At 45.8% G+C, this 57,649-nt stretch overlaps 3 protein-coding genes across 3 annotated transcripts; 1 reads left to right on the forward strand and 2 right to left on the reverse strand.

Annotated features, from left to right (window-relative positions):
* Window positions 1–14,668: 14,668 nt before the first annotated feature.
* Window positions 14,669–19,219, reverse strand: LOC128426712 (ORM1-like protein 3). The gene is made up of 4 exons (XM_053413743.1): window positions 18,972–19,219; window positions 18,279–18,506; window positions 17,826–17,977; window positions 14,669–16,826 (listed from the first exon to the last, which is right to left on the reverse strand). The coding sequence occupies exons 2-4, from the start codon at window positions 18,450–18,452 to the stop codon at window positions 16,691–16,693; spliced, it is 462 nt and encodes a 153-aa protein (XP_053269718.1). The 5' UTR covers window positions 18,453–18,506; window positions 18,972–19,219; the 3' UTR covers window positions 14,669–16,690.
* Window positions 19,220–25,081: 5,862 nt separating this feature from the next.
* LOC128426713 (ORM1-like protein 3) lies at window positions 25,082–30,173 on the reverse strand. Its single transcript, XM_053413744.1, has 4 exons — window positions 30,058–30,173; window positions 29,382–29,609; window positions 29,057–29,208; window positions 25,082–27,139 (listed from the first exon to the last, which is right to left on the reverse strand). Exons 2-4 carry the CDS (start codon window positions 29,553–29,555, stop codon window positions 27,004–27,006), a joined length of 462 nt encoding a protein of 153 aa, XP_053269719.1. The 5' UTR covers window positions 29,556–29,609; window positions 30,058–30,173; the 3' UTR covers window positions 25,082–27,003.
* An 8,593-nt stretch (window positions 30,174–38,766) lies between these two features.
* Window positions 38,767–55,794, forward strand: wnt3 (wingless-type MMTV integration site family, member 3). The gene is made up of 4 exons (XM_053413915.1): window positions 38,767–38,846; window positions 49,840–50,081; window positions 52,782–53,047; window positions 55,315–55,794. The coding sequence occupies exons 1-4, from the start codon at window positions 38,767–38,769 to the stop codon at window positions 55,792–55,794; spliced, it is 1,068 nt and encodes a 355-aa protein (XP_053269890.1).
* The last annotated feature ends 1,855 nt before the right edge of the window (window positions 55,795–57,649 follow it).

The raw sequence follows: 57,649 nt of genomic DNA on the forward strand, positions 1-57,649 counted from the left end.
TGGCGACTACATGAAGACACCAGACCTCCCTGCATCTAAAAAATAATAAAAATAACCGCACACAGGAGTCGTGAACCACAACATACGTGTTTAAACTCAAAGCTCTGATCTCTACAAATGTATTCTTCATTGAATTCCAGTTTATGACCTTTGGTTTAACCCACAGCGATGATCCCAGCTACACGTGAGCTCCGACATCAAACCACCTTTTCTGTATCAATGTGAGGAAACAACACATTAACCACATTCTGCCCACAGCGGCCCACAGTCGCCTGTCGCCTCGGTCACATTATGCGGCTGTGGACGTCCCACGTGCTCCTCAGGGAATCCACATGTTAAAGTCTGGAGAAATGACTGAAGGCAAAGATTAGAGGGAAGCGTTGAGAAGAGGCCACGTGTTCCCCCCCCCGGTGCAGACGAGGGAACATTAACCACTTCCTGTCCGAACTCACCGTGACATTAACACACGCGTTTGCATCAGCGTCGGTGTTGAAGAATCTGAAGTGATATCGAGTCTCGGTGAGAAACAGGTTTTAGATTTCACTCATGTCTCCTCACACTCTTTTTAAACAAACGGCTAATCTCTGGAGGTGACGTGCAAATGGCACAAAGGGGCCGAGCAGATTGTGATGGTGGAGCAGTGTGTGGCCGTTCATCTGGAATATTAATAGGTACCTCACAATTCTGTATCTCACACACACACACACACACACACACATACACACACACACACACACACACACACACACACACACACACACACACACACACTGCTCTGCCTGATGTAAATTCACTTTCCCACGTCAGCCGGAGGAAAACCTTATCTCCTGCAAACCACAACTGATTTGGAACCGGACACGAGACACATCTGCTCAATCCACAGACTCTGAAACTTCCGATCCCTCGTTATCCGTTTCCTTTCTCTTCGTTTGACGCCCTGCAACCGATTCAACAGCAGGAAGATCATCTTTCCCGTTTGAAAACAGACGAGCAGACGAGCAGACGAGCAGACAGCCGACGTCACGATGCCCCCGGACGATCGATACACAACTTGTGGAAGTGACTCATCACAAGTTCTCGCCCTGGAGCCTCAGGCAGAGTGCCGAGGCCGAGCTCTCGCCAGGTCTGAAAAGACCAGGGGAGACGAGGGGGGGGGGGGGCACTCAGACACCAGTGGGCTGTTGGCAGCAGGTCCGTCTCGTTTCATCGATCTTCTCGACCCCGATCTGAGACATATGACTGAGCAGCTGATTCCCTAATGGGGCGGCAAGTGGCAAGCAGCACAGCCACGGCCTGTCCACGTGCCGTACAGAGGCCGCACGGACGGGCCACTCGTCTTGTCATTGTCGGGGAATCGTCTCCGCACTGTGCTCGGTGTCTCGGTCGGGCCATGTGTTGCACAGTGGCCCCCATCCCCCATCCTGCTTCGGCTCAATGTCATGCATACATACTGTGCATTACACTGTGTGTCTGCGTCCACCCCCACCCCCCCCCCCCCCCACACACAGGGGACGAGTGATGAGGTCATGGTTATGTCGAACGTACGGCTCCTCTAGGGCTGAGGCGTCTTCGGTTTTACAGCATGAACGACCCACAACTTTAGATTATCTGTGTTTAGACAGGCTTCTTAGAATTTATTGACTTTCATAGTGGAGGTGATATTAGACTAAGTTGAGGTAATACACTGTATGAAAAGCAATCAGGGAGAGAAGCCCCGCTCAGGCAGTCTGCTGATCATATCTCGACACAATATTGGAAAGGTGACCGATAAGATCAGCAAAAATCAATCATGCAGAAGGGTAATATAAATATATATATATATATATATTTGCCAGTACACAAATGCAACATCACTTAATCTTGGGATCAAATCTCAGCAACTATATTAAAATCGAGTTACATAATAAAATGAGCTTAAAACTGTGAAGCAGCTCCAACCTTCGATTCCTTGTTTCTCATTATAGTTTATTATGTATTATTAGAACTGAATATCGATCCGAGCGTCTGGAAATTCATCTGCAACTGAAAACCGAGATGGTCCCAGAAGAATGTCCATCTTTTATTTATTCTTTGATTAAATAAATAAATGATTTTACACCATACAGCTTAAAGCAAAGTTATTCAAGTTTATACTTTTAATTATCTGGTTTATCTGAATATTTTTAAGGGTCTTAAGTCAAACAATTCACTAATTCACATCAGAAGAAACTGAACCAAAGCATTTCCTGCTCTGTTCATCTTCTCCCCCCCCCCCCCCTCAGCGTTTCCCGACACCCGGACGAGCTCCTACACATCCTACAACATAACCCGGTTACTTGTAATGACCAGGATCTGGGGAGTGAAGCTTATATCATTGCCGCACTTACTGTAAGACAAACGCTTCTGGTGCCAATCCAAATGAAACGCAATCTCCCAGTGTGTGAGTGAGAGACACTCGAGTTCCATGACCCAGCAGAGGATCCGGGGTCAGGTCCTCTCCTCTTAATTAAACATGACAGGGTGACCTCACTGATCTCAGCTCTGTTCTAATAACATCTGAGACCTCGTGTGTTGCCGATATCACATGTTCACGTCGGTTCTCACATGGTTTGTGTTTGGATATTTTCTGCATTAACACTTAGAACATCCGATTCAAACCAGTTTCCGGGATCACAGGTCTGAACAGGTTATTGGATGGGACATGGACCAAACTAAAATAGAATTTCACATTAAATATGTTAATTTTAGGTAGTTTTATCACACAAGTAGGTTCAAGTGTTCATGTTTCTCAGGATTTGTTATTTTATTATATAAAAATTGGGGCTTGCAAAATGGCAGCCTTCATATCTGGGATACTTTGGCCTCATTTGTGTACAGTGGGAGGAAGTGGAGACTTCGGACCATGGCACAAACTTATAGAAATAAGTTCCCTGAATATGCTCTATGATATTTTTCAGCCAGAACCATGCATTGGTATTATAACTCCTTAAATGGCAGATGAAAGCTCTTCCTCACAATGTTCCTGGATCTGCACCAGAATCTAATGGCTTCTTTCTTGGCTCTTGTCCAATTCTTCCTTGTTTCCTTCCAGTTTCAAGTGATTATCTATGAAGTCGTTTTCACATAATCCTGTTGACAGACACACAAACAAACAAACAAGGAGGAGGGGGGGGGGGGGGAACCTGTGACGCACACTCGTCTGCGGCCTCCTCCTCCTCATCCTCCACGTCTTCAGAGGAGGTGAAAACACTGAGGGACCAAAGTGCTGCTGTGGCCAATGTGACAGGAAACAAGTTCCAATGACAAGCAAACAACTGAGATGGGTTTAGCGGCCGGGCCACGTTTCCCCGGGCCGTGGGAGCACTCGGGCCATTTCCCCTCCATGGAGGCTTGAGAGAGGTAATGGGAGCGATGTGCTCGGAGCAGCAGCCACAGTGGCTGACCCCGGTGCTCCTCGCAAATCAGCCAAGCACTCAAGCCCGGGCTCGGGGAGGAGAGAAAAAAAAAAATCACTGTGAATAATTTTCTTAATGCTTTCACTGAGGAGCAACGAGTGGGATGGGGGGGTAGGGGTGAAAGAAAAGGGTCAGGGGGAGAAAAGAGCTCGACGAGGAGGCAGTGAGAAGTTGAAATGGATGATGGCGAGACGGAAAACAAACAAGCACTGGGGACGGAGAGGAAGAGGAGAGGGAGGAAGAGCGTGACGATACATAAAGTCAGAGTAAAGAGGGGGAATGGATGACAGACGGACTGAACATGAAATGAGGGAGGGGGGGGGATGGACGGCGGGGGAGAGCTCTGTCTGGCGTCCTGGGATCACACCGCCGTCTACATTATTCATCGCAGCACCACATTCGTCCGGGGTGACTTACCTCGCTCATCATTTACATGTGATCACCTATGAATTATTGAAAGCCAGAGTTGTGGGTCTGATGATCCATAAAGGATGTGGGGGGGGAGCTCCCCGGGGGGAAACATGAACCTGGAGGTCAGTCGCGAGAAGACGTGGCTCAAAAACGCCATCGTCATTCACGGCTGTAGAAAAATCTAAAGGGCAGATGTGAAATGTCTCTCATTCACTTCTTCAAAAGTGTCGAAGAAGGTGAAACTTGTGTCGGGGGATAAAAATAAAACATCGACTCTCACTGCACCTGTTTGCATGAAGGTCTGGAACCGAGCGCTGACACATCAATACAGAGGCATCGATTCACCAGGAGCTGTTTGCAGCGGTCGATGGGACAGATACAAAAGAAATTGATCCATCGCCTCCATCTTCCTTTCCTCAATGAGCCGAGAGAGCATTGACATCATCTTCTGAGTGAGACACTAGATCAGAGGTGTCCAAACTTTTTATCCCGAGGGTCACACACAGAAAAGAATTCGAAGGTCTGGGCCACTCACGCCGCCACGCCCCCCCCCCCCCGCCCTTGAGCGGACCGTTCGGCGTTCTGAGGGACAGCTGGCAGGTCAGGGGTGAGTTGGGCGCCACCTAGTGTCTAACCTGAGAAGTACAATACAGTGGGCCATAGTCCATTACATTACAATTCATTTAGCTGACGCTTTAATCCAAAGCGATTTACAATCAATGCATTCAAGGGTACCCGACGGTTCACACCCCCGAACAACAAGAATCAAGAAAGTACAATTTCTTCAAAAATAAAGCAAAACTACAAAGTGCTAGAAGTAAGTGCCATTTAAGTGCTACTGGATTGTTAGTTTAAAAAAAAAGGGCCAATTTAAAATGGATGGTGGGCCGTAGATGGCCGGCGGGCCTTAGTTTGGACATCCCTGCACTAGATCATATTGTGCCACAGCTGGTTAGTGCAGCGGGAACAGAAACAGGCTGATGACTGACAGACAAGCAGCAGCATCCGATGACCAGGTTGAGCTTCTCCGATGAGTCACCAGGTGGCGATAGAGACACTTTCATGTTCTCGTTCAACTTCAGATGTGGAAAAGCGTTGAACCACGTGATCTCCCTTGTTGGTTTGAAACTTCTGTGTTTTATGAAACCAGAAGTATCTGTACTCCTGCTCGATGCCCCCATTGGATCGTGCAAACTGTCAATCACACGGTATCCACACCCCCACGGTGCTTTACAGTCTATTTGACTCTAAATGGACGACGTCCTGCTGAGGTAAAGACCATGAACTCCTTTAATGAAATGTTTACTGAGGTTATAAACCCAGTGAGACGCAGAAGAAGCTCCTCATGGAAACAGACTTCTTTTAAAACCTGTGCTTTCAGGTGCTTCAGCCTCGGCTTCCCTCTCTTGACCCGGAGTCTAGGTCCAGTTTATCTCAAAGAATTTCAAATCCAACATGTGAGAATGTGGTTAAACTCAGAGATTTCTGCAGAATCATTTAACTTCAAGTCTTAAAAACAGTTAATGTATATATAGGAGTAGACACATATGGTTTTAAAGGCGTCTCGCAGTTTTCCAAAGGTCCCACAGATAAAAAAAATAACCCAAAGAGAACTGGCACCAGGTCAGTTTCCATCGGGATGATCCCATCAGCCATCTCTCCTGAAGCACAGTCCACATAAGGTCACGTTAGCATCCCCCAGTATTTACTGCTGCCGTGCACCCACCACCACGTATAGACTATATATAGCGTATTTCATTAAAATGTGATTATACAGTAGGAGTCATTAAACCAGATCCAGGTGTGAGACATTAAAGGAGGCTCTTTCAGGCCTGGAGGTTTGGCAGTGCCGAGCAGAGTTATATTCTAATCTCGTTTTATATGAACTGTAATATTCTGGTCACCGGCTCCATTTCCCCGTCTCTCTCTCCGATTCGCCTCCCGAGCGCGGAGCTCCTGCTGGGCCTAATAACCGAGGCCGCGTTGAGAAATGTGCAGGTTCAAGTTGTGTGAAACATCCGAAACTAGGGACGCACTGCTGTTAATAAATGTCAGATATAAACTGTCATTTTAAAATAGATGTGCAAAACCACAAATGACTCTGGCCGAGTCCCAGGATCTGCTTCGGGGGAGTTGATAGGAATTTTTCTTTTAAATCAAATTACTGGTAAACTGACGCGTTGGATTTTTAGAGGTTGAGGTTTGTACATGATGAAGAGACAAGATCGATTCAGCAGAAACACAAACATGTGTGATTCAGATGCATATGGTTGGGGGGGCAAATTGTTGATTTGTGTAGATAATATAAAAAATAAGACAAAAAATGATTATTTGATTTTAAATGTTATATATCTATATTAAGTTTTTCATCCAGACAGCTACTTTATATTAGAAGGTTTCTAAAGCCTCCAAGGTTCATCTCATAATATATATTTTTAATGCTTAAGCAGGAGAAAGAGGAACAATAAGCTGCTGTCGAATACCTTCTGTAAATGTGTGATTTTTTGATGTGTTCAAATAGTAATTTTTGGGGGATTTACATCTGACAAACACAACGAATACAAACAAAATCCTGATATTTAAAAGGAAAATTATCTTATTATATAGTTTTAAATATGTCAGTTAAATAGCAACTGCAGTCGTCCAATAAACCAGTTAATTTAAATAAAACAGCTTAAAGAAAATTGAACTTTTAATTAGCAACAACCCAGAATATAAAAATATCCTGAGCTGAGATTTAAAATGCATTAAAAACACTCGAGTACTTTACGTTTACTCACAGTACATGTACTCAGATGCTTTGCAACACAGTTTATATTCAAACCGCTGCAGACGCCTCGTCTCACACGGTCCACACAGCACCTGGGACTCAGGTGACTTCCTGTGATTTGTTTTGATGATTCTCAGCTTTAAAAAGGCCACCTCCCCGAGATAAGTGGAGCCGAATCAGACTCTGACCTTTAGCTCACGCTGCCACTTTGCACTTCAATTATTTCCGTGTCCACAGCGTATGGTGAGAAGAAGTGCCGCCTGCAGCCTGATGACACAGTGTCGGTGTCAGAGGGAGGAGCAGCAGCCGTGAAGACTTCCACCGTGTCCTGGCTCTAAACACCTGTCACACTCAGCTGCCATTTCATCCAAATGGGCAGAAAATTGTTCGGCATTAGCTTCTTTCACATTCTGCTCAGCCCTCCTCACGCTGACAGGGCCTCTTCGTCTTCACCCGGCAGACCCGAGCTCAATCTGCTGCCTCGGATCGGAAAGAAATCCCAAATCACACAGCGCTGCTCCTCCAGAAGTGAGCGGGTCTCAAACCACCGGCTGACAAATGGCTTCAGTAGTTTTGCTGCGACCGAGCGAGAAGCATTTGAGCCGTGATGAAGTCCTGAGACTCTTTCCTCCTCAATACCAGCGTGTTCTCCTTTTTAATATCGTTTTTGTTTTTATAATCTGTGAATAATGTGAATAACAAACATTAACGAGCTCGTTGACCAGCTCTCCATCTGTTCATGTGATTCCATAAAGAGGCCGATGCTGCAACCATAGACTTCTCGATTGACCCCTGGTGGCTGGCTGCAGTATAGATTATATACCCTGCCTCCTCCATGTAAGTAGACGGGACATGAACCATTTGTTTTCAAGTGTCATGTTTTTGATAAATTTAGATAAATATATCGTGCTGCACAATTCAGTGATGACGGTGAAAACTTTTTCGGGCACACAAAGTTCCAGAGCTCGATTTTGTGATCAAGAGCAAACAAATGTCAAATAAAAACACGTTGTATCGTGAACATATTGATCAATAATTAGTGCTGCTGTCATCACAGTGGAGTCAGCGACTGGGAGTGAGTTTAAAATGTCTGTTTTATCTTTGCACTTCCCTTTGAACCGCACACATCTCCATATTCATGCATGTTAAAAAAAAACATCACAAATATGGAATCAACGTAATCAATAATCAATGACAATGATATCCGTTCTATACGAGGGCAGGGGGTTAAGAATGAACCACACTGAGGTGATTGTTTGTTTTGATCCAGCAGGAGCTTGACCCCCGACCCCTTAAGGAGATCATAAACACGTTAGGGTCAGGTGGGTACAAGCCTGTCAGTCACAGCGACACGTGTGTGTCTGTGTGTGTGTGTGTGTGTGTGTGTGTGTGTGTGTGTGTGTGTGACTAACACCTCCATGAGGCTCTGATGCCTGATTAGAGGCTTTCATCCCTGAGCAGGCTCGGAGTGGAGGGAGGGAAATGTGATTGTGGTAGTTGATGAAATTTCCGCATCCTTCAGGGGGCACTCGAGACGAGATTCTGGGGGGGGGGGGGGCACTTACAGGTTTGAATTCCAGTGGTGAAGCACTTGAGTCCGGGGCCAGAAGTAGTGATGTCAGTAGACACACACACACACACACAAACACACAAAAGAATTTCCCAAATTTTATTCTATTAATTCGATTCTTCTGAAAATCGGATCCTGCTGAACGCTCTTTTAAAAGCCAGATGTAATTCCAGGGGGAGACGTACCCAATCCAGTGTTTTGCTTTAGGTTTTGTCCAAAAATAACAAGATTTAAGGATATTTAGTCTGCAAAATATCAATAACAAGCTCACGTCAGCTCCAGCGCTGTGTGCGGCAGATTTATGACTGTTTCCAGCTGACTCGTTTTAAAACAACCCTGTGAAAAGGAGTGTTTTAGTGTGACATCATGAGGGTGAAGCTGCACCCTGCAGGCAAACACTCAGCCTGGATGATGATATATGTAGAAGACGGGACCGCAGCATTGTTCTTTTATTACTTCCCTGGATAACGTATATATTGTTATGTGAGAATTAAAATGAAAACTGACAATCAGGACAGAAGGTTACGATTAACTCACGTCTAGGAAACGAAAGCCTCTAACGTTATATTCACCAGGTTTGTTGGAGGATCAATTTAGATTTGGATGTGCTGCTCGTTAACATTCTCACTTAATCTGTAAGCCCATAAATATGAGTGTAATTACAGTGTAGGTACAGTATGCACTCTTTGACCTTGTTTGTTGGAAGCTGGTTAGCAGCACATGCTTGTGATTGTGGCTTAAGACGGAGTCGACTCACTGTCTAATCCTTTTTGTGGTCGAGCGTTTTGTAAACAAACACACGGCTGCATCCGAGTGATTCATAAAAGCTTTTAATACACAACGATATAACAAGAATGTAACAGGTGGGTCGGTGCCTAAAACATCCCAGATAAGATCAGTCAGTCTTTGCTGTCAATCATGAGGTCTCGCCCCTTTGTTGGGGGGGAATCAGACTTGATCATGACAGAAACCATCGTTGAGAATGAGGCACAGTACTGCAGCCCGTCACCAGGAGGCGATAGAGATGCTTTGGCTTCGCTATTGGGGAGCCGTCATCTTTATATACGCTCTACAAACCAAGAACACACGTTTCAGATGTGTAGCTTTATAAACAAAAGCGTGAAGTTCTATTAATGTCTCTGGTTTCACACACACACACACACACACACACACACACACACACACACACGTCTCCTCCCTGTTGTGTTTGCGTCCTCCTCTCTTTACCCCCTGCGCTCCCACAGAGTGAGATAACCACCGGGGACCAGGGCCCCTGCTGGCTCCGCCCACACACCCAGAGACAAACACTGCTGGAAAACACCAGAGCCCAAAGTCCTTGAACAGGGAAAAGGAAACAACAACACAACATGTGAAAAAAATAACACAAAGCACAGCACAAACTGCTCAGTAAGCCCCAGGTACTTAATTAAGACTGCTCAGATTCAGTCATGGCTTAATACCCAGCAGTGCAGAGCTAAACTGCAGAGAAGTGAAAGCTAATTAGGCCCGTGTCTTCTTCTGTGTTTTATTTATGGCTGCATTTCTGGAGCATTTTCTCGGCGTATATATATTCAGCACCGCAGCGGTGACCAGAACATTTTCATTCAGCCGGTTTTACACTGCGGATGTCAGCGAGCGATCATGAATCTTATTAGCGAGTGGAATGAGCGTGTTAATAATGTAAAACAAGGGCAGGTTATGAATATTCATGGTTCCTGTCTGCGATAGATCTGGTTTTATGAGTTGGCTTAATGCTCCGCCCCCTGGGAAGACAGCTCATTCTTAGAAGCTGTTCATTATCTCAACGCGTGGACTGCGACATCAGCAAAGTGCTTCTCCGACTCGAGTCAGACACTTTCAAACTCGTCCATATCTCATGTTGCATCTGACGCTTTTATTCCAGTTTGACTCTTTTTCAGTTGTTTCTGTAACAATCTGTTTCTGTTTGTAGTCACTTCCTGTTTTATTTTGTTGTCTGGGTTCTTGTGTCTTGTGTCTAGCTCTACTTCCTGTTGGTTTCCCCACACACCTGTACCTTGTTTGTCATTAAGCACTCCCTGTGTTTCCCCTCACCCTCTGCCAGATTGTCATTGAAGCGATTCCTTCTGTGTGTTTGTCTACCTGGTTTTGGACTCTGCCTGGATTTACGACTTTGGATTTTGTGACTTTTCCCTGAATGGACTTGTTAACCTCTGGACTTTGAAAGTAAAGTTTTATTTTATACTTGATTTGCTGTCTCCCGGGCTTCTTTCTGCAGCTGAGTCCCTGCCTAGTACAGGATGGTCACAGTTTCTACATCAGTGTGATAAGAACGACCTAAAATGACAGGAAACCATCTTTGAGAAGTATTTAGATCTACTAACATGGAGGAGGCAGGGTTTATGACCTATACTGCAGCCAACCAGCAGGGGGCGATTGAGATACTAGCTTACGGTCCGTGTTGTAAACCAGACTGTCGACAGCTGCCGTGGTTGACTCGTGATAAATAATAACTAAGGACGCCTTTTTCAAGACTAACATTTTAATCATTGATTATTTTGTCATGAATATTCAACGTTACAAAGAAAAACATGATATTTGAAACCAGTTTCTGAGCAGCTCTAAAAACCACAGCTTGTTTACAACACTTAAAATCTTTCACTTCCAAGGAACATGTGGACAAGGATCCATTATCCCACATTAGCTTTGCAACAGCTTGACCATCAGTGGTTTGATGATTCTCAACCCACTGATGGACACACAGTCACTTTTCAAAGGAACATTTTCCCCCGGATCAGGTGTCGCAACCTCTGAATCGATTCAAAATGATGGGTGGAGTTTAAACACACGACTTTGCGCTCACAGTAAAAAGACAAATGAGCAGCAGTGGGCGGCTGCTGGGGATTTGGTGCCCTGAGTTTCACCCCCCAGGAAGTCCACAGGCTGCACGTCCCAACCCACAGGACCAGGGTTTTCTGGGGCATAAAAAAAAAGAAGAAGGAAATCCCCGGAAAGACAACGACGTAAAGATTAAACTTTTGCTATGTTATTAAAGGAAATGAAAAAGCCTCATGTGCTTCATCAGGTATGTTGAAGTGTGTGTTTGTTTTGTATAGAATTCCACCGGATTTAGTCGATGATCATTTTCATGAACTGGACAAAGTGAACGCTCCTAGCGGAGATAACCTCGGCCACAGGAGAGAAGAAGAACAAAACTGATTTAAATGCTAATGTTGGTGACGCAATTCAGCTTCTTGGAGAACAGATTGAAATGTGCTTTCAAACCCCATTTCCGTTTTCACCATCTCCTCCTTTCAAGAGTCCAAATGGCACAAATGCTTTGCCTGTGTTTGCCGGAGCAGACTCTTAGAGCAACACACTGACCTTAAGAGGGGCCCCAGGCGCTCTCTGGAGGCCCCACGGTGCATTTCACTGACAGCGCCGCCGCCGCTCGGAGGGGCCAGTGTCTCCTGTCAGCAGCCCTGCCCTTGGATTTCCCAGTTAGTTCAAAGACCCCTCAGGGCAGCCAGAGCTCATAAGTAATTGATCTAATTCTTGTTTGGCTCTATTTATAGTCGACCCCTCCTCCGAGCTGCGACACCTCTCGTCTTCCCTCGTACAGGAAGCTCTCATGACCGGGCTCGTTATCAGGTTGAACTGTGTCGGTGTCGCAGCAGGACGGCTGCCGAGCGGACGGATGCTAACGTTGTGTTTTATCTCGTCCCGGATGCCGTCACATCCACAGGAAAACAGAGCGCACGCAGTTGGAGCCGCACAACATGGGGCATGCATATTTCAGAGGCTCAATCTGAGAAGATGGCACCGCCACATGTGTTCCCGCCGGCTGAGGGCTCGTTCAGGGCGCCGCATTCCTCAGGGGGGAGTCGCCCACGCTGAAGGATGTCGGCCGTGTGGCTGACATGTGATTGTGTCTATCATGAGAAGAAAGAAGAGATCAGTTTCTTTCCTCTGAGCGAGAGGCCGGAGACATCGTGTGTTTCAGGTTTTCAATCTTTGGTTCTCTTGTGAACACGATACCTCAAGAACACCAAGAGGAAACGTCTTCACATGTGGTTAAGACGTTCAGTCGGACTGAAGGATGAACTGATTTGATTTTGTTGGTCAAAGGTCAAAGTTCAAGGTCGTTGTGACATTACCAAACGTGTCTTTGTCCTTGTGAAAATCTCAGGATCCTCTTGAGGGATTGTTTGAACCCTCAAACATGAAATCTCACATTTGACTTTCAGGGATATTCTTAAAATATTGACTAGTGGTCACTTGGTCAAAATGTAATGAATACATTTCAGAGGTCAAGGGTCAAAGGTCACAGTGACCTCATATGAGGCTTTGGAAAAAAATGCTGACTGACACAGGGGCTGAAGTTAAGGTTCTGCAAAGTTAAAATGAAACCTTGTGAATAGTCCGGCTGATATAAATAAACTGCACATAGAAATCATCTTAGAGAGTAACTGTGTTTTTCCTTTTGCTGCTCATTAAACATTAATATAAATAAGACCAGTTTGAGCCCAATTTCATATGAATGGTTCATTCCTCTGCACCACAGACTCTATATGAAGTTGTGCACACGTGCTGTAGCTCTAACACTTCTCCCCTTTGCATATTTAACAGCTTAAAACACAAGCTGCTGTGGACACATCTGAATAAATACGTCTCTGCAGCAAACTTCTTTTCGGCGTTTTATGAACGAACAGAAACACACTTGCCCCCCCCCCCCCCCCCCGTCTGTATTTGAGAGTCATATATTCAGCTCACTGTACAAGTGGTGACATTTATGGCTCACGAGTTTACTGTTGCACAAAGTCAAGACTCATTCATAGAAAGCAAACAGTAGAGGAAAAAGAAAAAGTCTTATTTGCATGAGGCCGTAGATTTGCATAATGAGCGAGTGAGAAAGCCTCTGGACAAAAAGACAAGAGCAGACTTCTGACGGTCTCTCTCTCTCTTTTCTTTATTCCTATTTATAGCGGCTGGATGTCGTTTCAGATTAAAGTCAATAACGAGCATTTGCTGCCCTCTAGTGGAGAAAGACAGCTCAGCTTTTTAGTTGTAGCTGAGGTTTAAAAAACACAGCAAATATATATTTTTATTTTACGAACGTTTTTTGTGCAACTGCTACAGAATCTTTATATTCATCTTATTGAAGAGTAATGTGAGCAGTGATGAATGTGTCTGTTCCTCAGAAAACTACTGTTATACTGCACATGAATTATTGTGCATCACATGCATCAAATTTTAACCAGTGGACCATGAATTCACTTTTACATCCGCCTCAGGCGTCGGCCTCTCAACGCTCTTGTGACGTAAATAGAAAGTGGAACTACAAGTATCTAGAGCGGAAGGCTTAACATGTATTCAATTAAAGAATTTAATTAAAGTAACACATTCGTCTAGGGGCCTGCAGACAAAAAACTGTGACTGGGTGGTAACCAGGAAGCTGTGAGGAAGCTCACGTCTGAATTGAATAATATGCTTGAGTGTTATTTACAATTTTTACGTCCTGGTTTGAGCACAAAATAACAAGTGAAGAAATAAATGAAGGGCTAAAAGAATAAGTTTAAAGTCTTATTTTGAAAGAGGATTTAATTGTATGTTTGTTTGTCTGGTTTTTGAGCAAGACAACACAAAAACAACTGAATAGATTCCAATAAATCTCAGTGGAGCGATGTGTTGTAGCTCAGATATGAATTCACTAAAGTGTAATGCAAATCTCGATTGTGGGGGGGATCCTGGGTTTTGTTTCTTCACTTTCTTTAACATGGTGTCTGTGATATTTTCAGTAATTTCTCAGGAAATAATTCATTAATCTAGATGAAAAAAAACTGATATATTTCAGGTATTCATATCAATGAGTGTGTTTAATTTGATTCAGCTTAATTTGATTTAAGGGGCAGTTAGGCCTTGGCAGAGGTGTGAACTCTACAGAGTGATATTCTAGATCCAATCGTATTTTTGTATTAAAATTATATACAAAGAACAGACTTAGCATAATGATAAAGTAAAAAAGTACTACAAACCTACAGCACCATTCCAGATACATTATATATACACATATTTAGAAAGTGCAGTCAAACCTTCCTCTAGTTTGGTACATTTCCTTCACAGTGTCCTCTGTGCAAAAAGCTCAGGAAGTAAAAAGAAATCCACTTTAATAAAGGGATCGACTGTTATGACATGTTTAAAAAAAAGAAAGAGTCCTCTGAACCTCGGAACATGAGCTCGACTTAACGCTACCAGTCCAAACAAGTCACTGACTTGTGGAGACATGGCAGCGCACCAGAAACCTCTTTCTGTTTCACATTAACACTCAGTCCTACAATCTTTCACACTGGGTTTAGATTTAAACATCAAATTCCTCTGGTGTGTTACATGCAGTTTGTTTTTCTGCGAAGTTAAAAAGCCCCAAAGAAAACACTGCTCCTGAAATGTTAGGATTTCTGAGACACTGACACACTCTGGAAAAAAAACAACAGAGACTTTTCTGGATGATACTTAAAAAATACTGTATTTTGGGATCACACACTCTTTACAGAACATCACACTGACATTTCCTTCAGGTACCAACGAACAGAAACCATGAGCAAAGCTTCAACCGTTCTTCTGCAGCTGTTGTCTTGAATAATCCAGTAAAAAAGAAAAACTGATGTCTCATATCAAAGCCCTTAATGCTGATCATGACATTTGAAAACATCCTGATGGAGAAATAAATGCTGCAGCAGAGAAACTAGAGTATTTACAACTTCTCAATTGTCTGGATCTTTGGTCCTCGACTGCAAATGACACTAATTCAACTTAATGCAACGGTTTTGTTTCACCAACAGAAACAGTGAGAATAACAAGAATTGAAGCGGTAGAAGCAGAAACTAGTGTTGCGTATTTATTAATGTTTATGTACCTGCTAGTATTATTACTGCTGAGATAGAAACGAGTGGTCAACACTGTTCGGGTTAACGTCAGTAAACATGTTTCATGTGTTTCATCGAGCAGAAGAAGAAGAAATTCAGTCCTTCGATAGAGATTTCACTTCCTACAAATCATTACTTCATCTTATAGAACAATTCAAGAGGAGACTTGTCAGTAGGAAATATTACTCGAAATATGGATTTTAAAAAAGTACCTGTGGGTAAAGCTCAAGAAAAGCAAAGTCTCTCTCCAACTGTTTTCCTACAGGAAGAGGGAAGAACCTTAAAGCTGCATTAATCAATACTTTTAATATTAACTGTGGAGGAAATGACTTTGAGAAAAAGTGAATTCACTCTCAACATTCAACATTCAACCTCAATGTGTTAAGAACCAAACACAGAAACTATCCTGGATAAAAAAGGATTTGATGTGAATTTGACTTTTTAGTTTGGTTCATGTCCCCTTCACTTACATGGAGGAGGTGGCGTTTGTAATGATAACTTTAATAATAACTTTATTCCATGACCTTTACTGCAGCCAGCCTCCAGGAGGCGATCTAGATGCTTTGGCTTCACTGCCATGTCATCCATCTTTATATGGTCAGTGGCTCACAGCTTTACTGAGAGCTTAGTGCCCCCTAGTGGCTAAAAGTTAGATTGATGCAGCTTTTAATTGTCCATTTAAAATTGTTCATGAAGGATATTGACCCTAAATAGGGATGAAGACAATATGAAGACAATATTAAAAACACTTGAACCTTTCATGATTAACAGCTGCACAGTACTTCTCTTGGCATGTGTCCCAATATTAAACTAACTATGAGCAAAGTAATGACAGGAGAACGTGACCCTTCCCTCAGACGGCAGAATCTTTGGTTATGTTGGATCAGCGCAGAGCTCTTGAGCATATCTTCTGCTCTCAGACCAGACGACTCTGCAGACTGCAGGCGCTCTGCCACACAACCCGGGACAAGAGGAGTCCAAATATGGACACGGTCAGATAAAATAAGAGCTTAACTCCTTTGGCCCTGAGCGGAGCAGCGAGGGCTAAATGTAAAACGCTGTGTGGCTTCTGGTGTCTGGACTCTGAAGTCGTTCACAGTTCCTTCACCACGTTGTGACACAGTCGCTACTCGAGCCCAGAAGAGGAGGAAGCTCAACATGGAAGCGAAGCTGAATAAACACAGCAGTGTAGCATTAGCTAAAAAAGAGCTAAGAGTACTGTCTAAGGTGCCGATTGAAAATGGCACAATAACAGTGCAACTACTTCTTCCTCTTACTTCTAAAAACTGCCATCTCTACACAATCGGACATGATATAATATATAATTCCTCTTTACAAATGCTTCTTTAGTGTCTGTGGAAAACTTGTAAAAAGGCGACAGGCCTCAACAGTACACTTTCCCTTTCTCCTCTCTCTGTAAAGAGCCTCGTCTCTTTCCCGGGGTCTGGAGCCATGGCAGCGTCATTTAGAGTTGGCAGGCAGAGTCCGGAGCCAAAGAGCAACAGATCCTCGTGGATCTGCAGCCAAACCAGAGGCCTGATACTCTGCGTGCTCTCAGCAGGTCCCTAGGGACTCGAGGAAGGAGGTGTCCTCTTCTGCCTTGTCAGTACTTATTAATCCCAAAGATCCTCACGCCGTGGAGCTGCGGCAGCTTGGGGATGAGCACCGTGAGCAGGGAAACGGTGTTGACCACAAAATGGACCCGGTCGTATTTGGTGTAGAAGCTGGTGAGAATATACCTGAATGGGATGAATCAAAAGAAGAGGAAGTTACAGAGCAAACCTCTGAACAACAGGGAGATATATTCAAGCACTACAGGGGACAATAGATTGTGTTTGAAACCTCACAAGATGATCACTGATGTGGTTTTCTATTAGGATTGTGCCTAAAGCTTTATTCAGGGGAACATTCAGGAAAGCAGTTCCCAGCACAAAACCTGACATCAAGCTGGTATATATATTTATATATATATATATATATATACACATATAAGAAGATATCAATTATTATCTAAATGAATGTCAAATTATAATTATTATTGAAACATGATTTTGGCTCCTGAGCTTCTGGTTTTAAACTCTTTTTTTACAAATCTGAGGTTAATCAATTATGGGCTTTACCTGCACACTGTGCATTAATCACTATATCAATATATTAGACTATTGTTGTAATGCTATAATGATATTGTGATTATTATTAATGTTTTACTGTCCAGCTAGAGCCAATGAGAAAAGCTGTGCCCATGTGATGTAAACAGAGTTTTTAAATAAAGCTACACACACACGCACGCACACAGAGCAGTGTGTGGGGGGGGGGGGGGGGGTGAGGAGGAGGAGTGACTGCACAATGAGGAGCTGCGCATCCTGTTCTCTGCTGAACAAGGGAAAAAATAAGAAAAGCTCCCTAATGAATCCTTTTTTCCAGCTGGAGCCTTGAGGTTGACCACTTGTCTCTTCCTGCTGGAAACAGCTGGGAAACAAAACGTCCAAGAGTCGGGGGGCTGAGCTGGCATGTCAGCCGCAGGGAGCCAGAGTGCTTCCTGTAAGCTGAAGTCTGCAGGTTAATAAGAACAGGGCGAGAGCTTCTGCTGCAAAGACTGAGCCCCAGAACAAGAGGCTGGTTGATAATAAGAGAGCAGAGGAGATGTGGATCAATAAACTCACTTTGTGAGAGTGAACTTTTCCTGAACATTTAACAACATTTCTGAGACAAGCGTTGGGTTTGTTGGTGACACTCACAGCACAATGGGTGTGATGGTGAGGAACTTGCGTGATGCGGTAAACTGGACGCCGTAGTCCATCTGCTCCCAGTGCGTGAGGAGGCGTGCCTTGCCCTGGTCGGGGGTCTCGAAGGGCGTCCCCTTGACCGTGTGCAGGAGCAGGTACATGCACTGCAACAGGGAAGAGACACGGAGACAGAACTGACATTACACATCTGGTGAATGATTGACTGACACCACTTGTTGTTCCTGGAACACAATCGCTCAAGAAGAGAGACTGAAAAGTTGTGAACTTTACTGAGGGCAGTGATAGAGAGGGGGGGGGGAAGCTCTTCTCTAAGCCAGCGTGTTCAGTTAATGATGAAGTGAACTGTGGTGCTGTGTGTGTGTGTGTGTGTGTGTGTGTGTGTGTGTGTGTGTGTGTGTGTGTGTGTGTGTGTGTGTGTCTGTGTGTGTGCTCGGCTCCACTGACCACATTGTGGATGAGATTGGTGAGAGTCCAGACCACGGGCACGCTGGCGAAGGGGATGCTGAGCAGGATGATGTGCAGGAGGCCGATGCCCAGGATGTAGGACAGCCACATGCCCCTGCTGTTCATCACCCGGGTGTTGGGGTTCACCTCGCTGTGCGCCGTGCCCACGTTCATGGTGCCGGCGGCGTTAAGGTACACCTTACAGCCAATCAGGAGCCGGCATTTTTTCTGTAGCAAAGGTAAACAAGGAAGTAAGAAATGTGCTGACAAAATCACGCCCCTGCTGCAGATCAACTAATTGATTATTGATTGAAAAACCTGTAGATTACTTATTAGCATCAGAACTGTAGTGACAATGTTAAATACTATAATACTATAGCTACAATATTAGCTACCATTCAATTACAGTTATATAGCACGACACTTAACGGTCACCTGTCAGCCAATCAGAGATCAGTATTCCTCTGTGGCAAAGGTAAACAAGGAAGTGATGCGAACAGGGGCTAAACGAAGATGCTAACGTGTTTTAAAGTGAATTAAAAACAGAGAACAAGTCCGAGTCCGTCTGGTTCGCGACAGGAAACAAACGTGGCTCTTCATATTCAACAACTTAGAGCCTGAAATGTAACATGATGTAATAATGGCGGCTTCAGCCTCAGATCTACAAGTAGCCGCAGATTAAAGATCACTCACTGCGGAGAAAAATGGCTTCTGCTCGGACCGTTAGCCGCGTGCGTGTGTGTGCGCGTGCCTTAACGGAGCCTCCGGTTTGGGAACGTGGTCACCGGGAGGCTGGCGACGCTCCGGTGCCTCGGTCCGTCCGACCCCCACCTCCCTCGCCTCGGCTCAGTGTCACGGTCCGGGGCCACACATCCGCTGGTCCTCCGTGTTCGAGCCCCACCACACGGCACCGTCCACGCGTCACGTCATCGCTGCTCGTGTTCGCGGCTCCGATCCTCGACTCGCTTCTTTAGCATCGCTTTTTTTTTTACTCTGCGCATTGCAACGTGATTGGCTGCCTCTTTCCACGGGGTCCTCGCAGACCAATCACCGCTCAATGCGTTGTAATGACCTGGATCACGCCCCCTATGGTGGAGGAGGATCCCAAGGAAAGAGATTGACACATGGGGAATATTTATATATATTTATATCTGAGTGAAAAATAGTGGAATGATAAAATATAATCATATTAATAAATAAAATAACCTGGAAATATAGTTTCTGACAATAAATAGACTTATACAATTATTGAATGTGGATTATTGATCAAATATGATATGATATATATATTTTCAACATCTATGCGGTTCCATATATATACACATATACATATATCCATTGCATATTAATCTATGAATCTATTTACCTATCTAAGCATCCTTCCATGTATCTATTTATTCATCTATCTATCCATCCATCTATCCATCTAATTTTTTTCAAATCTTATTATACATTTAAAAAATGCATGTTGCTGGATGAGTGAGGCTTTATTATATTTTTATTTGAATAATTGCAGAACAGCATTGATCTAATGGAGGCAACGCAGCAAAAGAAAAGTCAGAGAATCACTTGCACTCGCAATCAATGCACTTCCTGTTGCCAGTTGAGGAGGTCTGAGCATCAGAACGGCTCTCGGACACCTTCCATTGGAGGTTTTCCAGGCATGCCCTGATGGGGAGGAGACCCCCGGGGCAGACCCAGAGCTTGGAGCTGGGAAGCGGAGCTGGGGAAAGGGATGTGTGGAGCACCCTGTTGCCACCATGACCCAACCTCAGACAAGGGAAGGAACGTGAAGTCTGGGCTTAAGCTGAAAGTCTAGCAAGCCACGCACATGATTCCCTGCAGGTTAAAATAGAGAAACATGGGGAAAAGACGCAGGTATCGTTGGTCTTGAGATAACATTTGAACACTCTCTGGTTCTCTCCATACCTCGGTACAAAAGCAGCCAAGGTGAGAGGAGACCTTGCTGGAGGCGAGGAGAGCTAAATGATGAGGCTGATACTCTGCTCCTCAAATCAAAGATCAACAGTGTCATGTTCGAGATCCAAAGATAAGCACGAATACTAATTTAGGGCCCTCAGTCGCCGGAGGCTGGGGGGGTCAACTGTGTTCTCCTAGCATGCGATGTCACATGACACCCACTGTCTCTGAGGGCTGTGATGAGTGGCATCAGACAGGTTTGGCCGGCTGACAGTGGACTCTCTCACATGCTCGTGGCCTCGGGTGCTGAAGCTGTCCTAGCTGTGTAAACCTAGAGGTCTGTGCAACTGGGAACGATGGATGACAGTGAGGTGAGATCATCGCTGGCACTGGAACAATGGAGGAAGACATGACAGAGATAAAATGCACCTCAAGAGGAGGAAGAGGAGGAGGAGGAGGAGGAGGAGAAGGAGGAGGAGGAGGAAGTGTCATCGTCAAGTCGTCATCTGGACATATTTGACATTCAGGGACACATTTTGAAGCAGGACAGTGAACTCTTCTCCTGTTGTTTCCTCAAATAAAGACACTGACATGTTTTCTCGTGCAGCACCAGTGAGAAGAGCTGAGCAGAGACAGAGTGGATATGCAGTATTTGCCGTAGGACACCTCTGGCTGCCACCGCCCATGATAAAATCAGAGCTTCAAAGTCCTGCGGTTGTCTCCATTTCTCCACAACCACATATTTAATAGATGTTTAGATAAGTTCCTCTGTAGACTACACTTCTCTGCACTTTGTGCGAATGCCCACGGGTCATCGACGCTGTGGTTGTCAGACGCAATGTGATTCCGTTAACAAGGCCCATGCCAGTAATAAAAGGCTTTTAATGATGAGATAGATTTCATGTTGTAATCTGCTCTGGTTTCTGCAGCTTCAGAAACTTGTAGCCATCGAGTCTTACAGGGGTTTAATGATTGTTTGACATTTACAGTGTGTTGGAGGGAGAGCGTGCACGTTACTCTCAGGCTAATGCAGCTTTAATGACTGATAAAACCACAACAGCAGCTTTAAAAGAAAATCTGGAGGAAATCCGAAGCTGTTTATTTAAAAGAGTGTTTGTCAAAGCTTCACTTTGGACTCTGGAAGTTTTTATTGATAAACCCTCCTAAGTATCAGAATCGATCACTGGCTGCAGCTGTACTCATCACAACACAGGCTCATGACATCATCCATACAGGGTTCAGTGTTTCATGAATGACAAATCAGAAGCGTGTGATTGTGTTTCACCAGCAGGTGTCAGCATCCACATGCTGTGAAGTTTAGGTGCAGTCGAGATAAGTGATAAAAGATGTGATATAAGACATGTGTGTTTCTACTTGTCACCACTAATTAACCCTGTTACCACTGAAGAAACACACACACAGAACCACAGTCCAATACATCTTCTACATTTAGTTTATTTTGTTTAGTTACTTGAGAATATAAAAACACGAGTGGCCTGTAATGTTCCTTAGGTCAATGGCACTGGTTTGGCCTGTGGATGAGCTGGACGGTGCCGGAGCAGATTTTCTCCAATGGCAGAGGTGGACTTGTGACCCAACAGGGCTCGAATGATGGCCCCGCTGGAAAAGGCTGAACGCAGAGACTGTTTGGGTGTCGGGGAGGGGCAGAAGGATGGTGGAGGTGGTGGTGGGTTTGGGTGGCATCGATACAGAGACATGACTTAATCGATTCATGTTTTCTGCTACGTTCATTGTCTTAGCATAACTATAACATGCGCTGCTCCAGGATCAGAACAGACGCTTATTAAAGGTCCGGAGTATGAGTCCTTCTGAAATGAGGAGCCGGACAGAACTGCACTTTCCTGTTTTAAGACTTTAAAAAAGATGGTTTTCCAGGTGAGAACAATCTTGTAAAGACTGTTTCCACCATCCAGTGGAATCAGTGTCTTCAGGGGGTGTTGGTCATAGCAGAGTTTTAAATGCTTCCCAGCACCTTGTCTAAATGTTTCCAGTCTTGAGCTTGAGTGTTGTCATAACTCAGTTATTGCAAAGGTGAGGGTGCTTATGATATTATATGATTGTCTGTATTTATCTCAGCCACAGTGAACCAGATCACGCAGAAAAGAAGGGAAGAGACAGAGAGAGGGAAGAGATGGAATCAAGAAACAACAGAAGAGAAGACAAATACGAGCAGAGAAGAAAGAGAAGAGGCAAAAGAATCCTGGCTCCACTAAGCCGATGAGCTGGACCAGGAGAAGACGGCGACGGAGGAGAGGCAGAGGAGTGGCGAGAAGACAGGGGGATTATGGCTGCTGGCTGCCCCCCCATGGCGTGGGGGGTTGTGATGCTGCATGCAGATGAGGTGCCACACAGGCGGTGGTGCTGCCAGGTCCTGGCTCTCTCACAGAGCCCATTCTCCTCCGTGTCCCCCTGGCCCCAGGCACCCCGCTGGGCCCAGCGCTTTACAACCCTAGAGGAGCACAGCAGCCAGGCATTCACCACCAGGCCCCGCGCCACTTCTCATGCACATGCAGCCATATAGTGAGCTATACTCTCATTCACAAACCCATCAACAACAGACACACACAAGCTACAACCAAAGAGACTATGAGAAATGGGTCTCCACCACCACCATTCACTCGGAGCACAACAGGCCTGAACCAAAACACTGGCTAATAACCGTACACTCACACACACATGCCAGTCGCAGCCAGAGACCTCCAACAATTCCTCACAGGACTTTGCATTGGCATCCACAGGATCTGCTGCCCTCTTTCTGCCACCTGAGGACTAGCAACGCCACAGAGGCTAGAAAAATAAGAGTCCATTACCTCTCTGATGGCTTGACATTTTGAGATCTCTGAGTATCCGATCATCTTGGCGGGGGAGCAAATCTTGATAAAGGGGAACTGGGAGTCGGTAAGTGTAGGTGTAAGAAATTCAGTTTGACCGATAAAAACATTGTTTTCATCCATCGTAAAAAAGACGCCGTCAATGTTTTTCTTTCACAGCGACTGAAGAATCTGAAGTGACCGTCGACAGAGAGACAGATGGAAAATCTCAGAGCGCTGCAGGGTGGGGGGTTATCTCTCCATCTCCAGTCCTGTCAGTCTCAGACGTAGCATTTAAAGCAGGTGTGGAGCTGTTCTTATTACACACTGGATGGAGTGTGTCTATGTGTGTGTGTGTGTGTGTTTGTGTTTTAGAGGGAGGTCTAATAGGAGGTCAAAGACAACCCAGCCCCTCATTAGGTGGTGAAGAGTGACGTTGGACGCTGGTGTCTCACCCACTAGAACTTTATCAAAGCTATTACAGCGGCTTGGCCTCAGACTCCCCGACGTACTTGTTGAGGATCTCGGGGCCGTTGACTATCTTCGGCTCCCGGGCCTTGAGCATCTTGCCAATCTGTCGTGCCATCAGGGTTTTACCGCAGCCTGGGGGTCCGTACAGCAGGATCCCCTTCACATGCTTACAGCCTGGAGACAGACGATCAAGGGAGAGACACTGAGCACCGGGGCAGCAAATGTTTCTACTCATCATAAAGCTCCAGCAGTTCTCAAGCAGAACTGAAAGTGAGAACTTTTTTCCACTGGTTCAATACTGGTATTAGTTATGTAATAACATGTCACAGCAGCTTAACTTGACCATACTGCATTTTCTGAAACTAAAAAGAAAATCTATATCACAAATGGTTATTTTCTTGTTTGCAATGAATTTCAGTGATTTTTTTGGATCAATATTTTCCTCGAGCTGCAGCGAGACTCCAAGGTTTATTGTGTGGCATCAATATCATGCAGCTTTGATGATTGCTTTGTGATTGTTCTTATAAAATATGTCACAATAAAAACATGCTTGTGGAGACTGTGAGCTCTCCGCTCCACCAATTCACAGTGCGTCTCTTCTAGTGGCCTTTTGCACCTGCCTGATGACATTTAGCACAGACTAAATGAGATGATAACCATCTGAGCTGCCATTTGGGCCCGCTGAAGGAAAAGCAGCCGGGATGACAGGTGGGGGGGGGGAGAAGTGATGTGTCGGGGTCTGGGAGCGAAAGCACTGAAGCTTCTGTCTGTCTGCTTCACCTCTCCGGGAGCAAAGGGGAGACAAGGTGAAACTTTCAAACTTTTGGTCCAACTCACACACAAAATGCGCAACACACACATACACATGCACACGGCCGCTCTGTCAGCACCTGCACTCCCCACGCCTGCCAATTACAGCTTTACCTTTAGCTGGATGCTCTATCACAGCATGCCATCTCATTACAGCCGCCAGCTGGCCACAGCCAAAGGCCAAGTCCTGCACTACTATTATATAGCAACAGTATGATTCCATCAGTGGGATAATGATGAGAACACTTTCCTCTCTCTCCCTCTATGAACAGTCACCACACAGGAAACACTTCATTCAACAACAAACTGTGACTGGGTGGTAACCAGGAAGCAGTGAGGAAGCTCACATCTGAATTAAATAATATGCTTGAGTGTTATTTACAATGTTTACATCCTTGTTTGAGCACAAAATAACGGTAGAAGAAATTAATGCCAGGCTTAAAGAATAAGTTTAAAGTCTAATTTTGAAAGAGGATTTCATTTTTATGTTTGTTTGGTTAGTAAGAGGACACAAATACAACTGGACAGATTCCACTAAATCTCAGTGGAGCGATGTGTTGTAGCTCAGATATGAACTCACTAAAGTTAAATGCAGATTTCGAGCAACCTCTTTCTGTTCCACATTAACACTCAGTCCTCCAATCTTTCACACTGGGTTTAGATTTAAACATTAAATCCCTCTGGTGCCCCAAAGAAAACACTGCTCCCGAAATGTTAGGATTTCTGAGACACTGACACACTCTGGAATAAAACAACAGAGACTTTTCTGGATGATACTTAAAAAATACTGTATTTTGGGGTCACACACTCTTTATAGAACATCACATTGACATTTCCTTCAGGTACCAAGGAACAGAAACCACGAGCAGAGCTTCACATTTAATCCACATTCAGTTCAACCGTTCTTCTGCAGCTGTTGTCTTGAATAATCCAGTAAAAAAGAAAAACTGATGGTCACATATCAAAGCCCTTAATGCTGATCATGACATTTGAAAACATCTTGATGGAGAAATAAATGCTGCAGCAGAGAAACTAGAGTATTTACAACTTCTCAATTGTCTGGATCTTTGGTCCTCGACTGTAAATGACACCAATTCAACACATCAGTATGGGAAGGAAACATCTCAATGCAACGGTTTTGTTTCAGTAATAATTCGTATTAAAACTGTTGAAGCAGAAACTACTTTTGTGTCTTTATTGTGTGTTTGTGTGTCTGAGATAGAAACTAGTGGTCAACACTGTTCAGGTTAACGTCAGTAAACATGTTTCATGTGTTTCATCGAGCAGAAGAAGAAGAAATTAAGTCCTTCGATAGTCAATTTTGACTCTTAACTCGACAACGTGTAAAACGTAGTGTTGTTTTAATCTTAAAATAAAGATGGAGTCACGTGTTTATCTGGAGATTTGACTATTTTTGACTAAATACAATCAAAACCCTTTGAAACCAGCGAGTGACATCCTACATGTTAAAATCATTACTTCACATTATAGAACAATTCAAGAGGAGACTTGTCAGGAGGAAATGGTTCATGGACACTTCAGCCGTCCAGTACGATTAACAATAAGATCAAGTTATTCGACTGGAAATATGGATTTTGTATTTAGATTTGTTCTAAAACGATAAAGGTTTGAGAAAAAGTGAATTCACTCTCAACATTCAACATCAATGTAATAAGAACCAAAAACAGAAACTATCCTGGATAAAAATGATTTGATGTGAATTTGACTTTTTAGTTTGGTTCATGTCCCATTCACTTACATGGAGGAGGTGGCATTTGTAATACCTTTAATAATAACTTTATTTATGACTAATACTGCAGCCAGCCACCAGGAGGCGATCTAGACGCTTTGGCTTCACTGTCATGTCCATCTTTATATGGTCAGTGGTTCACAGCTTTTCTGAGAGCTTAGTGCCCCCTAGTGGCTAAAAGTTAGATTGATGCAGCTTTAAATTGTCCATTTAAAATGTTTCATGAAGGATATTGACAATATTAAATTTTTAAGAGCTACGTAAAATATTTGATCCTAAATAGGGATGAAGACAATATTAAAAACACTTGAACCTTTCATGATTGACAGCTGCACAGTACTTACGACTGCTCGTGTGTACCTAATAAACTTGTAACTTATCATTTAAATGCAGAAATACCACGATCATGTCGATGTAATGGGACCTGAGTGCTTTCACAGAGCAGTTGTTGGCATTGGTCCCAATATTAAACTCTAACTATGAGCAAAGTGATGACATGAAAACGTGACCCTTCCCTCAGACGGCCCTGGATCAGCGCAGAGCTCTCGTGCACATCTTCTGCTCTCAGACCAGACGACTCTGCAGACTGCAGGCGCTCTGCCACACAAACCTCTTACTTCTAAAATCTGCCATCTCTACACAAACGGACAGGATATAATATATAATTCCTCTTTACAAATGCTTTTTTAGTGTCTGTGGAAAACTTGTAAAAAGGCGACAGGCCTCAACAGTACACTTTCCCTTTCTCCTCTCTCTGTAAAGAGCCTCGTCTCTTTCCCGGGGTCTGGAGCCATGACAGCGTCATTTAGAGTCGGCAGGCAGAGTCCGGAGCCAAAGAGCAACAGATCCTCGTGGATCTGCGGCCAAACCAGAGGCCTGATACTCTGCGTGCTCTCAGCAGGTCCCTGGGGACTCGAGGAAGGAGGTGTCCTCTTCTGCCTTGTCAGTACTTATTAATCCCAAAGATCCTCACGCCGTGGAGCTGCGGCAGCTTGGGGATGAGCACCGTGAGCAGGGAAACGGTGTTGACCACAAAATGGACCCGGTCGTATTTGGTGTAGAAGCTGGTGAGAATATACCTGAATGGGATGAATCAAAAGAAGAGGAAGTTACAGAGCGAACCTCTGAACAACAGGGAGATATATTCAAGCACTACAGGGGACAATAGATTGTGTTTGAAACCTCACAAGATGATCACTGATGTGGTTTCCAGCACAAACCCTGACACCAAGCTGGTATTTATATTTATATATATATATATATATATATATATATATATATATATACACATATAAGAAGATAAGGGGAGAGCAGGGGATAGAGCGGGTGCTCTGCAACAAGAAGGTTGCTGGTTCGAATCCTACTCTTTCCCATCTTCATGCCTAGGCTAAGTGTCCTTGGCAAGATACTGAACCTCTAAATGGCCCCTCACAACTGTTGAGTGTACTAAAAAAAAAAATGTAAGTCGCTTTGGACAAAAGCGTCAGCTAAATGACATGTAATGTAATATCAATAATTATCTAAATGAATGTCAAATTATTATTATTATTTAAACAATGATTTTTGCTCCTTCTGGTTTTAAACTCTTTTTTATGAACACAGATATTTTACAAATCTGAGGTTAATCAATTATGGGCTTTAGCTCCACACTGTGCATTAGTCATTATATCAATATATGAGACTATTGTTGTAATGCTTTTGATGTAAATGTTATTGTGATTATTATTCATGTTTTACTGTCCAGCTAGAGCCAATGAGAAAAGAAGAAAGCAGCTGTGCCCATGTGATGTAAATAGAGTTTTTAAATAAAGATACACACACAGGCACGCACTCACGCACGCACACACACACACACACAGCAGTGGGAGGGGGGGGGGGGGGGGGTTACTGTACAATGAGTAGCTGCACATCCTGTTCTCTGCTGAACAAGGGAGGAAATAAGAAAAGCTCCCTAATGAATCCTTTTTTCCATCTGGAGCCTTGAGCTTGACCAGTTGTCTCTTCCTGCTGGAAACAGCTGGGAAACAAATGATCCGGGGGGGGGGGGGGGGGGGCACAGAGTGCTTCCTGTACACCTGCAAAACTGCTCTCACCACAATGTTCAGGCTGAGCTGGCATGTCAGCCCCAGGGAGCCAGAGTGCTTCCTGTAAGCTGAAGTCTGCAGGTTAATAAGAACAGGGCGAGAGCTCCTGCTGCAAAGACTGAGCCCCAGAACAAGAGGCTGGTTGATAATCAGAGAGCAGAGGAGATGTGGATCAATAAACTCCCTTTGTGAGAGTGAACTCAAATATAAGAGCTACAACGACAACATGATGTTCACAGATGAAACATAAAATACAAGAAAAGATGAAGGATTTTTAAGGGCCGATTCAAACACGTATATTACTGTATATAAGATATTAAAATGATTCCTGGTTCTCAAACCCTTGTGAAAATAATACATAATTGAGGTTTGACATTTTACAGTTCAACGTTATTATAAATAACTATAAATAAAAAACACACAAATACAACTAGATCTATAGAACTTGAATTAAGCTGATTAATAGGATTCGTCTTTTTTGTTTATGCTGTAGAATCCTCCTCTCGAAAGAGGCACATAGACAGAAGACCAGATATTTTGTCAATTAAATAACAATATAATTATGAGGTCACATGACTGACACCTTTCACCAAGTGTCAGTGTCTGTATAGTCAAGCTGCAGCACATACAGTTCATCCATTTAAGGAAGCTCAGTGATTAAGGAGGATTAACCAGCACAGGAGCACAGTGGCTGTATTTCGTGTGTATAGCAGATAAAACACAACTGGTGCTGGTTGTTCTTCTTACTGGTTTGTCTACTCTGTCTAATGTCTGCACACAACCAATGGAACTCTATAAAAGCTCAAATCCAGCTTTTTCTCATTTCTATGACCGGACTCGTAAATGAGAAGCTTTTCCTGAACATTTAACAACATTTCTGAGACAAGCGTTGGGTTTGTTGGTGACACTCACAGCACAATGGGTGTGATGGTGAGGAACTTGCGTGACGCGGTAAACTGGACGCCGTAGTCCATCTGCTCCCAGTGCGTGAGGAGGCGCGCCTTGCCCTGGTCGGGGGTCTCGAAGGGCGTCCCCTTGACCGTGTGCAGGAGCAGGTACATGCACTGCAACAGGGAAGAGACACGGAGACAGAACTGATATTACACAACTGGTGAATGAATGACTGACACCACTTGTTGTTATCAGCGTGTTCAGTTAATGATGAAGTGAACTGTGGTGCTGTGTGTGTGTGTGTGTGTGTGTGTGTCTGTGTGTGTGTGTGCTCGGCTCCACTGACCACATTGTGGATGAGATTGGTGAGGGTCCAGACCACGGGCACGCTGGCGAAGGGGATGCTGAGCAGGATGATGTGCAGGAGGCCGATGCCCAGGATGTAGGACAGCCACATGCCCCTGCTGTTCATCACCCGGGTGTTGGGGTTCACCTCGCTGTGCGCCGTGCCCACGTTCATGGTGCCGGCGGCGTTAACGGACACCTTACAGCCAATCAGGAGCCGGCATTCTTCCTGTAGCAAAGGTAAACAAGGAAGTAAGAAAATCACGCAGATCAACTAATTGATTATTGAAAAACCTGTAGATTACTAATTAGCATCCAAACTGTAGTGACAACTGTTAAATACTATAATACTATAGCTACAACATTAGCTACCATCAACTACAATTACAGTTATACAGCACGACACATAACGGTCACCTGTCAGCCAATCAGAGATCAGTATTCCGCTGTGGCAAAGGTAAACAAGGAAGTGATGCGAACAGGGGCTAAACGAAGATGCTAACGTGTTTTAAAGTGAATTAAAAACAGAGAACAAGTCCGAGTCCGTCTGGTTCGCGACAGGAAACAAACGTGGCTCTTCATATTCAACAACTTAGAGCCTGAAATGTACCTGGTTGTGTAATAATGGCGGCTACAGCCTCAGATCTACAAGTAGCCGCAGATTAAAGATCACTCACTGCGGAGAAAAATGGCTTCTGCTCGGACCGTTAGCCGCGTGCGTGCGTGTATGGGTGTGTGCGCGTGCCTTAACGGATCTCCGGTTGGTCACCGGGAGGCTGGCGACGCTCCGGTGCCTCGGTCCGTCCGACCCCCACCTCCGTCCCCGTGGCTCAGCGTCACGGTCCGGGGACACACATCCGCTGGTGCTCCGTGTTCGAGCCCGACCACAAGGTACCGTCCACGCGTCACGTCATCGCTGCTCGTGTTCGCGGCTCCGATCCTCGACTCGCTTCTTCAGCTTCGCTTTTTTTTACTCTGCGCATTGCAACGTGATTGGCTGCCTCGTGCCATGGGGTCCTCGCAGACCAATCACCGCTCAATGCGTTGAAATGACCTGGAACACGCCCCCTATCGACGTCAGGGTGGAGGAGGTGGATCCCAAGGAAAGAGAATGATTGACACATGGGGAATATTTATATATATTTATATCTGAGTGAAATATAGTGGAATGATATAATATAATCATATTAATAAATAAAATATCCTGGGAATATAGTTTCTGACAATAAATAGACTTATAAAACTATTCATTATGGATTATTGATAAAAAATTATATATATATATTTTCAACATCTATGCAGTTCCATATATATACACATATACATATAAACATTCTATATTAAATCATGAATCCATGAATCTATCCATCTATCCATCTATCTATCTATCTATCTATCTATCTATCTATCTATCTATCTATCTATCTATCTATCTATCTATCTATCTCTCTATTTCTCTATCTCTCTATCTACCTATCTATATATCTATCTCTCTATCTATCTATCTATCTATCTATCTATCTATCTATCTATCTATCTATCTACCTATCTATCTATCTATCTATCTATCTATCTATCTATCTATCTATCTATCTATCTATCTATCTATCTATCTATCTATCTATCTATCTATCTATCTATCTAATGGAGGCAACGCAGCAAAAGAAAATTCAGAGAATCACAGATTTCCACCCAGAGTCTATTTTTATACATCGTCTTCACTATTGAATGAAAGAATGAAATGCTGGAAAAAAGGTGAATTTTCCCCTCAGGGTGTCGGGGCTCAGCGTTGGAGACGGGGTGAGGAGTTTGAACATCCAGAAGGAGCTCGGAGCAGAGACGCCGGTCCTTGCTGTTGAGAGTGGCCAGTTGAGGAGGTCTGAGCATCAGAACGGCTCTCGGGCACCTTCCATTGGAGGTTTTCCAGGCATGCCCTGATGGGGAGGAGACCCCCCCGGGGCAGAACAAGAACTTATACATCCCATCTGGCCTGTAAACAGCTCAGGATCCCTCAAGAGGAGCTGGGAAGCCTAGCTGGGGAAAGGGATGTGTGGAACACGCTGTTGCCACCATGACCCAACCTCAGATAAGGGAAGGAAGGTGAAGTCTTGGCTGAAGCTGAAAGTCTAGTGAGCCACGCACATGACTCCCTGCAGCTTAAAATAGAGAAACAGGAGGAAAAGACGCAGGTATCGTTGGTCTTGAGATAACATTTGAACACTCGCTGGTTCTCTGCATAGCTCGGTACAAAAGAAGGCCTTGACTCGTCCTGCAGCCAAGGTGAAAGGAGACCTTGCTGGAGGCGAGGAAAGCTAAATGATGAGGCTGATACTCTGCTCCTCAAATCAAAGATCAACAGTGTCATGTTCGAGATCAAAAGATAAGCACGAATACTAATTTAGGGCCCTCAGTCGCCGGAGGCTGGGGGGGTCAACTGTGTTCTCCTAGCGTGCGATGTCACATGACACCCACTGTCTCTGAGGGCTGTGATGAGTGGCATCAGACAGGTTTGGCCGGCTGACAGTGGACTCTCTCACATGCTCGTGGCCTCGGGTGCTGAAGCTGTCGTAGCTGTGTAAACCTAGAGGTCTGTGCAACTGGGAACGATGGATGACAGTGAGGTGAGATCATCGCTGGCACTGGAACAATGGAGGAAGACATGACAGAGATAAAATGCACCTCAAGAGGAGGAAGAGGAGGAGGAGGAGGAGGAGGAGAAGGAGGAGGAGGAGGAAGTGTCATCGTCAAGTCGTCATCTGGACATATTTGACATTCAGGGACACATTTTGAAGCAGGACAGTGAACTCTTCTCCTGTTGTCTCCTCAAATAAAGACACTGACATGTTTTCTCGTGCAGCACCAGTGAGAAGAGCTGAGCAGAGACAGAGTGGATATGCAGTACTTGCCGTAGGACACCTCTGGCTGCCACCGCCGATGATAAATTCAGAGCTTCAAAGTCCTGCGGTTGTCTCCATTTCTCCACAACCACATATTTAATAGATGTTTAGATAAGTTCCTCTGCAGACTACACTTCTCTGCACTTTGTGCGAATGCCCACGGGTCATCGACGCTGCGGTTGTCAGACGCAATGTGATTCCGTTAACAAGGCCCATGCCAGTAATAAAAGGCTTTTAATGATGAGATAGATTTCATGTTGTAATCTGCTCTGGTGTCTGCAGCTGCGAGTCCAGTGTCAGTTATTTTCTATGTGTCATCAGCAAAGAATGTGTCGTTCGGAGGCACAGTCGACGATTCAGAAACTTGTAGCCATCGAGTCTTACAGGGGTTTAATGATTGTTTGACATTTACAGTGTGTTGGAGGGAGAGCGTGTACGTTACTCTCAGGCTAATGCAGCTTTAATGGCTCATAAAACCACAACAGCAGCTTTAAAAGAAAATCTGGAGGAAATCCGAAGCTTTTTATTCTTTTTTGTAGCAGATATATGGAATAATTCAGTGTTCCTGGCTGAAAGCTGAGGTGTTAAAGCCCTGAGTTGGAATTACATCAGTTTAATCTTCACCCATTAAAATCCAATCAGTCAATCACAATTGATTAATTAAACACAACACAATTATAATATCGAATGTACAAACTTCACTTCATTGAACTTGAGCAGCTCCACATTTCATGAAGATTAATTAGCTTTCTCCTGTTTTATATAATTCTAAAGTGAAAATTCATTGTATAAGAGTAGAAGATCCACATTCTGCTCCTTATAGCAGAACAGTACAGGGATTTAAATACAAAGATTGTCTTGCTATTGTCCTTTTGTATAATTTTAAAGAGAAAATCAGTACTTTTCCATATCGCTGGTCACAAAAAGAGTGTTTGTCAAAGCATCTCTTTGGACTCTGGAACCACATGTTGTGCATTTATCACAATAATTGACTATTTAGTGATAAACCCTCCAAAGTATCAGAATCAATCACTGGCTGCAGCTGCAGTCATCACAACACAGGCTCATGACATCATCCATACAGGGTTCAGAGTTTCATGAATGACAAATCAGGAGCGTGTGATTGTGTTTCACCAGCAGGTGGCAGCATCCACATATTGTGAAGTTTATTCTAACACGAGCGCAGAGGTGCAGTCGAGACAAATGATATAAGAAATGTGTGTTTCTACTTGTCACCTCTAATTAACCCGGAAGAAACACACACAGAACCACAGTTTAACACATTTACTACATTTCATTTTACACAGGAAGTTAATTGTGCATGTAGAACTGCAGGTTTTAATATCTGTATGTATGTGTGTATTTATGCTCTTCTGCAAATGTATTAGATTCACCTAGCTGAAGTTAATGTGATCTAATCAAACAACCTTGTAATAACTCCCACGTTCATGAAAGTTATAATGTGCAGTTTTAATTGAAAATGATATTGTGTCAATAGATATTTTCCTCCTCCTTTATTATAATGGGTTAATCTCAGGAATATGAATTCAATACAGTCAACTCACAACTGAAAATACATAGAAAAATGTCTTTGTTTCTTGTTTTTTCACTTGTGCTCATTTGCTCAGAATTTGTTTTCACCGGTATTTCCACATTTCCAGCATTTTTAATACACTTTGTGCCAAATATGAGGCTACATGGAAATGCTCGCTGTTTAAATTTAAGAATATGAACGCAAAAAAATTAGAATTATGGAATTTGTTTACAATGGCTGGTGTAAATCTCAAGAGTAAAGTACCTGAACATATTCAGCAATTAAATCAAATGTAACTTAAGAATGTAAAAACACAAGTGGCCTGTAATGTTCCTCAGGTCAATGGCACTGGTTTGGCCTGTGGATGAGCTGGACAGTGCCGGGGCAGATTTTCTCCAATGGCAGAGGTGGACTTGTGACCCAGCCGGGCTCGGATGATGGCCCCGCTGGAAAAGGCTGACGCAGGGAGTCCATTATTGCCCCTGGAGGAAGCTGAGGATTAGAACACCAAAGAATTTCAATAAAAGAAGTGTCTGTTTGGGGGTCGGGGAGGGGCAGAAGGATGGTGGTGGGTTGGGGGGGGTGATGGTGGTGGTGGTGGTGAGGGGGGGGTTCTCCTCATTGTCCCAACAGTGATTGAGAGCAAGAGGAGGGGAGTGGGAGGGCATTGTGTTCGCAGCTCCTCTGAAGAAGGTGGTTATTAGGGGGGATGGCTGAGGAGGGGTGAGGGATAGGGAGGCTGTTGACTCTTCATCTTGTGTGAACAAAGTCTCTGGCACGTAGCCCTCTTCTGTCCCTCTGTCCTGGACTCCCTTGTTTACGAGTGCCATGAATTCTGTCCCTCTCGACGGGGACCCCCACCAACTCCAACCTGCACCGCCGCACATTGTGGGGCTTAAGTGCCCTTTAATTAGGCCGCCTCAGTGTCCGGCTGAAGAACGCCGGGGCTTTGGGCTCCTCCATGTGGGACCTTGCTGAGTGACTCACACAAACACACACACACCAGCAGAGGGATGAAGTGTTTGCTGCTCTAATGAAAAAGGTTTATTTGGGGGAAGAGTTCTTGTCGTCTTTGTCCCGTCGTTTTAAAAAGTCCTGACAAAGGCATTGATATCATCTTCAATACTCGTCCACTTCCAGGACACAGGAGAGAGACTCTGAGGCTCTTTCAGCCTCGTGACTCCAAGAAGTCTCCAACAAATCATCATGCACTTGCTGTACAAAGAGAAAAAGAACTGCACATTGGAACTTTATTATAAAATAATCAATCAATCGCACAATTGCTCGACAAATGGAGGCCAAGAAAATTGTGGAAATTCAAGTGTTGGATGTAGGAGAAGGTGATTACATGCAAAAATATGTAAAGGAGCGTGAATTCATACAAACTCTCCCTTCAATAAACACATGCACAGCTTTGTCATTGTGATGGAGCACGTTTCATTATCATAGCGCCACCACCACCACCACCACCAAAAAAAAAAAAAAAGAAAGCACAGGATCCGGGGCATAAAGGAGGAGCTGGGCAGGAGACATTGGGAATTTGCTGAACTGCTCCGGCAAAATGAGTAATTTCTGGATGCCCCATTGTGTGAAGAGCTTAGAGGCTGAGCGCTCTGAAAGCAAAGGATATAAACACGGGAGCAAGTGAACTAAAGTGAAAGATGGTAGGAATGAGGGAGCGATGAAAAGAAGTTTGTGAACGGAGCAGGGTGGGATTGGGCGTGTTCAAAAAAAGTTTTTTTCGCTTCAGCCCAGTGTGTGTAGATACCCTCCTAATCCTGGTTTTATTGGCTGCCTGTGTCCAGCCATGCTGTTCGGATTGAGTAGGGGAGGGAAGGGGAGGTGGGGAGAGGGAGGGGCGGAGAGGGATGGGGGGGGGGGGGGAGAACACATGTCCTTCTTTGTGGTAATACGCTGATTAGGCCTTAGAAAGAGCCGGACCTGGTTACGGCCTTTCTCAGGTCACCGTAGAAACCGGCCCGGTAGGGGAGCTCTATGATCCCCCCCCCCCCCCCCACACACACACACACACACCCACCCCCCCCGTGCACCTACTGATGCAGACACGCAGACCGAGGCCTTCCTCCGCAGACATCTGTACAAAACACCACCACTCAGAACACCACCACTCAGAACACCACCTCGAGTGTTGCTGGCTCTTGACCTGGATCACGGTTCTCTCTGCACTTGTGGCCCCGACCTGGGAAAACCTGGTTTCAATGTTGTTCAGATACCGACCGCAGACCGAGTCCTCCGCCTGCCGCTCGTAAATTACACCACTGTCACATTCCCCCCCCAGCCGTCCCTGGCCCCGCGCACCGTCTACCGATCCTCACAGTGCAACCGTTATCCAAGTCCCACAGCTGAGCTCGGCACATTTCTGACAACAACGTAACGCACGACAATGTTGGTGATGGAAAGCAGACCTGCCTCATTGTCAGCGCCGCCATGACACATCGCAGCTCGACTCGGGGCCATTGAGAAGACGTCTTCATTGGAATAATGTAGGAGACTCCCCGCTACGACAGGCTGGAGACTGGCTCCACAAAGATATCTATCAATTATTGTCACATTTAGAGAGTCGGAGGACCCCCCCCCACCCCCCCGCCCTACCCAAAGCTGGGTGGTAGGTCGAGTGCTGCTCAGTCACTGCCTGTTTCCCCATCTTCTTTGTTATGGAGGAATAAAACACAAGAGGGGCTGGGTGAAGGGGGGCACTCCACTGCTGACCTCCAGACTTTGGTCACCGTGGCCCGGTCCCTGCGGTGGGCACCGGGCACCGGGCCCCAGAGTGCACGCTCCCAGCCCCTGCTGAGCGACCTTCCAGCCCCCTGAGCCCGCCGAGCTCAGTGGTGCCCTGGAGGTCCTCTGCAGAAAGGTCCCCGGGCGACAGGGGGCGGCACCGAGAGATTCTTTGCTTCAGTTTAAATATATTTAAAATCACTTAAGAGCGACACAGTTCATACTGGAGGGACGTCGGTTACACACTCGGTGCAGGGAAAGTGTCACATTTGAGTCACCAGTCATCATAAACTCTAATATTTGATAAAAAACAGCTACCAGAGTCCAATAAAATCACTTTGTTTCTCTTGCTGCATTATTAAATTAGTATGAAATCAATAAAACATTTGTGTTTGAACGCATTATGACCTCCCTCGCTTGGAAGCAGATCTCCCAAAGGCTGGTTTCCATATGGCTCCACACTCCCAGTCTGCCGTGAGGTAATCCATCTGGTCTGACGAAGCCGTAAAACGTCCTTTTATAGATTAATCTTCATATTCTAAAACTACTGTTTACGTCCAAATGGGCCTTTTAATGCAGCTCCGAGGGGGATTCTCCTGTTTTGGGTTCTTCTTCACACTTACTTTTTGGAGAATCGTGTGCTGGGACTGAACTGCAGGGGAACAGGCCTCTGAGGGGCGTGCAGCTAAGAACCAGCAGAAAACTGGTGGCTCGATTAAAACAGTCCCGACGCTAAAGAAACTTCGAAACCTCACTTTTCATAAAAAGTTATGTTCTGTGAAGTCATGTGTGAAATTTGCAGCAATGCACCCCGTCATTACTGGTTTGAAAATGTCTTTCACAGTGGCCACGTCTTTGGTGGTCACTCTTTCCATGACGGCCGACCGGTGATCCCCCGAGACTCAACTCCCCGACTAGATTGTTATCACCGCCACGACCGAGGACTTCTGTTTGATGTCGGCCCGGGCGTCTTGTTTGTATTCGCCCCTGCTCTGGTTTCCTTGAGTGGGAATCGAACGCGTGGATACTCCAGGCTGAGTCCATCACAAGTGTCCCACCCTCCTCTTTCACTCTCTATCTCTTTCCCTCCTCCGTCACCCCTCCTGTCCCGCGGCTGCTCGCCCCGCAGCCCATCACAATGACAATGGTGTCGATGTAAGTTGTGTTGCCTTTAGGCCGCCGGAGCATATAACCCCTGCATGCCGGGCCCGGCCACCGCCGCACTTTACGGCTTTATTGTGTCCCCCTTTATGTTCTCCCCTGTTGGGGTGGGCGGACAACAATTTGGAAAATTCACTGTATATATGCGTGTGTGTGTGTGTGTGTGTGTGAGTGAGTTTGTGTGTGTGCAGTGTGTATCCGGATCAATTAGTCAGGGCACAACCCCTAAAAATCAATATGTCAGCCTGTGAGTGTCGTGAGGAGCAGCCGGCCGGCGTCCGCTCACCTCCAGCCGCTGACACATTCTCCTTTTCTTGTTTTGTGTAATCACGTAAAGGAAACAAGTTGTGTAACAAGCCGACTCTACCTTTTTTCATGTGTCCCTCCCTATACCTCCCTCTCCCGTTTCCCTCCCTCCCTCTTTTTCACTCTTTCCTTTCTTTTCCACATTACCAGGGGGTGGCGTGTGATTGACAGATGGGAACGAATAATAATTTTTTTTTTCTTTTTCGTAACCTAAGGCCATCTCCTGTGATTGGCTTGCCAGCTGACATCTCCCAAAAAAAAAAAAAACTCATTCTCCCCCCACCTACCCCCCCCCCCCCCCCTCTCCTCCTCCACCCCACTCCGCACCCTTCTCTCCGCCACCCCCCCTTTAATATTGGGCCTGTGGATGAGGCATCCTGAGGGAGAAAAAAGTAGAGAGAGAGAGAGAGAAAAAGATATCTACCTTAGGGAAGAACCTCAGAGAGAGGGAGGGAAGGAGAGGACGGGTAGGAGCGTGTGCATGTGTGTGAGAGACACTTATTCTCTTAACTACTGGGAGACAGACACACTTTCCTGGCCCGACTCAAAAGAAGGGGGGAAAACAGGAGGAAGATTCTTTTTTTTTTTTTTTTTTTTTTGCAAATATCATTTTAATTTTCCCCTTCATTCAACAATCAAGCTGCCCTAAAGCTCCTCTTCCTGGAAAACTCTTCTTCACTGCCTACTGGAAGTTCTATGCATTGATCCCTTTGCCCTCCTCACACACACTTGCAAAGGCTTACCTCATGGATTTGTATCTGATTGGATATTTGATGTGTGTGTGGTTGTCCAGCTCGCGGGTGCTTGGAGGCTATCCCATCTGGTGGTGAGTACAAATCCACAGTTTCAGCATCAGACCCCTATGGCCACAGAAAGAGAGAGACTTTTATATATATTTTTTTTTTTTTTTTTTGGTCAAATGATCATTTTCTGAGGGGGCAGAATGTGCACTTTCAGTTGACTGCGTGGAAAAATGTTCTCCGGCCCCATTCCCAAAAAATCTTAACCTCAAATACGAGTGTAACGGAAAAGGCTCGCCGTGCTTTTCCCCTCCACACTCACGTCCATTTATCACATTGGAGCATGTTGTGATGCACGGAGGCAGAATTTTTTTTGAGTTGTGGAGCCGTTAAATTACCAAAGATGTGGAGTTATTTCTCTGAATTAAAGGAGAAGAGCTTGTTAGCGAGCGGTTGCCATGTTGGTTTGAATTGAAGGAGCGAGGGGCTGCGGAGCGTTTCAGTCGGATCTTTGAGTTATTACATAAAACAGAAGTGATGCTGCTGGTGAAGAAGCCTCAGAACAGAATCCTCTTCTCCTCCACCATCATCAAGTTCTTTCTTGAAACACGAGCATATCATTTTGTGAGTTCCTCAGGAACAATCATGACTTATATGATCAGGGTCAATTATGGTTTTGTTTTGCTGTTGTGCGTCAGCGTCCCACACTCAGGCCGCCGGCCCCCGACACATGACGTGCATTCATGTGAATTGTTGTTTTTTATTTGTCGGCTTTTTCTTTTTATGTTATTCATTGGTCGTGCATTCAACGCACATTTTTTTTTAAGCGCACTGACAAAGTTGCACACAATTAAAAAAGAAAGAAATATTTGCATTCTTGCCATGGGGCATCAGCTGTAATTAAATCAATCCATTAGAAAAAAAGAGAAACAGTTGAGCATATCATCTTGCTTCTCAATTGTACCACAGCCACCCCCCCCCCTACCCCCCCACCCCACCCCTCCACTAAGGATTTGTCAGGAGACAATATGTGTAGGTGCCGCAGGGTTTAATTCTTTGTTAAATTATCCCAGATCGCTTTTGGCCCCCGACAACTGAAATTTAGAGGTTTATCTCATTACATATTCAGCTACATTCAGCTGACCTCATAGCTCCTGGTCTCCTTTTGTAACATAAAGCTTCAATTTTGGTGATATTTGCGTGGGCGTATGACAAAGCTCTTTTGGCTCACGACACAATACTTGTCAGAGCTGCTGCACTTTTACTTGCCCAACTAGCATATGGTCCCAGTGCGCTGCTGTCCAAACCACTAGCATCTTCTGGTTTCACTTACAGAGCAGGCAGCTGCCAAGCACACAGGCCACAGGGTTGAAGTGTAAATGGCAGAGAGGACTTTACACCCAGTCCTGAACCATCAGACACCAGTGACAAAGAGCCTGGCTTCTTCTCTCTGTGCCTGTGAATTACCTGCAGCTGCTTTGTTTAACCAGCTTACATGACACTGGTGTAATGTTCGAACCTCAACAAAGCAAACCACCTTTGATTTTGGGTAACACATATTTTTTAATGCAGGCCGGCGTACCGAGGGGGCTGGGGGGGGGGGGGGGGAGATGAAAAGCCGAGCCGTAGCTCCAGGTGACTGGGCAGGTGCTGACGAATGGGTGTCAGGCCGCGCTGTCAGTGGCATCAGCCCCGCGGTGCTGAACGTGTCCACAGAGGAGACGAAATGAGGTGGTGTGTCAAACAAGAGGGTGCCGGGTTTCAGCGAGGGCCCCGGCAGACTCCTCTCGGCTTCTGTCTCAGGGGCGAGGACTTGGCCATAAATTCTCAAGCCACGGTGGGACGGGTTGGAGGGGAAGAGGAGGTTTGACTGCTGTATGCCTGGCAGCCTTGCTTTTACAAGACGGGGTGTTGAAAACAAAACAGAGCATAAATAACTCAAAGGTGATTTGCACATATGCATGCATGCGGACGAGGTGCAGCAGGGAGAAGAGGGAACAGGAGGGTTTGGAGAGGTGAGCGGGGCAGTGGGTTGTCTTTTTGAAATGCAAGAATGTTGGAGAAGAAGTGGTTTTGCAGCAAAAAGGGGGAAATCTGAGTTTGGGAGAATTTACGACGGCAGAGTGAGGTCCTGTTAATCCACAGGTCTCACAGCGTCTCTCTCCGATAATCTAACCACGCCTGGCCTGAGAAATAACTCTGCTCTTTGACTCTATGCATGTTTAATATCAAAAAGTAGGAGCCTGACGTGCCAAAGCTGTTAATAAGAGTCTCTATTGTGCTACTGCTGCTATTGTGTTGAGTCCGTGTGTCTTAACCTATCAACATCCTATTTGGAGAGCAGCTCAAAGTGCAGCGCGAGCCAGCACAGTGTTTGTGTTCCTGCATAAACAGCGGTGGATGTAAGTGCATGATGACAGTCACTTTCAACAAGGAATTACCGCGGCTGAACGCCGTCCAACGCCAGCCACCGAGCACCAGAGTCGATTATCGGTTTAGCTCTGTCATGTCACACCGCGCGGCCACGAGAGCTTCCAATCCAATAACTGTTATTCTCCTAATCCCACGCTATCATCGCCGCGGCTCCAGATGCATCGAGAGAGCAGAGACACCGTGAGGTTTGTGTGAATCTTTCTGGAGCTGGCTGGGATTTGAAGTCGTCTCATGCAGATACAGTTTGCAGTTACTCGGGATGCACGGTGTTGGGGGGTGTAGAACAACACAGGGAACAAAGGGAGGAAGAAGAAATGATAGAATTGAAATTTACAAATGTCTCAACGTCTTAAATAACAGGTCAGCGTGAAGGTTGCTGTTCCTGAAATCATCTCAATCTAGATTTCTCTGGTTCTGCTTCACTTCCACTGCAGGTGAAAAGTCAAAATCAAGTCTGACAATCTGAAATGAGTAATAACGAAAAGTAATGCAAGTCATAAAGGGCTCATGTTCAATCACAAATTAAGTAAAGCTGTATCACCAGGACCAAGACAATGTGCAGAGGGACACATTTGAAGTATCACACGTACAAGCCTTCTGTGTGAAAATGAATTCCGGACACGATTAAGGCTTTTCACATCCTCTAATTAAATTTGGGGAGCATGCATAGGCTTAACCACGGCTTCCTGACTAATATTGTGTTTGCTCTACTTGTGGAAGTTTTTTGGGAACCTCACTAATATCAGTCGTACCTCTCGAAAAGATCTCGAGTAAATCCTTTCCAGATCAACCTGAGCGGATTAAAGAGGCTCTAGAGTCCATCTCTGGGTCTCAGGAATGTCATTATCTGACTGTGACACCCCCCCCCCCCCCCTCATCACCACCACCACCACCACCATCACCACCTCCACCAATCCTCCATCCAGTCGTCAACCCCGACCAACCGGAGAGGGGTTCACTTAAATGATTCTTAATGCGAGAAAATCTTCCGCCTGCCGCTCAGTGTGAACAGATCAGGGATGTTCGGGGGTTTTATAGAAAAGAGCAGGAAAAGTCCAGAAGAAGGTGATTCATAAGAAACATCAGGGTTCCATTCTGAATGGCCTGAGGCCCGCTGCAGAGCCGGGGTCAAAGGCAGACGTGGACTAAAGCCCGAGAGAAATGTCTCCACGAGGAGCGAATATGAAGAAATGTGTATTTACCAGTTGTCTGTGTGAGGAATGTTTGAAAATGACTTGAGCTCAGGAGCAGGTGCATCTTCATCGCTGAGAAGCATCACTGAGGAGAATATTGTTTAAGAAGTTGAGCAGGAAAACTTTCATTTCGAAGAATCACAATAAATATCTAGAGTTGGCACATTTCTCAGCTTCAGATTGGAGGTAAACTTTATTCGCTATCGTGCAGCAGCTGAAAAAAGCCTTTACCCGAATAAGAGCACATTTAAATCCACACACTCATGAACACCAGGCCTCCGAAATATCTCATATTTCATAAAGATTCACATGTAATTCTCCGGGACTTTAACGGAAATAGAACAAACTTCCAATGTTAAAGGAAGTGAACCTAAACAAACAACAAGGTGACAACAATTCCCTTAAATTCAATCAAGTTGCACCAAAGTACAAACTCATCGGTATCAGTTCCTTCTATCCGTCTGTTTTATTCCATGAATTATGAATTATGAAATATTCCCAACGAAATTGGTGAAAATGTATTTAACAGATTAAATGACACCCTATCTGGCAACGTTAAAGCAAAAAAAAAAAAAGGAAGCTAGATCAACAGGTTCTACTGGATCTGCGCTTTAATTTAATGGTTTCTTTCTTGTCTCATTGTTCCAACAAGATTCATGGAAATCTGCGTAACAAACAAACAAACAAACAAACAAACAAACAAACAGACATCTCCTTGGCAGATGTAATAATACACCGGTCGTGTTCCTAGTTATCTCCCACATCTTTACACCGGTGTGTCGTCTGTGGTCGTGCACGTGAGACGACACGATCCAGTGGAGCCCGAGCGAGGTGAGAGGTTCAAAGGAGAGTGGTATTTCAAAGCAGCGAGGGCGAGTCCTAATCTCCAGCCTCCATCAAAGGACATGCAAAACGCTCGTGTAGGAAATGACCGAGTCCCGCAGCGCACGGCTATTAGGTGCACTAAAAAACACAGGCCAGGACGGTTCCTCAAAGGGAGCACGGCCACGGCCCCGGGCATAGGGATCATTAGGGGACACACACACACAGACACACACACACACACACACACACACACACACACACAAGACACACACACCATATTTAAAGTCTTCATTACCTGGCTGATCTCACCTGTATGGCTTGTTACAGAAGTTCATTATCAGCAGCTTCTCTGACACTCAGGGTCGGTGACAGAGAGGATCACACCTGAGCAGCCGGGATTCGACCCTCAGGTCAAACTAAACAAACCGGAACATGCAGCGTGGACAGGAGGAGAGGACGATCACTCAATGTCTGGGATCCACTTTATATCGTCATGTTCAGAAAGTGTCTCTGGAATCACACGACTTCATCTGAATGAGATTAGTGAAGACGCAGTGAGAGACAAGAAGGTCAATCAGCTCATTCCTACTCCAAACACACTGAAAGTCACTAGATCCAGATTCTTATTTGGATCTGCACCAAACAAGCAAACATTTTCTTTAAGATATCTGAATTATTCTCTGAGGAATCAACTGGAATGTTGAAAAATGCCCGGTATAAAAAAAAAAGTAGTTTTTGCCTAATTCTGCTCACAGACAAACAAATGCAGAGGATTCTGGCTGTGGTAATAATTTGCTGGGTTATGGGATTGGGAATCTTTCAAGTTTGAATTTCATTACTTATACAAAATACAAAATACAATTTCTAATATATCAAATTGAGAAATATAATAATATATCTATAACAAGATCTGACCTGAAGTTTGATGCCAGTATTTTGTACAGTTCAGCCCGAAACAAATAAAGTATTGACATGAAACCACATGGCTCTTTGCATGGGTGAACATGTAAAATGTAAAAGCAAAAATATACAGGATTATTAGATTGATAAAGGCGGGAACCTGCAGATGAGAGGGTAATGAGTTTATAAACTCTCGGCCGGGACGCCACGCTAACGGGTTCGAAAAGTCAACAGCAGTTTTTTTTTTTTTTTATTACATCTGTTCGAAGATTCCAGTCGTAGATTCCAGACAATCCATTACGAGTTATGATTTGCATAGGATGCATAACTGCAGAGAATCCGAGCAGCGGTGCCAACAAGCAGCCGCTAATGAGCAGTGTCAGGGAACAATGTGCTGTTTGAGTTGTGGTTCATTCCCAGTCCCTCACGACTCCCAGTCAAACAAGCTGTGTCCACCTCAGGCAGCCCGACACCGAGCTTCCCGGCTGACGCTCCTGCTTCTCCCTGACAGGCAGCTTTACAAGTTTATACCTTGTTCGGTTTTCCCTCGGCGCGTCTCCATGTTTGTGACTGCAGGGCCTCCTTGTCCCGACTCCACACTCCCTGCTGCAGTCTGCACAGGGGAAGCCAGAGGAGGCAGAAGAACAGGTTGAAACATTTTTTCTGGGGTCCTGTCATTTTTTTATCTGATCAGCCAGGAGCTGTTGGACCACAAATCAAAAGTGTGCCAAAGAGACGACAACAGAAAACACAGGCAGCAGCTTTGCATTCCAGGTTCCACCAGGAAAAGTCCCATCCCCGGGCCTCGCTTGGCCCAGTTACTCTCTGTCGAGTGGCTTCATCTCCCCCAGACTCTGCTGTGGGATCCACAGATGAGATGTTTTCAGACTCTGACTTCACTCCTCGTTTAGCAGGCGCGATGCCCCGCGGGCGAATCTGACAAGTTGAGCTGAGGAGTGAGCATATAGAGGTAAATCAGAGGTAGATTAAAGTTTAATGCAAACAGTGTTTTCAGTCTCCTACTGCAGTGACAGAGCCCACTTGGTACGCAGCGCTCCAGGCTCCAGGCGCTAACTCGGCACAAGCTAACGTTATTGATTTCTCTGTAATGAAATAAGTGAACTTGTTTGGACGCGGGTTGGAACACGTGTCAAATCCTTTCTCACTCCTTGTTGAGTTTATCTGTTTCTTTTTTTTTTTAGACTTTTTTTTAATTTAGCTTTCAAAAAACAATATGCATTTCCAGACTTTCTTTGTCCATTTTTTCAACTGTATACACTATTGTTATACATGTTATTCAGGTACAGTATGCAATGCATGGAACAAACAACAAACATCAAACAGTGCTCACTCCAAGAGAAAAACAAGGGGGATAAGAATAAGAACAAATAATTGGTTACATACATAATTTAATAAATTAAAAGGGGAAAGAAAAAAGAAAAACAGGTAAAAATTAAAATAAAACCAGGGATAAAGAAATTGTAATTGTCCACTCCAGGATGTAGTATCATAGGTGCTATATATGCTTTTCCGAGAGGATGGTGTATAATGTATGTGAGTAGGGAGAGTTTGCAGAGGCCGAGTTTATCTGTTTCAAACATTTATAAATAACATAAATGACCATAAGTTACTATTTTCAGTTTATAATTGACAATGAAGTTGAAAGTTTTCAAATCTAAACTTGCTATTTGCTTATTAAATGAAAGACAGGAGATAAAAAAAAAAGGAATAATTAAAATCCAACCCTAGAAAAAACAATCCTGGAAATTTACAAACTTGGAAAGGGATCCAAAAATGAAACCATCAGAATCCCACCCTCACTGTGGCCCTCCGCGTACGAGGTGGAGTTTAACACATCATCACCCGGAGAGCGTCTCAGCGTGTCATTAAACGAAATTTGGAAAAAATTATATCATCACGTTTAACAGTTTTCAGCTTGTTGCAGAACAAAGGCCGTTAAAATGATTGCACAGGATGGGCATTAGGAAAAATGCACCCACCCTTTTCCTCTCATGAGTGATAACGTGGTTGGAAGTGAAAACTTAACAAGTAGCAACTCAACCCTTGTTTCACTGAGATGATTATGAATATAAACGACTGATGATGTGTTTAACTGCAGCTCGTACGCGAAGTGGCCACCGTGAGGGTTCGATTCTGATGGTTTCATCTAACGCTGCTTTCTAAGTTCATCAAAGTTTTAAAAAACTGTTTCAACAAACAAAACCGATATAAGCAAACAAGCTAATATGGCTACAAGCTAATGTTTCTACAAGCTTTTGCAGATTACACACTAAATATGAGGTTAACCCTGAAAAATGATATAATTGGATGTAGTCTTCATCATTTTACGTTTAATATCTCATTCTTCTTTTTTTGTTTAAATACAACAACAAATCGTGAATATGCTAAAGTGTCTGACGATACCTGAATAAAGACGGAAACTGGAAGAATCTTATCTACACGCTTTTTTTGTTGTTGATTATTACACCAAGGTTTGATATGAGGATCTTTATCAAAGTCAAGTTCACCTCAGAGAACCTGAGTTTGTGTACGAGCAACATCCCATCAAGACGAGTTTCCAGTTTACTCCTGGTGCAGACAGCCTGAAGATCAACTCTCCCAGTTCTCTGATACCTGAACGAACCCTGGTCTTGAACTTCAGGCCACTGTGCTAAAGGCCGTGGGGTCACATGTCACGTTCTGCTCCACAGGTTCAGAGGTTCACCTGGTACCTCTCCTGCCTCTGGACATGAGAGGCTGTCACACACAGAGGAGCTGATCTGTGCACAGACCTGTGCTACACGCTGACCCCTGTAATGCAGACCTCCCACAAGAGCAGCTGCAACACATTTCTGACTCCACGAGATTCCTTGACTCACCCGTTGACTCAAGAGACAAAACAAAAACAAGATGCAGCTTTTCTAAGCAGCAGACTGAAGAGGAGATTTTTCTGCACCGGGAGCGGTCGGGGCAAAAGTTTGTGTTGACAGTGTCTTGATTGTGTGAATTTCCACCCTTCAGCAAGGTGTGTGGTGGAATCCCTTTGTTTTCCTCCGCCTCATTTCTGTGGTTTCCAGCAGCCCATCATACTTTCAAATCTGCGCAGTTTAGAAAACCGAGAAAAACCCCAACCAAGCCGTAAAACCCCTCCAGGCCAGTAGAGGCCCCATTCGGACCTGCCCGGGCATGCACCTGCCAAGCCCTGCAGTTCGCTGCTGCTCGGCTGCTCGGCTCGGCCCCTGCAGCGGATTCCCCCGGCATTCTGCCTCTGCGGAGGTCTCTGCTGCTCCCTCGCTCGGTCGAGACACGTCGCTTGTGGCTTCCGAGAAGTGAGGCGAAGCAGGCAGGATCAGCGTGGCACACATGTGGTCTGCATGCATGAGTCTGCGTGTGTGTGTCTGTTTGCACGACACGCCTCACAGCCCCCGAGGGTTAAGACTCTCATTAGCACCTCGCCAAAAAGATATCCCTTTCATCTCGTCTGTCCGTACGGATCAAATGAGGCACATCCTTTGCAAACAAAGACAAACAGGCCAGCAGATCCACGGGCTGAAGCCTAAACACCGTGCGGTTCGCTAATTGATTCCACCAGAAATCCTGGATTCACTGGCTAAGGGAATTATATCTCAGCAGTTTAGCTTTCCTTATTGAAACCTAAAATATCCCACAGGATGGCACCGGGCTCTCAATGCAAAGATATATGATTCTAACAAGAGATATTGAACTGATGCTATGGGGGAAAACACCAGAGTTCAAGTCAAAGCTCTGTGCACGGCATCGTTTCGCTGTGGTCCCATCTCACGACTCAGACATCAAAGGGCACTAACCAAACCAGCAGACAGTGTAATTAAGGTCCTTAGTCACTCAGTCACCAGACAGAGTGAAGTCAGCAACACTTGAACTCAGTGATGTCGACGGGGTATCGGCAGATGAGCTAATGAGGCTGCTCATCGCTCGGGTGAACTCGAGATGGATGAGGTCGATCAAGTGAGAGAGTCGGCAGAAGAACATCAAACTGGGCAAAACAGCATTTTAACTTTAGACTCTGAAGTCGTGGGACATGTCTTTATGCACACAGTGTTTCTGCTAGTTTCACTGCTCCGTCTCTGTTTGAAACTCACGAGCTGTTTGTTGTGTATCAGCGTCAGTCATCAAGTGACTCACTCTGATTATGTGAACATCATATATCCATGAGACCAGCTGGAAACCGGCCCAGCCTCACGTCTCAGTGCGTAAGCTCCCCTTGATCAGACCTTGATCCCCGAGAGCCTGCTGCAACAATGCTCACCTGAGATCAAATACAGTGAGCGGGGGGGGGGGGGAGAGGGGCTGATGGGACGTGGGTGGAGGGGGGCAGGGTTTTGGTGGCGGCCATGAGTAGAAAGCAAAAGTGCACAAGAGCCGTGAACCTATCTGAGGGGGGATTTTTTTTTCACCGTGACTTCAATGGCTTAACTTCTGTGTCGGGGTGGGGCACGGCGCTGCACTCATCTGTCAGAGTCAGTGGCTGCTGTGATTGGGTTGCGCCCCGCGGGGGTCCTGAGGTCATCCTGAGTGGCGCTCTGATCTGATCTGTGTCAATTGTTCCTCCGTGGTCGTCTCACGGCTTCCAGCGCCACGCTGTCCGCCAAGTGCCGGAGCGTCCACGCTGGGGACGAGCTGGAATTGGCAGCAACTCTCCAGATCGACTGAAGTAACACAGAGAATCATGGAAAACACGGGAGAAATATATAAACAAGAAATCTGAGTCCGACTTCCTACAAAGCAAAGTTTTGTTTAAGCTTGTCATCACAAAAGCGTGTTAAAACACGGGCACGGCAATCATCTCTTCTCCCTCTCTTTTATTTAATAGAAACCAATTAAAATTAATTACTTGAATGAAACTATAATGGTTTCTGGCATCTCAAGATGATCTGTCTCATGGTGGTGATTAATCCCTGCTCTGGCACATCAGCACGGGCCTTCTGGTGAGACAAGCATCTTTAGATATCTTGTTTTTGTCCGTCTCCAGTGAAGCTCGGCTCCTTTCTTACAACATCAACTCCAGAACAAGCAGATTATTGATGCTGCAGGTGTTCTGGTAAATTAGAAATTGTACAAAGGGGCTTTTTCTAAACTAAGCAGACAGGTTCTTGTGTGTTATCTGTCAGATCGGCAGGTCTGTGTATGCTAACAAGTGCTTTGAAAAGTCAGAGCTAATAGCTTGTATCCCTGCCCTGAAGTGGGCCTATTAGCATCCTCCTCCTCCTCCTCCTCCTCCTCCTCCACCTCCTCCGCTGCTGCTGCTGCTGGAAAAAAGAGACAAAATAAACAGGAGCTCCTGGTATAAATTACATTAAGCAGATAAGTCAATAAAACACTCCAGTATGAATGAGTGTGTTGTCACAGAGCTCTGCTTACAGTAAAACCTGAGATTAAGAAGGCAGAAGCGGTCCCTCTTGTGGAGGAGCTGCTCTTTCACGGAGGCCTCAGGTCACCACTACCACCAGCGTCACTGCTGTGGGGTTGAGTTCAGGGCACGGGCTTGTACTGTGAGGCGGGTGGCTTAAATTCCCACGTTCTTTAAACTTGTGAACGCCCCAGGGCGGATAAAACACATGCAGAGTTTGTATGTCGAAACTTTTCATTCCTCATCCGTTTACAATAGAGTTTTCAATAGAACATTAAAACTACAAATCTCACGACACATTTTCTGTCTCACTTAACGATGCTCTCCCTCTCTGCGCAGGTCCCTGGCCCTCGGGCAGCAGTACTCCTCTCTGGGCTCCCAACCCATCCTGTGCGGCTCCATCCCCGGCCTGGTGCCCAAGCAGCTGCGCTTCTGCCGCAACTACATCGAGATCATGCCCAGCGTGGCGGAAGGCGTGAAGCTGGGGATCCAGGAGTGCCAGCACCAGTTCAGGGGCCGGCGATGGAACTGCACCACCATCAAGGACAACCTCGCCATCTTTGGCCCAGTGCTAGACAAAGGTAGATTTCTTCTTTGTGCAAGTAGAAGCTGTATTTTTGCAGGGATGCATCTGAAACTGGATTATGTGCCAACCAACACCCAGCTGTAAAAATGTGAGGCTGTATAGCTGCGGCTTTTGCAAGCTGTTACAAAACAGCAGCGTTTACCTGATTTCCAGCCTGAGGCTCATCACTGCTTGTTCTCTGGGCCTTTGCTGACTAGCTGGAGCAATTACAATAATATACACCTTTCCTGGCTGCATCGAGAAACGAGTGCAGCTACAAGCACTGACACATTATCCAACCTCCATCCACTTCAGATTCACAGAGTCAGAGGCTTATTTTCTGTTTTTTATCGACTGTGTTTACACTCTCATGCATGAAAGAGGGTCAGCGAGGTATTCCATCAACAGAGCCCGACCAGTGCAGGTGATGTACTGGTGACATCCATCACACGCTTCACACTCTGAATACTAATTGTGCTTTAAGCGTCCAAGTAAACCTGACAGAAGGGAAACAGTAGGTGCAGGTGTCCCGCTTCGTTCACTCTCCCTAATTATGAAGCTAGAAGTTGTGTGTGTTTGTGAGGCGGCTGATTGGAAATGAATTACCCTGTGTGTCAGAGGGGAAAGAATCTGGGCTGGAATGGGCAGCGTGAGCAGTCCAAGCTCCTCAGTCAAATAAAAGGGAGAGGGGAGGCCAAATGAGATTACAGGCAATAGAAAAGGGCTGGGGGGCTCCGCTCAACCCCTACTGTGCATGAAGACCAGTGCTCGCCTCACACAGTCCAGCTCCCACGGACGCCCCATTCACACGCCCTTTTGACTCTGTCATGAAAACAGGCTGAAAGGGGATCTCTCCCAACCTAGCCTGGGTGTGCGCTCTGGGACAGGGAAGGGAAGGAAGCAAGGGGCGTAGGAAAGGAAGCAGAGAGGAAAGGGGGGTGAAGGATGGAAGTGTTCGACGTTAGGGAGGAGAGCGCTACCAGCCGCGGGCACCGGGCGCTGCGTGTTGGCCATGGCGGTGCAGTTGGTGGACGCCGGGAGGAAACGGGGGGGGGGGGGGCCTGAGGTCCTGTGGTGGGTGGTGGTGTATGGGATTTCAGCTCAGGGTGTCGGTGGAGGGGAGAGGGGAGGGAGTTAGGGAGTTTGGGGAATGCCAGCTCCGGGCAGAGCGGGGCTGTGGGGGCGCGAGTCGCTGGGCCCTTTGTGCGGATAATACAGTGTGACACAAGGGACACAAAGGCGGATTGATGGGCCCAGCAGGTAGCAGGAGCTGCGCTAGCCTTGGCTACCAGCCAGGGCTCCCGGGGCCTAGGGCTCACAGGCCCATGTTGTGGAGGGCCCAGTGAGGCCTGCCAGGGCGAGCGGGGATGCCCAACCTGAGGACTGTGGGTCATCCAATCACGGACGGGTTCACTGGGGTTTTAGACTGAAACTGCATCTTTTTACTGGGAGTGAACAGTGAACATAAATGTATAGAGGCTCTGGATCTCAACAGTCAACACATGCCCTGAAGTTTGTGTTTTTAAAATGTTACCAGACATAAAGTTTGTGTGATTTATGGGTTTGCAGCATCTGCGTTACATTTTCTCAGTAATACACCACATCAGACGAGCCCTCTCCTACATGCACTCACTCACACGTCACACAGCTTCAAGGTTCACTACAAATATTGACCCTCGTGGGATCGTAGCAGATCAACAGGCAAAAACACGGAGCATGAAAAGTGTATTTTTGTTGTGCCTTCTCGTTGAGGGTGGGAAAATATGAGTAGCCTCCAACCAAACACTAGTAAACTGTATCTGTGGCTTCTGTGGCAGCGGAGCAGCACAGGAATTTTCTGGCTTTAGTAGCCGTTGTGGTCTGGGAAACATAAATTTAATTCTCCGGGTCGTGTTCATACAAATTTAAGAACTCCAACGATGACGCAACCGTGCACATCAGGAGCCGAGGCCACTCGATGCTCTTGAGAAGTCAGGCCGCCGCTTAAGGCCACCTCGTACCCTTACCTGTGTGTGTGTGTGTGTCTGTGTGTGTGTGTGTGTAACAGAGCTAGTAGAATGTAACGGGTGAGCCACGGTAAGTGTGCTGTGATTGTGAAACAATGGTGTCTGGTTACATAATAAGCTGTTGCCTTCAAAGGAGGCGTAACTCCATCCCTCAGTGTTGGAGAAGAAGCGGCACTGACACACCGCTCGGTTTCACCAGCAGGCCTTGGGCCTTGGATGGAGGGGTGGGGGGGGGGAGAGGTAGGACGGGGAGTGTGTGTGTGTGTGTGTGAGGGGGGGGGTTGACAACATTCCTGAAACACTATCCAGATGCAAAGCAGCGCACCTCAGGGATGACAGGAGGTCACTGAGATCCCACTGAGCGTTAGGCCGTCGTGACACGACCACAATGGGCTGATGTCACTGCAGGGACTCTGCTGCTCGGCTCCTTCACTCTGCTTCCTCATCACCGCTGATGATCGAATGGAAAAAAGTGTGAACCGTGTTTTCTTATTGTTAAATAAATATGAGAGGTTGGGGGGGTTGGAGGAATGCCTTGCTGTGTTTTTTTACAGGTATGTAAATGTCGCTTCTCAAAGATGAAGTGTTGTGTTAAAAGACGTTTGCCTGGAGGGATCCTGTCTCTGTGGAAGACGGCAGCAGTACATGTTGTCCATGTGGAACAAAAGACTGACTCTGTCTCCCTGTCTGTCTGCATCTGTCCCCCTCAGCGACCAGAGAGTCAGCGTTTGTGCACGCCATCGCCTCGGCCGGCGTCGCCTTCGCAGTGACGCGCTCCTGCGCCGAGGGCACGTCCACCATGTGCGGCTGCGACTCCCATCACAAGGGCCCCCCCGGCGAGGGCTGGAAGTGGGGCGGCTGCAGCGAGGACGCGGAGTTCGGGGTCCTGGTGTCCAGAGAGTTTGCCGACGCCAGAGAGAACCGCCCTGATGCTCGCTCGGCAATGAACCGGCACAACAACGAGGCCGGACGCACGGTAAACAGACACATGTGAAGCCCCCTGTGCAAAGATGTAATATTAATATCCTGTATCCATATTCTGCTCATATTCAGGCTCATAACTCTAATTTGGGTTGTAATTCGAAAAGGTTTCCATACTCTTATGTTCTGAAAACACATCCCTCTACTCATTCTGTCCACTGCTGCAGCTCCTCTCCTCAGCCTCTGTCTGAAACAGTTGGTTTTCGCTCCTGTCTCTTTAAGACCCCCCCCCCCCTCCTGATAGAAAGCAGTCCGCTCTGATTGGTCAGCTGCCCCCTCTCAGCCTCCGTCCTCGCTTTAATTGGCCGGATAGTGAACATATTGAATATCACAGGACCAAACAGATCTGAGAGCAGAGGTTTAATGTTCACAAGATTCACTGAGTATTGTGTACTCAGGTTGTGTTGTTGTGTCAGACGACCTCAGCACATTGTGCGTTACACCAGAAGGTGAAAACTGAAAGTGCAGCAAACTCTGAACGATAAGTTTCTCTGAGACAGAACGAATTCCTCCAGGAAACTTTATCGTTCAGGATTTTATAATTGTTTGTGTGACGGGTCGGGATTTGGTTTTTCGACTCGTCTGCACATTTCTGAGCTTCCACCTGAAAAAGAGCACTCGACTTTGAATGACTGTTTAATTGCTCATCACGGCAACACACCCTCATTGCTGCCTTGCCCCCCCCCCCCACACACACACACCTCGCCTTTCATGCCTTGCATCCCAATGAAATAAAAAAGCCCCTGACAGTCAAATATCCAGAGTTTGAAGAGTTCGGGGAGGAGGGGGGGGGTTTTGGAGAAAGAAGGAAATCAGCCCAGACTTAAAACATCAGTGGCTGCTGTCACCACCGGGAGAAACTAGAATCCCCGGCTGCCGGCCGAGGGGCAAACGGAGGGACCACACGGCAACAAGACAAGTCTTTGATGAGCGCACACAGGAGCAGTCAGAGACCACAGGAGCGAAGTGAACAGCAGCAGTGTCAGGAGCCTGGTCTCCACCTGGCCCTCTCACGCTCCCCTACTTAGCCCCGAGGGCCCCTGGGACCTGATGTTGGCATGACAGGCTCAGTGTGATGTCACCAGTATATCCACCCCCCCCTCCCTCCCCCCTCCTCACCCAGAGGTTCCACCGCCACCTGCTTTCCGCCGCAGCCGAGGGGAATTCTGCAGCTAAATATAGCCGCAGAATTAAAGCACAACACAATAACAACACAAAGGTGGAACTGGCCCCGCGGCAGCACAGTCAGGGAGTGAGCCAGTGACTTCAGAGGGAATCAGGCGCTCTGTGCTCCACAGCTGCACCGCACTTCAGTAAACTGCAGCCGGTGGCGTATTGTTATTCTTGGCCGGCTCCGAGTCTTTAGTGGTTTAGTTCGTCTGCATTATTTAATTTCCTGTTAAACTTCTAACCATCGGATTCCATCAGAGCTGAGGTGGCGACTGTCACACGAGCAATGAGTCACTTCTCAAACCAGCACTTTGAGGATGAGCACATTGTGAAGGAAAGATTCTTTCAGCTTTTTGCTTTATGGATTTAGTTCCTGTGGAAATTGTTAATAAAAGTCCAAAGATCGAAGGCTCCAACAGTAGAAGATCTTTTGGGGTTTATTGACGAAGAGAAATAAATCAGAACATGTGGATCTGCTGCAGTGATGATTTCTACAGAATCACAACATCGAAAATTTTAAATATTCATGACTATGCTTCATGTTTTGGAATCTGCTGAAACTACCGCGACTCCAAGCTGATGGATCTGCCACTCAAAGCCGAGGGGACCTTTTGATCTCAAGTGTTGCTCAAAGGCATGAGGAAATAAAAGTTATTCAAATGTTTCAAATGTTGAACGTTCGCCAGATCCATAAATAACCGCGTTTTGGTTTAGATCAAAAGAGACGTGATGTTTTTTCACTGTTTCTTTCCTCTACTGTGTTATAACGTTTTTATTTGTGAATGTTAAAGTTCCGCAGAGTTGAAAAGACCGATACCTCACGTATCATTGTGATGTCACAATACCCAATCACGACAGATTTAACCAGCTGGCCAATCAGGGGGACTTAAAAAGACAGGAGTGAAGATCAAGTGTTTCAGACAGAGGCTGAAAAGAGGAGCTGCAGCAATTGACAATTAATAACACTAATTTAAATGATCAACTTGAATATCGTGCAGCGTCAGATTCTCTTTAGATTGATGTTAAAATTTCAAATGAATGTATTTTTCCTACAAGTTGAACCTAGATGTGTCCTCTGTCCTCTGTCCTCAGACCATCCTGGACCACATGCACCTGCGCTGCAAGTGCCACGGGCTGTCGGGCAGCTGCGAGGTGAAGACCTGCTGGTGGGCGCAGCCGGACTTCCGCATGCTGGGCGACTACCTGAAGGACAAGTACGACAGCGCCTCGGAGATGGTGGTGGAGAAGCACCGGGAGTCCCGCGGCTGGGTGGAGACGCTGCGGGTCAAGTACGCCTTCTTCAAGCACCCCACCGAGCGCGACCTGGTCTACTACGAGGGCTCGCCCAACTTCTGCGAGCCCAACACGGAGACGGGCTCGTTCGGGACGCGCGACCGGGTCTGCAACGTGTCGTCCCACGGCATCGAGGGCTGCGACCTGCTGTGCTGCGGCCGCGGCCACAACACCCGGACTGAGAAACGCAAGGAGAAGTGTCACTGCATCTTCCACTGGTGCTGCTACGTCAGCTGCCAGGAGTGCGTGCGCGTCTACGACGTGCACACGTGCAAGTGAGAGGAGGCCTCAGGCAAACGGACTGCTGGACTTCAAGTGCTGCCCCCCCCCCCCCCCCACACTAATGCGGATATTTAGCTAAATTACCTTTTTCCCTCTGAAGCTGAAGTCCACACGCAAACAGCTAAAGCTACGGTGGCTGAGAGAGCTAAACACACTGTATAATAAGAAAACAACTTCTGTCACAACACATGACAATACAGAGACGGCTGCAAATTGTGGAGGCGACGCAGGAAATGTTTCCCGGGGACCCAAAGAAGTGATGAACGTGTCTGTAGTTCAATGCTTTGTGAAGTTCCATCACCACTGACGAGTAGCAGACAGAGCATTGATCTACAGACACGTTCATCACTTCTTTGGGTCGCCTGGAAACATTTTGTTTACGCTATTTGCAGCGTTTCTGTTTTATCATGTTTCATCAAACTGATGTGTTGAACTCTCTCTGCCACCGTATTGAAACAGTAATTTCAAAAAGTATAATGTTTCCCTCTGTATATGTAAAACGGAGCATGTGGGAGACAATGACATCACCAGCTCACATCGTGCATGCCCGCTGTTGCTTTGTGTAATGAGTGAACACCAGAAACAACAACAACAACAACAACAACAACAATGGCGGCTGTAGGACGCGGTCAACCACACACAAATGTTTCAGTGACATGCGTCCATCTTGAGTTTAACTTCGGGGATGGTCATGCTTCTGGTCGAGCTAACAAACGTCTCCTCTGCTATTCGATGGATTGCCGATGTAGACTTCAGCGCCACCTACTGGCCCGACGTGTTTGTTTGAGCGTTTGAAGTTTTCCTGAGATCTTTTTTTAAAACGAAGCTGGTGAGGGGGAAACATCCGTTTAAAAAAAAATATCCACATTAGCACAGACGAGGACTTAAAGTTAAAAACACACCTGCACTAGAATCCATCTTCCGAACCACAACACCCGAACAGGAAGTGATGTGCGAGTTCTCTCATCCCTCTTCCCTGCAGCATTGGGCCATGGCCCCCCCAGCCCCCCCTCCCCCGTCTTTATTTATTTCCCCCCTCCATGCCCACACGATGCTTGTGGCATGTACAGTAACACTTTGTACCTGTGAGATTAATGCAGTAAAAAAAAAAAACTCAAAAGAAACTTTCAGACTCTCTTTGCTTTTAAGTAAAAAAAAAAAAGAAAAAAGCATTTCTCTAACTAACACCTCACCGCTCCGGTCAGTCTGCCCGGTTGACCTTTACTTTGATTTTATTTTTCCTTTAAACTAAACCAACCTCTAAACCGTCACTTGGTCCTAAGTGATATCGAGCACGTGGGCAGCCCCAGGAATCCATCACTTTGAGACTACTGATTGAACTAGGAGCAGCGGGCGCCCAGCGGAGCGGCCACCGTCCTGTGTTTCGTGAAAAAAACTACTGAGCAGATGAAATCCTCAGTGATGCTGGTCCCTACTGACCAGCGCTGCTGCACCAGTCAACCAGGGGGAAGCCTGGAAGACATATATGCTACAACCGGATTTTAATATCCCTGCATTTCTGAAATATTACCAATGGGCTGGGAGTGGAGGTATGCAGGAGGGAGTGTGTGTGTGTGTGTGTCTGTGTGTGTGTGATCCACAACAACTCTACACATGTTTATGCACTATTCAGTTTCACTTAACTCCAGGTGGTAAACATCTGAGCATTGTGTCTGTGGGAGTTTGTTCCTGGGTCACGATCAACCTGTAACTGGATTGTTTTCCAACCTGTGCTAGCGAGCAGGTAACTGGTCTACGGCTGAATCTGAGTCACGCTTTACGAGCGAAGATCGTTTCATCTGAAGCTACGTGCAATCATCAAGGTCGACTTTGAGACTGTAGGCAAATCTTT

The sequence above is a fragment of the Pleuronectes platessa genome, chromosome 21 (assembly GCF_947347685.1).
Source record: "Pleuronectes platessa chromosome 21, fPlePla1.1, whole genome shotgun sequence".
Lineage (NCBI taxonomy): Eukaryota > Metazoa > Chordata > Actinopteri > Pleuronectiformes > Pleuronectidae > Pleuronectes > Pleuronectes platessa.

Excerpts from the sequence above, each read along its gene's own strand:
- LOC128426712 (XM_053413743.1), bottom strand. The coding sequence starts at position 18,452 with ATGAACGTGGGCACGGCGCACAGCGAGGTGAACCCCAACACCCGGGTG. Across the intron at positions 17,978-18,278 it reads CCAATCTCATCCACAATGTG|TGCATGTACCTGCTCCTGCA; the intron begins GTCAGTGGAGCC and ends TCCCTGTTGCAG. Across the intron at positions 16,827-17,825 it reads ACCATCACACCCATTGTGCT|GTATATTCTCACCAGCTTCT; the intron begins GTGAGTGTCACC and ends CATCCCATTCAG.
- LOC128426713 (XM_053413744.1), bottom strand. The coding sequence starts at position 29,555 with ATGAACGTGGGCACGGCGCACAGCGAGGTGAACCCCAACACCCGGGTG. Across the intron at positions 29,209-29,381 it reads CCAATCTCATCCACAATGTG|TGCATGTACCTGCTCCTGCA; the intron begins GTCAGTGGAGCC and ends TCCCTGTTGCAG. Across the intron at positions 27,140-29,056 it reads ACCATCACACCCATTGTGCT|GTATATTCTCACCAGCTTCT; the intron begins GTGAGTGTCACC and ends CATCCCATTCAG.
- wnt3 (XM_053413915.1), top strand. The coding sequence starts at position 38,767 with ATGGATTTGTATCTGATTGGATATTTGATGTGTGTGTGGTTGTCCAGC. Across the intron at positions 38,847-49,839 it reads GGAGGCTATCCCATCTGGTG|GTCCCTGGCCCTCGGGCAGC; the intron begins GTGAGTACAAAT and ends CTCTCTGCGCAG. Across the intron at positions 50,082-52,781 it reads TGGCCCAGTGCTAGACAAAG|CGACCAGAGAGTCAGCGTTT; the intron begins GTAGATTTCTTC and ends TGTCCCCCTCAG.